Below are 72,089 nucleotides of genomic sequence, written 5' to 3'. Positions count from 1 at the left end.
ACTGCTTTCATTCACTCAACATTGTCTGTGATCAGCTACAGTGTTCATCTCTGCAACCTTTCATGCCATAATCTAAATATAACGCCATAGATCTAAATGTAATGCAACACTTTTCAAGATTAGTTAACCTTGAGAGCTGTAATAGTAAAAATGAGCTAAAAGAGAGAGTAATACTCTGTTTTTAAAATAGGCTATATAAAATAAAAAAATAGTTCCAGCAGATTTTGCTGTGGTACCGAAATTGGTACCGAGAACCGTACAATTTTCATGGTATTGGTACCGACTACTGGAATTTTGGTACTGTGACAACACTATGTAAAATAATAGCGTTTCCGTTTTATTTCAATTAGGATATTTTACTTTAATTCTACAGGGTTTTTTGGCTGTCATTCATTTGACCGTTTTACCATTTAACTGTTTTGTTACTGTTTAATTACTGATTATTTTTGTAATTTTACATTTGTTTGTAATTTAAGAAAACAGAAAAAATACTGTATAAAAAATACAGTAAATTTTCTGTAAATAATGTGAATTAATGTAATCTTTCATTAATGTCATAACACATAAAATAATAGCTGAGTTGTTAATTTACATACATTGTATTTTTACAGAGTTTTGAGTATAATTTAAAATAAAAGAAAATGACTGTAAAAAATCAGTTATTTTCCATAAAATTAAGATTTTTTTAGTGTAGGAGCCATACAATTTACTCATGACTTCATTAAAAAAATTGTTCTATTGCGCTTCTGATTTGGCAGTGAAATTGTGAAGATGTGAAGGATTCTATTGGTCCAGTTAGTATTTTCACCCCATAATGGCGGTCACACTACCGGAGCGCCATCTAGTGGTTGTTACCCAAAAAGTATCAAAGTGTCGCCTCTTGTGTTCTCTTTGCTTAGGCTACCTATTCTATTTCATGTAATGCGCGAATCGGTGGGCGGGGATAAACAGGCAGGGATGAAGTAGGCGTTGATCTTCTTCTGAAGAGGCGGTGCTTGCTGCCCTTTGACGTCATAGATCCCCACTTTGTAAATCCTGTCGTTTTCTGGGTCTGGTGTCAATTAAAGCTTTTATTGGACTAACAAGTTTTCAGCTCTAAAACTTACAGGATATTCTTAAAGTATAATGACAAGTGACATGTCAAAAGCTCAAGGAAAATTTGATTTCTCAGTTTATGATCCCTTTAAAATAACACTGAAGCAGATTTAAAGTTAATGGGATAATTAAGCAATTAATTAAGTGATGATTGAGCAATAATGATGCTGTTAACAAGCAGAATCACTGAAGAAAAGAGAAACACAAGAACTACAACTGACTTCAGCCACAGCCTTAGATGAAATCAACTGATCAAATCAGATCTGATCAAACAACTCCAGAAACAGCATTACCAGCTTCACATATTACTAACGAGACCGACTTTTTAGAGGTTTATTTGTTAAGAAAAGAAAAGAAAAGAAAAGAAAAAGAAAAAAGACACCACCATCATCGAGATCAGCGTTTGCTTAAGTTGGGCTCTTGACCCTTAACTTTCTAAGTTAGATTTTATTCTCTAACAATGCATGTTGTAAAGCAGAGGAATCAGTGCTTAACAGTGAGCACATATTAGCTGCTTTTATATGATGAAGTTATTGTGAGATTGCCTGGTTGCATCCAAAGCAACTTATCATATATTTTGTTATTTGTACATTTTGGTTTTGCATTACCAACTCTGTAACACTACAGCATAAGAAGAAAAAGTTAATGCAAACAGATATGAGTAAATTTAAAACCATGCAGTGCATAAAAAATTAACTACAGCATCACTTAGACACACACAGACATCAAGAATCAGCATATGAATCTCAACAATGGTGATAAAAAAACTGAACACTGCAATGCATGCTGGGTATTACCACAGGACAAAACTCCCATCATGCACTGCAGTGTGAATAATTATTGTCATCACTGTTGAGGATTTTATGCTATGTTTTCATGTATAAGCCTGAATGGTAATAGTTGTTCATTTTTAACACTGAAGCTTTATGGTGGCATTGGTACATTTTCTGTTGCAATTTTGTAATAACTGAATCTCAATCAAGGAACCAAAGAGAAAGATGCTAATTTGAAATGGCTTTCAAAAAACAAATTCAAGCTGATCTGCTGCTTTAGTCTTTTAACTCAGCAATACACAAGTGTTTGCTGTGAAACACATCAAACACAAATTAGTTTAAAAACATAAAATAGTTAAGAGCTCAACTGAAACAAACCCTGACCACCATGATGGTGGCATACTTTTTTGACCAATAAAACACCAACATTTAAACCTCTCGGTCCGTGTACGTTTTGATAGTTTGTTTTCCAATTTGAAATTAAATATGCAGAAACGAGAAAACGGTCGTTTACCGTTTTTTCGTTTGTTAAAAAAAAAACGGAAAACGAGATTTTGTCTCGATTTTCGTTTTTTCGGTTCACGGATAGAAAACGGAAACACGACTTCAAAACTCGTTTGCCACATGTGGGCGGTCATTACACGCCCCTTTCAATCCATTGGTCAATCAAATCTGAGCCAGTGACGTCATATTCAGTTCGTTCAACAAAATAACAGTCCTCTGGCGCTATATCAGTAGATGTCATAAATCGGCTTTCTTCTGTGCAACCTAACACGTATTTCACAGAAATATTTATTTCAGAAATGTTAATCAGCACACAGACTGTTTTAATGCTGTTTGTAGTTTAATATGCATGGTGAAACTGCGCTAGAGGAGCGGATGAAAAGCACAGATAAAAAAAAAAAACTACAGTTTTTATTTTATTCTATTTTGAATAAATAGAATAAATCACAATAAGTAGTGTAAGCAATTTTGAAAAACGAACAATAGCTCATCTCTCTTTATTTATTTCTTTTATATAGCAACATTGCCTGCTGAATAGGCTAATGCTAATAACACTTTGCTTAAAAGATTGAGGGAATATGTAAAGATCAAACATTAAAGATCAAAATTACAGCTATATAGCTATTTTAGTTATGACAAAAATAATATATAAATGTTAAGCCAAAACGAATTCATTTAAAGCTGAACTGAAACAGAAACCGGCATTATAACCTAGGCTAACTCTCTAATTTGACACAAATTCAAATGTTTCAATAGGCTATTCACGATTTGGAGGCTTAACTATATTTATTATTTAAACGCTTTTATTGTACACAGACTAGCCTACTTAAAATGAGCTGTATAACTTTTTATTTGGTTGAATGTAGGCCCTATGTTATTTTGCCAGTTAACAGGCTGTGATGTCAAGTTACTAAAACTGATGTTGTGCGCGTGAGGCGCCGACGCGTTCACTTGAATTTAAAATACTCAGACATTTATGGTCAAATATAGCCTATGTAACACCATTCGAATCTGTGAAGGGTTAAATAGGCCTATTATTTTTGTACACTCACAATAAAAACAAAACATTGCTCGTAAAATAAACAAAGACATTTTCTGCCGTCTCGGTTTCCTTTCTGTGAACTTCTCAAAAATGAACCGACACTCATATTGTCGCATTTTTTCCCCTTTCATTTTGGTAATGTTAATTATTTAAGTGAAATAAATTTCGCGCATAGACATAGGCTATTTATTCATATATATATATATATATAATTTAATCTTTTTTTCTCCAGAAACGCGGCAGGTGCGTGATGATGATGAACCCTCATGTTCTGTTGTTTATTCTGCTATTTGTTCATAGGCTAAAACTAAACCCCTGGGATTTTTTTTAATGATTCACAGACATTTATCAATTCTAATTTCGTTTAATTCTAATTTAATATAATCTTGTCGGTTAATGAAACGATGATCGCGTCAGTTGAATGTCAGAGGGACAAACAGAAATTATATTGACAAGGCAACAATTTTCGTTTAGTTTAAGTTTTTCAAAACATCCACAGAACTGCATTGCAGTAAAAATTCCCGCTGTTTAAGCCACGAACATTTACAAAGATAATAAAAGATAATGAAATAATTACAAAGATAATAAAAGTTTTATGTTTAATATACGAGAGTTTTTGTTTTGCTGTTGTCCACTGAAGCAATTGACGCAGAATCGCATCGAAATTGAAAGTAAAATGTTCAGGGCCATTTATAGCTAATTCATTCAAAAGCGAAGGAAAGACAAAGTGAGGATAGCAAGTAAACTGTGACATATAATAATGTTCACTGTGTTCATAAAAGTTATAGGGCTATGTTTAATTTAAGAGATAAAATACGCATGGCCATTTATAAGCTATAAACTAAAAAGCCCCCTGACGGTGATACCGTTATTAGGTGTTGTCACATGTCAAACAGGAATAAGAGTTTTATTAGCCTATATTTATTATATTTCATATTTGTCTTTTTGTCCATAGGCTACATATCGTGAAAACAAATGTAACACACACCACCACCACCACCATCAACAACAACAACTATTTTGTGTTAAGAAGCTGCTCTTAATTTTTTTTTATCGATGACTTCACAGCGCATTAGTATTGCTGTGCATGAATAACACTGAAAATATGAAAACAGCTACTGCGGGGCAAAGGATCGCCATCGCCTTTCGACGAAACCATAAACTGTAAAAAAGACGAAACCCAGCACGAAGGTTATCGTGGTCATGTGCGCCACCTAGTGGATAGCCTAATTTCTAATATGACTGCATAGTCTATATAGCCTACTGCAAGGAATGCGTCTGCTAAATGATTGAATTGAAATGTATAAAATGTAAACAAAACATTAAAAATAAATAAATAAATAAATAAATAAAATGAGTGCAGTAGCCACCGATCTATAATAGAGAATAGTCTATCATTATGTATAGCCTATTGATCGGCGGTAGTAGCCCAAAGGATGTCATGCGCTTAGTAACAGTAGAGGCATTTACATTTTACATTTTAAAAACACAATGACAGCTTAAAAAAAGACTGAATTAAATTTACTGTAGGTTTTTTAAAGTTTTTTTTATTTTTTTATCTGTGCATACATATTTCTGTGAGCGTTAGGTTGCACAGAAGAAAGCCGATTTATGACATCTACTGATATAGCGCCAGAGGACTGTTATTTTGCTGAACGAACTGAAGATGACGTCACTGGCTCAGATTTGATTGACCAATCGGCTGAAAGGGGCATGTAATGACCGCCCACATGTGGAAAACGAGTTTTGAAGTCGTGTTTCCGTTTTCTATCCGTGACGCGAAAAAACGAAAATCGAGTCAAAATCTCGTTTTTCCGTTTTTTTTTAACAAACGAAAAAACGGGAAACGACCGTTTTCTCGTTTCTGCCTATTTCATTTCAATTTGGAAAACAAACTATCAAAACGTACACGGACTCCTCTGTTAATTCTCAATAAGAAATTATTTTTGTGACAGTCTAGGTTAGTAATAAGTGAATCAGATCTTTTAATCAGATCTTGAGAGATTTAATGTCTTTTACCTTCAGTTAATTTCAATTAAATGGTTTTGACTGTTGTAGTTCTTGTGTTTCTCTTTTCTTCAGTGATTCTGCTTGTTAACAGGTGTTCATCATAAATGTTCAATCATCACTTGATTAATAGCTTAATTATTATTAACTTTGTACAAAATGTACTCTGAGCAGAGTTGATTTAACTCTGGGGAATTTACTGTGTAGATAACCCAGAACACCACAAAAACATCCTAACAACCACCTAAACCCCTCAAGAAACTACCCAGTACATAGTAGAATCCCACTGGAACAACCACCTAAAACACAATATAAACCCACTAAGACAACATATAGCATCACCCCAGAAAATATGATATGTAATCAATTTATCTCATATTTTGCGGTCAAAACTGACTGCATCCACACAAGTAGCGTGCATATGATAGATCTGTGTGACCAGAGAGAAGCTGAGGAAATATTTTTGTGCCCATCATCAGAAGGTGTGAAAGCAGAGGGGAAAATATAGAGGAAGTGAAAGAGGCACACTTTTTTCTTTAGTCAGCAGTCAGCGGTTTGTGGCACAGATCTGAGGCCAGCTGTTGATCATCAAGCGTGAGAATGAATGCAGTCTCTCATGTCCGTCATTTCCCACAATGCTGTTGTAATCTGGTGTAATTTAGCCCAGGAAAAAACTTAGCCCTAAAAACTACTCTCTCGACTTCACACATCGCCCCTAACCTGATTAATCCATAGATTAAGGCAGGCATACATTGTGCGATTTTCGTCCGATTTTAAGCCGAATTCTGACTCGTGCGACTCTTTTTTGAGTCGGGCCGATTTTCAGCTTTGTCGTGTGTTGTTTGTCGTGCAGTGATCGTGCAGTATATACGGGGAAACGAGTGGCGATAAACCTCTCCCGACTGGCAATCGCATGGTCGGATGACTTTCTGGCATGTCAGAAATTTGGTCGCCCCTCGTGAGGATATCGCACAGTTGAAGCAGAGCTACGAACCGACTTGCCTAAACTCTGTGTTTTCCCCTCACTGCGCCTGCGCGAAAAAAGAAATTAAACCAATCTTCAATGCAGCAAGAAAGAAAACGAAAACAGTTTTCACTCCCCGGCTCCTAATGCATCGTGTTTTCTTCTGGAGCATCAGTGAATGTTTGAACCTTTTCTAATAGTTGTGTTTGAGACCTTCAGTTGTCCTCAGTGTGAAAAGATGGATCTCAAAATCATACAGTCAATGCTGGAAATAGTTTAAATACACAAAAGATGCTGGAAAACTGAACAATTTTCAGGACCTGGAGGATTATCCAGGTAAGTTAACCACACACAGTATTAAGAAACAATGGTTCACAAACTTTTGAGCGGGGTCATGTTAATAAATTCAGCATTTTTTTTTTTTGGTCTTGCGGACCATACATTTTTTATGTAAAAATAAATACATTTTTAATGATTTTATAAAGTACATGTATAAGATAAACATTTACTGGACTGAAGCAATTAGGGTTTACTTGATTATTCATGCATCATTTTTTAATGTAAAATAAATAAATAAATAAAAATTAGACAGAAAAGATAGACCCACCGGAAAGTCATACACTGCATACTACTACTACAGTCTATTGAATGCTTACTAGTGACAAAATAAGTGAATAAATAACATTACCTGTTAATAATTACATTAAAAGTTGCAAGAACAAAAAAAAACTGCACTGTAGTTTCGGAATGAATGTTAAAACGGCTATTCACAACAAACCCAATCGGTACATCATCTCACATGCAACATGCGTCTCGGTCAGTCCGGGATGTGCGTCCCGTCTGAAACCAAACACAACCGTGAACTGCTCGTGTTTTCCCCTCACTGCGCCTGCGCGAAAAAAGAAATTAAACCAATCTTCAATGCAGCAAGAAAGAAAACGAAAAGAGGGAGATCTTTAAGTTCTGTAGCAATCAAACTAGCTGCAATTTAGCAAACTGTTGCTTACCTCCAGTTCGTGTTGCATGATGGATAAACCCACGTCTTTCAAGCCACCTGGGTGTACATAACCGGTGCCTCTTGTATTAATTTACTTGATCATTAATTTTTCACCAGCCTTTAAAAAAAAAAAAAAAAAAGTAAAACCGACGAGCTTTCGGTGCATATTCTCTCAGAGACAACGAGAGATAAATCCTACTTCAACCTGATAACGGTAGGCTATATATCTTAATTTATTTTCTTAATATTTCTCTTGTGGCCCATAAACTGTATGTAGTGGGTGAAAAAATGAGAAGTATTTCGTATTAAACAGGTTGTTTTTGAAGTGAAGTTGCTTTTCATTGACTGATTATTGCAGTCTTCGAACACACTGTTAATAATTTTAATTATATGCCTTTAATTCATTGTATAAATGTCTTTAAATATTTTTCAGTGAGGAGTAGGCCTAATTATAAGCTAATCAAATCTTTTATTATCCTCGCAGTGCGTCAGTTAGCCTATGCGGTGATGCGCTATAAAATATTGCGGGCCAAATGAATTGTAATATCAATTTAATATTAAATAGGCCTACCCTATACTACTACTACTACTAATAATAATAATAATAATAATAATAATAATAGGCTAATTATTATTATTTAATATATGAATTGGAAATGCTAAATCCTCTTGATATCCATAGCTGATGCTTTTGATATCTCTGGAAACATATTGTCAATCGGCGCATCCCAGTACGTGGGTTTATCGTGCATATTTCAAACGCATAGTGTGAGCAGTCGAGTCACGCCTCGACCATCGGACCGCATAGTGTGAGCACATAAATCGTGCGTTTTGGTTTTCCATCGCACGCGATCTACTCTTACAGTGTGAGTTGGTAACCTTGCTCAGATATGCACAGATATTGCAGTGTATGCTCGCCTTTAGACCTTATAGGACTGACACACATGCCTAAAGACAATGAGCCAATCAGAGTGAGACAAAATGAAAAATTAATTGTACAATTATGTCTGATAGCGATAATTAAATAACTATTTTCATGTTATAAATCTATTCTACTATTCAAAAAAAAAAAAAAAAAAGAAGAAGAAGAACACAAATACTTGTTTTATGCATAAATATTCAGAATGAAATTTGCTTTAGAAATAATGGCTGATGCCAATCAATAAATAAAAAAAAAAAAATGTTGAAAAACTTTTGAACAGGATAAAGATGTCTAAATGTTTCTTATTTTATTTAAATATCTTTTCATTTAGTACTGACCTTCAGAAGCAACAGCATGCACTTAAATGTTTGCCAGAAGACAAATACAAGTACAATATTCCTTGATTTTCAAATTCAAATAGTTTTCACTCCCCGGCTCCTAATGCATCGTGTTTTCTTCTGGAGCATCAGTGAATGTTTGAACCTTTTCTAATAGTTGTGTTTGAGACCTTCAGTTGTCCTCAGTGTGAAAAGATGGATCTCAAAATCATACAGTCAATGCTGAAAATAGTTTAAATACACAAAAGATGCTGGAAAACTGAACAATTTTCAGGACCTGGAGGATTATCCAGGTAAGTTAACCACACACAGTATTAAGAAACAATGGTTCACAAACTTTTGAGCGGGGTCATGTTAATAAATTCAGCATTTTCTTTTTTTTTTTTGGTCTTGTGGACCATACATTTTTTATGTAAAAATAAATACATTTTTAATGATTTTATAAAGTATATGTATAAGATAAACATTTACTGGACTGAAGCAATTAGGGTTTACTTGATTATTCATGCATCATTTTTTAATGTAAAATAAATAAATAAATAAAAAATAGACAGAAAAGATAGACCCACCGGAAAGTCATACACTGCATACTACTACTACAGTCTATTGAATGCTTACTAGTGACAAAATAAGTGAATAAATAACATTACCTGTTAATAATTACATTAAAAGTTGCAAGAACAAAAAAAAACTGCACTGTAGTTTCGGAATGAATGTTAAAACGGCTATTCACAACAAACCCAATCGGTACATCATCTCACATGCAACATGCGTCTCGGTCAGTCCGGGATGTGCGTCCCGTCTGAAACCAAACACAACCGTGAACTGCTGTATACGGTCCTTAGGAATGTGAAAAGCAAAATATTCTGCGTCAAAACACACAAATACAGACTTACTTACCTCGGCAGTACAATTTGAGAGGAATAGATTCCCGGTCCACGGAAAGTTCACACGTCACTCACGGATGGAGAGACTGTTGTGCCGAAATTCGACTGCTTGCCAGAATTGACCTTCCTCCGCGTGCACGCGCATGACGTCATCCGTTAACATCGGTGCAGCAGAATTTATGTGTTGCATTTTAATTTTAATTTAATTTTATTTATTATTTGGCTGTAAATAACAGGATCCATTTGTAGGCCTATGTATGCAGTTTTCATAAAATCCAATGGCTCAGTGAGGTTTCAATTGACAGCAAGATAATTATCACTTTCAATGCCCAGACTAAAGACACTGCCCTACTAAAGACATATTTCAAACAGTCCATGTGACTACAGTGGTTCAACCATAATGTTATGAAGCAACGAGAAAACTTTTTGTGTGCCAAAAAAAAATACAATAAAATAACTACAATATAGGGATGGGCGATTTCAAAACACTGCTTCATGAAGCTTTGAAGCTTTACGAATTTTTGTTTCGAATCAGTGGTTCAGAGCGTTTATCAAACTGCCAAAGTCACGACCCCCAGTGGTGAACCATTGAAATTTCGAAATATGACGTAACAAAGCCTCGTTTCCTGAAATCACGTGACTTTGGCGATTGGATAATTGATCCGAACCCCTGATTCGGGGATGACTTTCGGAGGATTCGGAAAGCTTCGAAGCTTCATCAAAGTCCCTTTAAGACAAGTCATTTCACTCGGCGGCCATCTTTGAAACGCCTCTCGGGCATCCAAGTGCAGCTCCTATCTCTTTGAATAGGGAAACATCAAATTCTCTGAAGCTGTTTACCAAGCTTTCGATTAAATTTCATATTTGAAATCACCAATGAAATCTGACAACATCTGTCTCATAAATTTTGTTTCTAAATGTGCGTCTCTTGTGCTTCATTTCGGAGGCGTCCGTCTGACTGTTTCTATAGACCTTATTTACCAGAGAAACAAGCGCGCCGCCATCTTTATAAAATTGTCTTTGAACTTCCGTTTTGCGGTAGCTCTGTACATTTCTATGGCATCGCTGTCAAAGAATAATTAGTTGGTTAAGTGGATTTATTTGTTGTAGAGTTAATGAAAGTTATCATGAGCATTGTTATGTTTAAAGCAGATGTCTTATCAAATGTCAGTAGATCGGGAAGATTTTAAAACGAGCAGTTCATTCATAAATGTAATATCGCTGTGGAAATACAAACCGGAAGTCAAAAGACAACGAGCGCAACGCTGAAAAGGGGCGGGGCTACATAAGGTCTATGTGACCTGACCAATCTGTATTCCTAGCTTAACATGTCACTATTTTGGTAGGATGCCAGAATCATGAAAAACATGAACTTAGAACATGGAAACGTTGCACTGTATGTTCAACATAAACAGAGTAGGAGAATGACAAGGGAGAGAAGAAATTGTTAAATAAAGTCATTATTTTTGTTTTGTTTTTACATTCAAAAAGTATTCGCGTCGCTTCGTAAAATTAAGGTTGAACCACTGTAGTCACATGGACTATTTAACGACGGTTTTACTACTTCTCTGGGCCTTGAAAGTGGTAATTAAATTGCTGTCTATTGTATGGATGAGTCAGAGAGCTCTCGGATTTTATCAAAAATATCATAATTTGAGTTCTGAAGATGAACGAAGGTCTTAAAGGTGTGGAACGACATGAGGGTGAGTAAATAATGACAGAATTTTCATTTTTGGGTGAACTAACCCTTTAATGCATGGTGAGGAGGAGAGTTTGTGTGGTCAAATCTAATGATTACAGCTGGGGAATTGCAAAAATTAGTTGAATCTTGTGGTCAGAATTCCCCCCAAAAATGATCAAACAGGACCTACATCACCTCAAGTTGTTTAGGAGGGTTTCAAGAAAAATCCTCCCCGCTCATCCAAAAACAAACTCCAGCATATTCAGTCGTCAGACACTACTGGAACTCAAAATCAACACAAAAATGTGTCACTGAGCACAAAGTGAAGCTTCTGCCACGGCCATCCCAGTCCCCTGACCTGAACGCTATAGAAAACGAGTGGAGTGAACTGAAGACGAGAAGCACCAACATGGATCTGGGAATCTGAAGGATCTGGAGAGATTCTGTATGAATCATTTCTGATCTTTTGTTAGGTGTTCTCCAAACTCATCAGGCATTATAGAAGATAATTGGGTGCCTATAATGTGTCCAATGTGAACTGGGAAAAAAAACATTTATTTCATAATGAGATTTCCCCCACTTTCAATTGTACTTCAATGAAAGGTTGGAATTTTGTGATTTTTTTTTAATAAAAGGTCAAAAGGATAAACAATGCAGATTTATTTTCACAGCTGCCTTTGCTCATATTTACCAAGGGTGTCAATATAGTGGAGACGATTACAGTATGTACAGTATATTCACAAAGGGATATTTGTGTAAAATTTCTTGTCAATCTCTCTTTGAATGGCCTACATGTGAGTCATTTTCTTTGTACATATTCAAACATATTAATATTTTTGACAGTAATGGAAGAAGGTGCTGACAGGAAATGTATTAAGAACAATAACGCTTGTAACCTACACCCTACAGTGACACACCTTCAGAATTCAACAAAGAACTGTGTACACTAGCACTACTGTAGAGGTCTATGCTTAGTGATTGTGTATTTCAGGGGTCTTCAACTAAAATTGCTTGAGGTCCAGTAAATGAACTCTCCTCACCAGCCGAGGTCCGGACAATTATGTACTGTACGTAAAAACAAAAATTGACGGCTTTCGCCAGACTGAAGAAATTAATGTAAATATTTGTTTTTATTGAACAAAATATGTTATCATGTATATTGAATAATCCTTCATAAATCGATCTCATTTTAATGCTGTTCTGTTACTGTATGTCCTTTCAGTTGCTTTGGTACAAAATATCTAAATTTATCCAGTAACAATGTCTGACAAAAATATGAAGGGAACAGTGCAAAATGCATCTCTAAATCTGCACAACATGCATTCATTTCAACATTAACAACTTAAAAGGAAAACCTAAGTCTCTTTTCTTCTAAACTGAGATTAACAATCACAATCAATTAACACAAACCTCTCTGGTTCAGTTAAATCAGATCTCATATCATATTTTATCTTCATTCTCATGTCTGTACTTTGTTGAACACTCAGCATCAAGTTGTGACTGCACATCCTGTGCTAACATTTCAGCTCTTCTTGTGGCTGTTGCAACAGAAAGGGGGGTTTGTTTAATTTTCTCTCTCAGTCCATGTCTTTCTTTTCCATCAAAATGTTTCACATGCAGCATCATGCACTCCTTTACTATTTCCCCATCTGTAAAGGGCTTGTTATGCTTTCCTAAAATCTACTGTAGCCTATTTTCAATGAACACTCATATGCTCGTTGTTGGGCGGTGAGTGAGTGAGAGAGGACCCGTGTGGATCGCTCATACTGGGATTTTAGTTCATTTATTTTTCGCACCCTTACCTCGGACTGCTGAGGGTAGGTTTCTTCAAAGTGTCTGTTTAGTTTCGTAATGGCGTTTAATGTTCCCACTTTTGACAACCGCCACAGACACCGAGCAAATGAGGCACACAGGCGTCGTACATTTCGATGAAGGAAGAATAAATGCATATTTTTTCACCCATTCATCTCGAAAAACTTGTTTTTCAGTCATCGAAAGTTGTATCGGTGTGCGCCGCTGTTAGTGACTGTTCGCGCCGGCGCCGCACACCGATACAACTTTCGATGACTTAGGTAAAGTTGGTTTTATATTCGCACATTCGGACTTCTGATAAATTCAGACTTTCCCATAAATGTGCAATAAATTAATGTTTGCGAATTTTAAGCAGCGACATGATATTGACAACCAACGATTGTCAACTTACAACATTTTTCACAGTCAATCAAAATAGGCAAGTATTGTTTTAATGGCATATTTACTTGTGAATGTCCACTGAATGTCCAATGTAGTGTGACCCAAATAACGCTACTGAGCTGACCTTTATGTGCCTGTGATTTTATAATAACGTTAAATAGTGTTTGCCATTTATTTATTTAATTGTGTCAAAAGGCTTTGCGGTCCGGATGGACGCATCTCGTGGTCCGGATTCGGACCGGGGTCCGCCAGTTGGCGACCCCTGTATGTCAAGAATCTCTAAAAACCATAACCACTTGTTCTGCCATAAGTCTTTCGAAATGAAGCAAGTGAGAACAAACTGGATGGCAAACCAGTAGATGACAGCAAATCACTGTTATTTGCCATTTTGATTTTTTTCTTGCCCTCTTGTTGTGTATTTTACAGGTACAATTCCAAAACTGCAGGCAGCTTGTGGTTTGGGCAGCATTTTTCTGCACATTTTTTAGACAAAGTAGAAACACATCTGTCAGGTTAATAATAGCTACAGTATTTGTGGCTTTCCAGTGAAGGGAAGGGTGTAAAATCATTCTCACGAAATTCTGATCAAAAAGGGTGAGTCTGTGGCAATGGCATTTTCTCTAACAGTTTGACATTAATGTTAAGCAGCCATTAATCAAACAAGAAAAAAACACAAGTACAGGATCATAGTTAACAGTTAATTTTCTTGGTCCACGACCACCAGCTCTTCCAGGAGCGATTCATGTGTTCCACCACTGATGCATGGAAGCTGTGGTACTACATTTCTTTCCTAACAGTCTTGCATTACTGTTAAACAGCCATAAATCAAACAAGTAAACAACAAAAATACTGGAACACAGCAGAGTCTGTGAAAGTGGTTTTTGGCTCATTATTTTAATTCCACCACTCCCAGCTCTTCCCGTAGCGTGCCTCAGGTGTTCCGTCGTTGCTGCATCAATGTCTGAGTCTGTAGCATTTGGGCTCTGCCTCTTCGCAGCATCTGAGGGAAGAGGAAATGGTTATAGAAAAAAAAATCAAAGGCAAAGTTTGAGGTAAATGACATGCAATTATTTTGAAAATATCTTTATGGTCCTAAATTTAAAATACAGTGGAACAAGATTTTGTGTCCATTTCATGAATGAAGGATTAGAAAAAGGTTTTCAACATGTATTACATGTTATTTTACTGTATGATAATCTTATGTCAAAATTAAATGTGTTTTAGACCAAGGAGGCTAAAGGCTGCAACCCTTAGCATCAGTCACTAGAGCATCTCTTGAGATCAGGGGAGTGAGGTTTAGACTCACCCTCCTAAACCTAACTCTCATCTAGGTCATGTCACCAATGTAGCACATCAAATTCGCACCTGCCCTATCCAATGGGAGTTGGACACTCTAACAAGGAGGCTAACCCCTAGCGTCAGTCGCTAGAACATCTCTTGAGATCAGGGGAGTGAAGTTTACACGCACGGCTCTTACTTGCCTACGTCTGTTACACTACTAATAGTGTACTTGATTGTATTTGTCAGTGTTCGTGGGTTCATTGGTTCACTCTGTCTCTCTGTGAGTGTGTGTTGCTGCTGATGAGCTGATCAGTGTCAGCTGGGGCTCAGCCAGTCCATTAGATGGCAATAGGCTTGTTTGAGATGCGTCTAGCCTCGCCTGAAGTTCAGCCGAGAGTAGTGCAGGCAAGACGAACAGTTCTCTGTTCTCGTAGTGGATCAGAACCTACGAGATCAAAGGCGGATATCGCGGGATTCACACTCGTGTTGCTGATAAACTGGATGTAATTTAAGTTCTGTTGCTTTTATATGTTGCTTTTATGTGACAGTACTATTTAAAGACCCCATTAACATGCAGTTAAGTGCATCATATAAAGGGAATATTAACATAGTTACAATACATATGAAATGAACTATTTAATATATAAAAATATGTGGGCATTACATTATAAATACATTTTGAATATATTTATCATATATTATTCTTATATTTTAAATAATTCATAAGTGTATTTTCTATGATGAGTATATTTAAAAGTGTATGAAAGACGGGTTCAAGTGGTAACTAAATACATTTTTTTATACAGGGATAGTATGTTAAATGCACATTTTAGTTTGTATTCAGATGAGTACACTTAGATGTTCTTAAGATTATCTTAAGAAGTACCAAAGAAGAATGTTTAGTATGTTAAGTACAAAATAAGTGCACAGAAATAGAGCACTTTAAGTACACTATGGGAGTGTACTAAGTATACTGAAATTAAGTGTATTTAGTGTACTTTTATTCACCTGGGATTGTCAACAGTGTGAAGCACAGCTCACACAGAAGTCACTTTCAATCAGCTTTCTGTTAAAAACTGTGTGGATTCCTATTGAAATGTCTGGAATTTAACAACAGTAAATGTGACTGCACCTTAACTCTGTAATAAGGAAAGATGTTAAATCAAGACTTGTTTAGAGAGAATTCTTGACAGCCATTTTTGAGCACTGTTGAATCATAGCACACATTTAAAGCTGCAGTGCTAATGAGTATTACCTGCACACAGGGCCGTCACTAGTGAGGTGAATGGTGGTGACAAATATAGGGGCCCCCACTGCCCAGGGGCCCCACTAAATCCAGTAGTTATGCTATATATTCTCCTACTCTTATGAATCATTATAGTATATACATTTGTTGGAAAAAATCTGGGTACCAATAACATGATGAGAAGGACAGGGAAGCCAGGAAAACTGGCTTGATGGGATGTCCTGCCCTGATCTACTTTCATGAGAATAAGACACCGAGCCACCACCCATGCCCTGCTGCCAGTACTTCTGTTTCATTATATAGGAGAAAAAAATGGGTATGTCACAAGGATTATGTGAATACAACTTATTGCTCATGATTATTAGCTTTATTTAATAAAATAGGAGCACATTATCTTCATTAAAAATTAAGACAATGAGAAATTATGTGGTTTTATTTTATATTTCACTGCATTCTTTTCTATTTCTGAATATTTATCTCAACTTTTAGACATCTGACTAGAAAGACATTTTATAGGCATTCGGCTACGGTCAGTGTCACTACTGGTAGCATGAGGCGATAACTGGACCCTACAGAGGTTGCACAGGCAGTCCCACTCCTCCAGGATGGCACATCAATGCGTGCCATTGCCAGAAGGTTTGCTGTGTCTCTCAGCAGTCTCAAGAGCATGGAGGAGATTCCAGGAGACAGGCAATTACTCTAGGAGAGCTGGACAGGGCCGTAGAAGGTCCTTAACCCATCAGCAGGACCGGTATCTGCTTCTTTGTGCAAGGAGGAACAGGTTGAGCACTGCCAGAGCCCTACAAAATGACTTTCAGCAGGCCAATGGTGTGAATGTCTCTGACCAAATAATCAGAAGCAGACTTCATGAGGGTGGCCTGAGGGCCCAACGTCCTCTAGTGGGCCCTGTGCTCACTGCCCACTGCCCCGCACCGTGGAGCTCGAATGGCATTTGCCATTGAACACCAGAATTGGCAGGTCTGCTACTGGCGCCCTGTGCTTTTTAGATGAGAGCTGGTTCACCCTGAGCACATGTGACAGACGTGAAAGGGTCTGGAGAAGCTGTGGAGAACGTTATGCTGCCTGTAACATCATTCAGCATGACCGGTTTGGTGGTGGGTCAGCGATGGTCTGGGGAGGCATATCCATGGAGGGACGCACAGACCTCTACAGGCTAGACAATGGCACCCTGACTCCCAATAGGTATCGGGCAATGTTCCCTCTAAGCTGCGCGCGTGCGCGGCCGCGCAGAAGAAATTATTGCCGCGCAGAGAACAGACATGAAAATGATTGTAGTAGTTTAAATGAGAAATAATTGCAGTGCTCTGGACAACCGCTATAGAGTTATTGTCGCTATAGAGTTGGAACCGGTGAATGCGGTTTACAGGTTTCATAGAAAGAGAACGATTGAGCGCGTGCGCTGGCTGGCCCTGAGCCAAATCAGTCGCGGTAAGAATACTGTAATGTTTGCGGACTAAATACATCAATACGAGAGGCAACGCTAAATGAAAAGAAATGTGAAATAAAATGTCATGTTTTAATGAAAAGTGGTGGAAATAACGGATGATGGGCACAGAATGCTAACAAAACTCTGAGACATTTACAGTCACACACCCAACACAGGTGTAGCTTGCAAACTCAAAATACATCAGTGATATACCTCAGTTTAAATAGATTATTGTATGTGGTGGTGGTGGTGTGGGTTTCAGGGATGTTTAGATAACTATAAACGAGTTAACGTTCACTTTTCTTAAAAATATTCAGCTATCAGTTTAAATGCTTCAGTTTGTTTTCACTATATAATATATGAAAACAAATGGAAGCATTTAAACTGATATAATACTGTATATCAGTTTAAATACTTAAATATTATATTATATTTTATTATATTATAATGTAAGCCTAATAAAAAATTTATCTCACAAGGGGATTGTTTAGGGCTCCTTGTCATGAAAAATCTTAACCCCCTGGTATATAAAATCTGGGAAATTCATAAGCAATAAACATGTAATTTTGATGGTTTAACACTGTCTGTTGCTAATAATTGACTGTACAAAAACACATTATGGTTGTCCCAAACCATCATTGTAACTGCTCATATTATATTATTATAAAGGATTGAACTGTCCTGCAGGAGGACAGAAATTATTTTTTAATAGAATTTCTTGGTAAAGACTGGTACAGTTAATACAGCAATGTGAAAAAATCTCAAGTAACCTAAAATGTGCTTAATTTAGTGACTGAACTGCTTGTTTTCAAACATATTATTTAATAAATCACTAAGTTACATCGAGGGTCAAATAAAATAGAAACGGCACATTAAAGTTAAATGTTACAGTTGCATGATAAAACCATTGTTTTGTGTGTGTGTTTACGTTCATTGTACAGGTCTGATATAAAGTATGTTTTTGCTCAGGTGGCCAAAATGTGCGCTCAACAGAGAAAAGTTTTGCTCAGCGAGAAAAAAAATTAGAGGGAACATTGGTATCGGGATGAAATCCTTGGACCCATTGTCAGACCCTACACTGGTGCAGTGGGTCCTGGGTTCCTCCTGATGCACGACAATGTGTGGTCTCATGTGGCAAGGGTATGCAAGGCGGTGGGCTGGAGTGTTTTGCCGGGGGAACAGACGAACTCACTGTTGTCCGCCTGGATTGTGGGGACGGAAGAGTCACTGCCGTTGGTATGAAGCCGAAGCCTGCTGCTGTCCGCCATGATGGGGAGGATCAGGGAATGGGGGACCCGGTGCACGAAGCCCGAGGAGCACCGTGGGGTGTCCAGCGCCACCACCAGGCATTGCGGAGGAGTTCACCCAGCTGGTGGAGGACTCCGATTTTTTTCCCTGGTGTTTGTGGCAGTTGTTCTTAAGGGGCTGCCACTTTATTTTCATTTTGCTGTTTAGCTTTTCAAAAGTCATGGTGTACACTACAGTCTCCAGGCTCACGGCATCCCAGACTTCAATATTTTAATGATTCATAAATGCTGAGAAACTGACCATCTTGAGATTTCGGTATGGCAGCACACTGTGAGTGTTTATAAACACCATTTGTTGTTGGCTTTTGTCATCTGATAGATCTTTTAGACCTGGAAACAGTGACGTTATAGGGATGTGAATTGCTATTGAAATGACTGGAATTCAACAACAGTAAATGTAACTGCACCTTAACTCTGTAATAAAGAAAAGGTGTTATCCACTTATCAAGTCATGACGTAAGGACAACTGTTTACAGATCCAAGCCTCTACTTGTTTAGTGAGAATACTCGACAGCTGTTTTTGAGCACTGTTGAATCATAGCACACATTTAAAGTTGCAGTGCTAATGAGCATTACCTGCACGCAGGGCCGTCGCCAGTGAGGTAAAAGGTGGTGACAAATATAGGTGCCCCCACTGCCCAGGGGCCCCACTAAATCCAATAGTATGCCTGAGAATCTTGCGGAACAAAAAAGTTATTGTTTTTAATATTTATAAGCAATATCACATGAGCAAAATTGCTGTTTTGAACCCAATGCAGAATCTGGGTGAAGAAATCTTTTGCCCACATTTCCTAGATAATAAATCATTCTGGACCCCTCACATCCAGGCTACTTTTCTGTTGCCATCTGGTTGGTGGTACAGATCACTGAGCATCAGAACAGCCAGGCACAATAAAAGTTTCCTTCCTCAGAGTCAGATCATCTACCTCATGAACATTTAAATGCCCCACTAGGCAATAAACATGTGCAATACACAACACTATACTCATTTCTTATTCACTTTTGGACGTATATAACAAGTTTTATTTATATAGCGCCTTTCCAAGGCTCAAGGACGCTTTACAATGTAGATACAATAAAGAAAACATAGCTCCAGTAGAGTAGACAATAAACAAGATGTGATATATAAGAACAAAGATAATACAAAGTATTATCTTCAATACACTTAGTTTGATTGCATTACTTATAAATTATAAGTAGATTATACTAATTTATGGACATAATTTGAATGTGTGAATAAATTTAAGTTAAATGGACTCAGATTATAAAGTTTATCTCCTGACTACACCCCACACTGGTTTGGTGCTGCGGATTCAGCAACGCCATTTTATCATGGTTGAAAGTGTGTACTTCCTGCAGAGGAGAATATGGTGAGTAAAATAGGTTAACGACCACATTTTATTTTGACACGGATTGAAAGATCAAAGTTAATTAACAATTTAAATACAAAAACGGATGGATATACTCCTGTTTTATATAAGTTCAAAGCCCTCTTTAACGGCAGACTATCTTGTTTTGTGTTGCAGGTCCGAAAGAGATGCTTTGGAAGCGTAAGTACTGCCCTCATAACTGTGAAAAAGAGAACAGCTATTTTAAAGGTCCCGTTCTTCGTGATCCCATGTTTCAAACTTTAGTTAGTGTGTAATGTTGGTGTTAGAGTATAAATAAAATCTGTAAAATTTTAAAGCTCAAAGTTCAATGCCAAGCGAGATATTTTATTTAACAGAAGTCGCCTACATCGAACGGCCAGTTTGGACTACATCCCTCTACTTCCTTCTTTAATGACGTCACTAAAACAGTTTTTTGACTAACCTCCGCCCACAGGAATACACAAGAGTTGCGTTTGTAGAGTGTGTTTGTTGCCACGAAACGCTGTTATTTTCATCCCGCAGTCCAATCACCGGGTCTGATTCCGGCTCAAATTGATAGGGTAAAATTAAAGACATGTTTACAATAACACTGAGCGCGTGCATCTCCACGTTATGGTAAGAGGTGTGACCTTTCCGGGCAAGGAGCGCTAAGCTGCTGTCGAATCACAACACAGGAACCGCTGGCACAATCAGAACTCGTTACGTATTTCCAGAGGTGGAAAGTCCAGGGGTCAGAAAGTAAAAGTCCTGCCATATATTTTTTTCCACCCACTGAAGCGGTGTTAAAGTTAATGAGATAAATAAGTGATTAATTGAGTGATGATTGACCATTATTGAAGACACCTGATGATAACAAGCAGAATCACCAAAGGAGAAAATCACATTTTTTAAGATACCATCACAGAGGTCATGGTTTGCTTTAGTTGGGCTCTTGACCCTTGACTTTTTAATATTAGAATTTGTTTGGGTTGTTGTAACTGAGTTATAACAGCCAGACAAGCAAAGAGAAAAGATGGTCAGGTAATGTTGGTTGTGTTTTCACATAATCATTATTTGATCTGAACTCAGCCCAATCTTTGAGTTAGATTTACATTATTGATTACAGCAGCATTGTGATTAAACAGAAGATCAGCTTTATCGATAAAATATGAAGGATTTCTTAAAAGTTGTTCTGATCAAAAAAAAAAAAAAATCCTTTCATTTAGGCACACACAGACATCAAGAATCAGCCTGTGAATCTCAACGACGGTGACAAGCAACATATTCTGATAAACAGATCAACTCTGAACATTAGAAAAGAAGCTACTAAAAAGTCCCATAAAAACAGCACAAAACAAAATAGTGAGAATAAAGAAAATTACTAAAACAATTAAGCTCATAATTTATTCATGCAGCAATGCATGATGGGAGGCATGGATGCATTTTGATTGGTAGCACCCAGAATGCACTGCAACATGCCTAATTATTCTCACCACTGTTGAGATTCACAGGCTGATTCTTGATATGCGTGTCTAAATGTGAGCCTATTTTTCTAAGAACTTTTGATGAAACCTTTGAACTATTGTGGAAAAAAAAAAAAAAAAAAAACTGGATCTTGTGCTGTAGAGTCACAGTGCTGCTGTAATCAATAATGTAAATCTAACTCAGAGATTGGGCTCTAAATGAGCTCAGTGATTCAGATCAAATAATGATTATGTGAAACATAACCAACACCACCTGATCATGTTTTAACTTTGCTTGTCTGGTTGGTTTTAATGCAGTTAAAACTGCCCAAGTAAAATCTAATATTAAAAAGTGAAGGGTCAAGAGCCCAACTAAAGCAAACCATGACCTCTGTGATGGTGTCTTAAAAATTGTGATTTTCTCCTTTGGTGATTCTGCTTGTTATCATCAGGTGTCTTCAATAATGCTTAATCATCACTCAATTAATCACTTAATTATCTCATTAACTTTAACACTGCTTCAGTGAGTGGGAAAAAAAATATGGCAGGACTTTTACTTTCTGAGCCCTGGACTTTCCACCTCTGCGTATTTCTGAAGGAGGGACTTCATAGAACAAGGAAGTCATCAGCCCGTTTTTATGACAGTGGAAACAGCGGTATACAGATAAGTAAATGATGTGAAAAATACTGTGTTTTTTTTACACGCGAAACATGAACACATGTTATATTGCACACTATAAACACAATCAAAGCTTCAAAAAAACCACGAAAAATGGGACCTTTAACATTATAGGCTCAAACAAGAGAAGTTATACAAGAACAGAACAATTTCCTTGTTTTCATCTGGAATGTTTGTACATTTTTTAAATCACTTAAAGCTCAATATGTACTCTTATCCCGCCTTATCAGCAGTGTCACGAGGTGTTTTTTGACACCTGTTCTGAGTTTGATTACTTTATTCACCTGCATACTGCACAATTACGTGTAAACCATAATGTCAGATACCATTATAAAGATTATAATGTTTGCTCTTCACAGAAAAGGTGTCAATGCCAGATGGTACTTCACAGGCCAGCTCTTTCTACGGTAAACCAGGTGCGCACAGGTACATTCACACCATGTCGTAATTACCACGATTATGAGATTCCAACTTGTGAAGAGCATTCACGTTCTTGTAGAACTCGTAATTACAACTGGGAATTTTCTCCAACTTGTACCACATGACCACTGCACCACCTGACTACTGCGGATTCAATTAGCCATTGATAGTGTTACCATAAAAATGCATAATTCCCAGTCCACAGTCCAAAGAACATCACATGTTGTCATCTCGATCATCATATCTGTCTTTGTCAATCTTTTTCTTTCTCTGTTAGGATGCAGCTGAAAAGGACTCATACAGACAAACTCTAGACTACCCTAACTGTATGAATCTGTATATTTTATTCAGCAGGTAATGGTTAACCTGGGAAAAGGTGAGCTGGAACCCAAAATTCTGCAAATATTGTGAACTAAACAAACCATATAGTTTTGATGCAGTTTGTTGTGATTCTGCGATAGACTGTAAATGTGCTTAACAAAAAGCTAATTTGTTAAAACTAGTTTTTTATCTTTAATGAGGAAAATATTTTCAGGACCTGAAAAAATTCATGTTTCATGTCAAATTTTGGAATTGAATTGAAATAAAACAAAATTGTATTAATTGTTTTGTATCGGCCCTCTTGGCCACTTGGCAACATTATAAGAAAACATGGAATTCGTTTCCATTGCTATGCTGATGATACTCTGTTATATTTCATTACAACCAGATGTAATCTCTAAATTAAGAGTGTGTTAAAGGGATAGTTCACCCAAAAATGAAAATTCTGTCATCATTTTCTCACCCCCAAGTTGTTCCAAACCTGTATAAATTTCTTTGTTCTGCTCAGTATAAAGGAAGATACTTTGATGAAAGTTTGTAACCAGGCTGCTTTGGGGCAACATTGACTTCCATAGTAGGGAAAAAATACTATGGCAGTCAATGGTACCTCAAAACTGTTCAGTTTCTCACATTCTTCAAAATATCTTCATTTTTGCTCAACAGAACAAATAAATTAATACAGGTTTGGAACAACCTGAGGGGGAGTAAATGATGACAGAATTTTCATTTTTGGGTGAACTATCCCTTTAAAGAAGTAAAACATTGGATGTCCAGTAATTTTCTTCTATTAAATTCAGATAAGACTGAAGTATTACTTATTGGACCAAAAACCTGTACACAGAATCTCTCAGACTGCAATCTGCATTTAGAAGGAAGCACTGTTACTCCATCCTAGACAGTTGAAGGATTAGTTCACTTCCAAAAACATTTTTCCTGATAATTTACTCACCCCCATGTCATCCAAGATGTTCATGTCTTTCTTTCTTCAGTCGAAAAGAAATCAAGGTTTTTGATGAAAACATTCCAGAATTATTCTCCTTATAGTGGACTTCAATGGGCACCAAACGGTTGAGGGTCAAAATTACAGTTTCAGTGCAGCTTCAAAGGGCTTTAAACGATACCAGACGAGGAATAAGGGTCTTATCTAGTGAAACCATCGCTCATTTTCGAAAAAAAAAAAATGCAAATGTATATGCTTTATATAAACAAATGATCGCTTACACTGTATGTCCTACGCCTTCCCTATTCTACTTACGGAACGAACGCAGCGCCAGTTCTGTTTTTTTCCGATCATCTTAATACCATGTGTAAACAGGTCCTTGGAGACAAATCTGGACAGCAGACAGGCCAATCAAGCACATCTACTGTAAAGTGTCTACAAAACCACTCCGATGTAGTACGTGCAGAATGAGGCCTGGCATTGTCTTGCTTCCCAGGAAAGATGGCATCTGGATGGCATATGGCATATACGCCTCCATGTCAATGGTACTTTCACACTAATGCATGTTTCACACCCATGCTGTTTGCATTGCATGCAGCCATATACATGACAGATGTTTGCTTTTGCACCTGTCGCTGATGAAAGTCTAGTTGGTCCCTTTCGTCTTTGGGACTGAGAACTCAATGTCCATTTTTTTCCAGAAACATGCTGAAACATGGACTCATCTGCATACTTTTCCACTGTATTTTGGATCATCTGAGATGAGCTCGGGCCCAGAGAACTCGACACCATCTCTGTATAGAATCGATAGCTTTCTCTTTGTGTAACAGAGATTCGAGTTGCATTTCTTGATGCAGCGGTAGACTGTTGTAACGTCTGGACCAATCAGCCACACAATTATTCATTGTATTTAATGAATTACCCATAAACTCACTCTCACTATCAAAGTTCTCTGAACTCATCCCCCTAAAACTGTAACCAGCATCCCAATGTTGCTAGCACACAGGCCAACCTAGGTGTCCTGTTACAGTTATATGGTACTTTTATGATCCAGAAGAATTCTGGAGAGACTAGTGACTCATTCTTCCTGAGAAGGACAAATAAACTCTCTTAATCCTATGTATTCTCTATATAACCACTTGGGAAATGTATAAACATGTATCCAATTTTCCCATCTCATGACTTTCCTTTTATAGGCTTTATTCTATGTATTAATTCTCTCTTTTGAACTATTTTGGTATTAATGTTCCATAGTTGCAAATGTATAGTTAACTGAGATCACATTGGCAGCATGTTTGGTATCTACGGACTCCAACTTTAATTTCCTTAATTTCCGGTTTGCTCAAGGCTGTTGATCTGCTGAAATGTCCAACAATGCTGTAACCTCTTGCTTCCTGTACTCTGCTTTAGCTCTTCTCTCTCTCTCTCTCTCTCTCTCTCTCTCTCTCTCTCTTGGTAAACTGTATGCATGTATGTGTGTGAATGTTAGAGTAGTTTAAGTGTTTAGTCTAGTTAATAAAGTCTTGTTCATGTCACACGTAAGGTTGTCCGTGTTTTGCGCTCATATACGGGAGTCCCTATTCATGTCGGTCCTGACTACAGGCTTTTAGAAGAATAAGATTGTTATTTCCCATAACCTGGAAATGAACATTTCTTAGAATTAATAAACAATTAACCCTGTGTGTTCATTGAACAACAGGTTAATTGATTGTAATATTAATTTTATTACATTAAGTTAATTTTATTAACTGATTAAAATATTAATAATTAATTATAACTAGTTATGATTAATTATTCATATTTATTTTGAGCTAATTTGCTACACTGTGTTAAGTAACAACGGTTTTACAAAGTACTCCCGAGTCCATGTGGCTGTTTTTAACACAGCAGCATGATTGCTTCTCATGCAGTGCCATCTGAGGGCTTGAAGTTTCCTGACTTGCCATACACAGACTGAGATTTCTCTTCTCAATTTTTAAAAGTGTTTTGCAGTCATCAAAATCAAAATTTGTTTATTTATATTTACAAAATACAATTAATTTGGCCAAAACATTTATTTATTAATTTTTGCTTTGTCAGTTAAAGGATTAGTTCACTTTGAAATGAAAATGACCACAAGCTTTACTCACCCTCAAGCCATCCTAGATATATATGACTTTCTTCTTTCTGATGAACGAAATCAGAGAAATATTAATAAATATCCTCAGTGAACAGGATCAATGAGTATGAGCTAAAGAAATATGAAATTTTAAGTAAGATATCTAGCGTCAGTTACACTTTTTCCGTAAGTTGAATAGGGAAGGGGTAGGACGTAGCATAAGCTTTGTGAACTGCGAGAGTTTTACACTACAATATTTCTCAGATTATGTTCATCAGAAAGAAGAAAGTCATATATATCTAGGATGGCTTGAGGGTGAGTAAAGCTTGTGGTCATTTTCATTTCAAAGTGAACTAATCCTTTAAGGAATGTGTCAAGAGAACTAACGAATCACAGTTTCTTGATTTTATTGATCAAACAGAATAGGTGTGATGTGGGCAGAACCTTTAGTATTAGTATTCTTGCAGCAGAAGCTTGTCACCAAGACAAATCCAGTGTATGTGTAAGCATACTTGGCAATACAGCTTATTGAAAGGCTAATAGATTCCTATTACCTCTATTACTATTATTCTCCGAACAATTGTAACGTCATGTGACCGCACCCTCTAACCATCGCAAAGGTTCGCAACTCGAGCGCTCGGATTGGAACAGTATAGCCTACTAAAGTCTGTCATTATCACATGAAGTTCGGTCAAATATTTGTCACTTCATTACAAATTGACACATATAGCTAAATGTATCACAAACACTTTTAGGGGTTGTTTAAAATGTCTTTAACATATGCTATGTGTGTTATAAAGACTCGCGAAAGCCGACGCCTCAAAATGACAGATATGTCTTTAAAAATGATCGGTGAACATTCGAAACAACACGCAAGCTGCAATCTCTCCAAACATCCCTACCTCTAGACCCCGCTAGAAATTCTACGTTCCCAGAACATTCTCAGAACCTCCCCACTGGTGTTATTATGAGAACAAATTCGTAATTTAACGTCTTTTTTCTCATAATTTAATGAGTTTATTCTCAACATTTTGTCTCGACTTTTTTCTCGAAATTTAAAGACATTTTTCTCATAATTTAACAAATTTGTTCTCGTAATTTAACAACTTTCTCGTAATTTAACGAGTTTATTCTCAACATTTTATCTCGACTTTTTTCTCGAAATTTAAAGACATTTTTCTCATAATTTAACAAATTTGTTCTCGTAATTTAACAACTTTCTCGTAATTTAACGAGTTTATTCTCAACATTTTATCTCGACTTTTTTCTTGAAATTTAACGACTTTTTTTCTCGTAATTTAACGAGTTTATTCTCAACATTTTATCTCGACCTTTTTCTCGAAATGTAACAACTTTTTTCTCGTAATTTAACGAGTTTATTCTCAACATTTTATCTCGACCTTTTTCTCGAAATGTAATGATTTTTTTCTCGTAATTTAATGAGTTTATTCTCAACATTTTATCTCGACTTTTTTCTTGAAATGTAACGATTTTATTCTCGTAATTTAATGAGTTCATTCTCAACATTTTATCTCGACTTTTTTCTTGAAATGTAACGATTTTATTCTCGTAATTTAATGAGTTTATTCTCAACATTTTCTCTCGACCTTTTTCTCGAAATTTAACGATCTTTTTTCTCGTAATTTAACGAGTTTATTCTCAACATTTTCTCTCGAACTTTTTCTCGAAATTTAACAACTTTTTTCTCGTAATTTAACGAGTTTATTCTCAACATTTTATCTCGACCTTTTTCTCGAAATTTAACAACTTTTTTCTCGTAATTTAATGAGTTTATTCTCAACATTTTATCTCGACCTTTTTCTCGAAATTTAATGATTTTTTTCTCGTAATTTAATGAGTTTATTCTCAACATTTTATTTCGACTTTTTTCTTGAAATGTAATGATTTTATTCTCGTAATTTAATGAGTTTATTCTCAACATTTTCTCTCGACCTTTTTCTCGAAATTTAACGATCTTTTTTCTCGTAATTTAACAAGTTTATTCTCAACATTTTATCTCGACCTTTTTCTCGAAATTTAACAACTTTTTTCTCGTAATTTAATGAGTTTATTCTCAACATTTTATCTCGACCTTTTTCTCGAAATTTAATGATTTTTTTTCTCGTAATTTAATGAGTTTATTCTCAACATTTTCTCTTGACCTTTTTCTCGAAATTTAACGATCTTTTTTCTCGTAATTTAACGAGTTTATTCTCAACATTTTATCTCGACTTTTTTCTCGAAATTTAATGATTTTTTTCTCGTAATTTAATGAGTTTATTCTCAACATTTTATCTCGACCTTTTTCTCGAAATTTAATGATTTTTTTCTCGTAATTTATCAAGTTTATTCTCAACATTTTATCTCGACCTTTTTCTCGAAATTTAACAACTTTTTTCTCGTAATTTAATGAGTTTATTCTCAACATTTTATCTCGACTTTTTTCTTGAAATGTAACGATTTTATTCTCGTAATTTAATGAGTTTATTCTCAACATTTTCTCTTGACCTTTTTCTCGAAATTTAACAATCTTTTTTCTCGTAATTTAACGAGTTTATTCTCAACATTTTATCTCGACCTTTTTCTCGAAATTTAATGATTTTTTTCTCGTAATTTAATGAGTTTATTCTCAACATTTTATCTCAACCTTTTTCTCGAAATTTTATGATTTTTTTCTCGTAATTTAATGAGTTTATTCTCAACATTTTATCTCGACTTTTTTCTTGAAATGTAACGATTTTATTCTCGTAATTTAATGAGTTTATTCTCAACATTTTCTCTTGACCTTTTTCTCGAAATTTAACGATCTTTTTTCTCGTAATTTAACGAGTTTATTCTCAACATTTTATCTCGACCTTTTTCTCGAAATTTAATGATTTTTTTTCTCGTAATTTAATGAGTTTATTCTCAACATTTTATCTCAACCTTTTTCTCAAAATTTAACGACTTTTTTCTCGTAATTTAACAAGTTTATTCTCAACATTTTATCTCGACTTTTTTCTTGAAATGTAACGATTTTATTCTCGTAATTTAATGAGTTTATTCTCAACATTTTATCTCGACCTTTTTCTCGAAATTTAATGATTTTTTTCTCGTAATTTAATGAGTTTATTCTCAACATTTTATCTCGACCTTTTTCTCGAAATTTAATGATTTTTTTCTCGTAATTTAATGAGTTTATTCTCAACATTTTATCTCGACTTTTTTCTTGAAATGTAACGATTTTATTCTCGTAATTTAATGAGTTTATTCTCAACATTTTCTCTTGACCTTTTTCTCGAAATTTAACGATCTTTTTTCTCGTAATTTAACGAGTTTATTCTCAACATTTTATCTCGACCTTTTTCTCGAAATTTAATGATTTTTTTCTCGTAATTTAATGAGTTTATTCTCAACATTTTATCTCAACCTTTTTCTCAAAATTTAATGACTTTTTTCTCGTAATTTAACAAGTTTATTCTCAACATTTTATCTCGACTTTTTTCTCGAAATTTAATGATTTTTTTCTCGTAATTTAACGAGTTTATTCTCAACATTTTATTTCGACTTTTTTCTCGAAATTTAACAACTTTAATCTCGAGATGATTTTATTTTTTTATTATTGCTTGGCCCTAATCCTCTTCCATACTTCCTGAGCCTTGAGATGAGCCTGAGCCTTTATTTTTTTCTCCAATTGTTGTAACTGTGTTTTTCTAAAGTATTTGTTACAATAAAAAATTGTGAGAAAATAAAAATCTGATCAAATGATGATTTAATCATCATACAGTGGTCTTATTCCCTGATCTTTAAATATTGTCTTTTTTTTTCATGTAATCATATGATATGCATAAGATCCTATTCTTCTTTGATATTTTGAAAGATTTTATCCTTGTACAGAAATTAGTCAATTATGTAGATTCACACAGACATCAAGATTCTGCGTATGATCCTTAACAATGGTGACAAAATTTTCAGATAAACAGATCAACTCTGAACATCACAAAACAACTCCACATCGTGACAGTCTCTGAACGTTCTGGGAATGTTACAAAGTTCTTAATACCAGTGGACGTTCTGAGAATGTTCTGGGAATGTAAAAATTTTAGCGGGACAGCCTGTCACCTAGTAACGTTCCCAGAACGTTCAGAGACGGTCACGACGTGGAGTTCTTTTAAAGGTCCCATTTTTCGTGGTTATTTTGAAGCTTTGTTTGTGTTTCTAGTGTGCAATATAACATGTGTTCATGTTTCGCGTGTAAAAAAACACAGTATTTTTCACATAATTTACTTATCTGTATACCGCTGTTTCCACTGTCATAAAAACAGGCTGATGACTTCCTTGTTCTATGAAGTCCCTCCTTCAGAAATATGTAATGAGTTCTGATTGTGCCAGCGGTTCCTGTGTTGTGATTCGACAGCAGCTTAGCGCTCCTTGCCCGGAAAGGTCACGCCTCTTACCATAACGTGGAGATGCATGCGCTCAGTGTTATTGTAAACATGTCTTTAATTTTACCCTATCAATTTGAGCCGGAATCAGACCCGGTGATTGGACTGCGGGATGAAAATAACAGCGTTTCAACGACATGGCGACAAACACACTCTACAAATGCAACTCTTGTGTATTCCTGTGGGCGGAGGTTAGTCAAAAAACTGTTTTAGTGACGTCATTAAAGAAGGAAGTAGAGGGATGTAGTCCAAACTGGCCGTTCGATGTAGGCGACTTCTGTTAAATAAAATATCTCGCTTGGCATTGAACTTTGAGCTTTAAAATTTTACAGATTTTATTTATACTCTAACAACAACATTACACACTAACTAAAGTTTGAAACATGGGATCACGAAGAACGGGACCTTTAAGGTTTGGGGAACGTTATTTGGTGGACCTTCAGGGAACATTCAGGACGTTCTGGGAATGTTTAGGGGACTATTACTACAGGACGTTCTGATAACTTCCCAAATGTCCTCTTTGTAACGTTCTTGCATGACCATAAAATAACCAAAATGGAACGTTCCCCTAAACTCATATCGGGAACGTTATTAAATGACCAACAGAGGACAGTGTGGGAACGTTCTGTTAATGTCCTAAATGTCATCATTGTAACGTTCTTATGTGACCATAAAATAACCAAAATGGAACGTCCCCCTAACCTCCTGAGACCCGAGAGTTTGCCTGGTGTGCATTTTATAATTGTTCTTGCTATTTGGGACATGTAGGACCTAATAAGTATAATACCTAAAATTTGTTTTTGTACAGGAAGTCGTTTTTGCAGAAAAAGATGTCCTCATGTGAGGACAGTGGGTCTGTCATAACTTTTTGAAATATTATTTGCTGTTGGGGCCAGAGGGTCCTAATTATTCAAAATTCAAAATTTCAGCTTAATACAATAAGTAGTTCTCTCAAAAATGAATGTCCTCATATGAGTACAGTGGGTCTATCTTACTGTATGACACACATAGACTCCATTGGTACAAAAAGTTAATTTGACACATTTTCACAGTTTATTTTAAAATGTAAACATCAGAGTGTAAAGCCTACATAAAATGTAAACAGCCTGAAACATGGCTAAAATGTAAACAACCTGAAACATGGCTAAAATGTAAACAGCCTGAATCATGGCTAAAATGTAAACAGCCTGAATCATGGCTAAAATGTAAACAGCCTGAAACATGGCTAAAATGTAAACAGCCTGAATCATGGCTAAAATGTAAACAGCCTGAATCATGGCTAAAATGTAAACAGCCTGAAACATGGCTAAAATGTAAACAGCCTGAATCATGGCTAAAATGTAAACAGCCTGAAACATGGCTAAAATGTAAACAGCCTGAAACATGGCTAATAAAACAGCTAAAGTGCAAACTGTAACAGTACCAAACAGTTGAATTCAGTCTTTGAACTGTGGCTTTTTTTCTAACTAGCTGCCTCTATCTTTCCAGCCTGTCTGGAATAGCCCCTATTGGCCGGTGTGAAATGCTGCAAAGCAGTTTCGTTCACTTTGCAAGCACAGATGCACATTGCATGTCATGCATCGCACACGGGATTTCCCAGTGCAGCCTTGTGCTCTGCAACGCATGGGGTTTTTCAAGGCCACCATCTCCGGGAGATGAGCAGCACTGGAACGGACTGAGATATGGGGGATTGGAGCGACCCGAGATTTTTTGCCTGGTGGTGGAAGGTGTCCGTTCTCATTCTCTTCTTCTCTGACATGAGCACCTTCATGAAGAACATCACACTTGCTGAGGAATACCTGAGCCACTACCATGCGAAACTCAAGAAACTTCATGATAGATTTCCTTGGGGTGCCATTTTCCTGGTTATCTCTGCGATACAGCAGCCAGCTGTTGGCAAGGGCAAGATCCATGAAATGCATCAGCATGCGAATTGTCCACTTCTTCGTCCGCACAGACATTCGGTAGTAGCTCATCATTCTATCTGACATGTCTACACCTCCCATCTTTGAGTTGTACTCGCGCACGATGCTTGGTCTTGTCACGGTCACATACTTTTTTCCCTTCTTGGACCACCGCTGGCAAGTATCTTCTGGCTGCTCTGAGTGAACAGTGGAGAGCATCACAACTGGCTTGTTGTCGTACCACTTGACCACGCATAGTTTCCCATCTGCCCTGGTTACTGTGGCGACGGCACCTCTCCCTTGGTGTTTCAGGGTTTTGTCATCGGGTAACTTGTTCATTGCTTGTTTGACTCGGCCCTTCATCACTGTACCAGTAAGATAAATATCATCCTTCAGCATGTGGTCAACTGCTTGTATGGTGGTAAAGAAGCGATCACAATACACTTGTGTGCCAGCAGTGAGGGTTTCGGAAAGACGTTTGATGACTAGTGTTCCTAGACCCAATCCATCTGAGTCCTGAACCTTCGAAGCCAGGGTTTTTGAACCTTGATAGACTTCAAAGTCTAGCACGAGTCCATCCACAGATGCCAGCACAAAGTTCTTCATTCCCACTGGATTTGGCTTTAGTGGCACGTATTGTCGGAATGGACAGGCCCCTGTAAACGGGATCATCTGCTCGTCTATTGAGACGCATTCTGGACGAACCTGAAGGCGGCAGCCGGTAAGTATACGGTCCATAAAAGGCCTCACCTTCCAGAATTTGTCGGTTTCCCTCTTATCTTCTGATACATCATAGTCAATAACTACTTTCAGATGGCTCCTAAGTTTGAAGAAGCGATCACGTGACATTGTGTTACTAATGGCGGGGATTTGTAGGGCATTGGACCAAAACATCCTTATCTGTGGATAAGGCACGCAAGACATCAAGATTGCTGCTCTACCGAAGTTGAGAGAGATCTCCCAGTGTTACCCAGTGACATGGCATTTGTGCAGTCAGCAATGAGTTTCATCAGGTCTGAGTCAATGTACTGCTCCACATAATCCAGTGGCTGCCATCCTGTTCGCTCATCTTTCAGTCCATCATCTCCATCCTGAAACTGGACCAAATTTGGTCTAAATGGAGCAGACCTCCAGCGTTCTCCACGTCCAGCATTCCTTGGTTCTGGTCTGAGCTCTCCATGTCTCTGATCTTCCTCATCCAGCTCATCATTCTCAATATGCTGTTGTTTACGTCCACGTCTGTGCACTTGTGGATGATTTGGCTGACTTTCATTCTCAGAGTCAGTATCTTCAGCTGCATCAGGTGGTGTGTACTCTTCACCGGAATCATCTCCTGATGAATCAGGTGGCGAAAAATCAGGATGCTCATCCATGAGGTCAACATCTTGTAAAATGACTTCGTCCACAGCAGGATCATTATCTTCCCCATCTGAGAGGTCCTCCACCTCAGAGTTGTTTGCAATTGCCATGAGCAATTGTTCTGCTCTTGACAATGAAAGTTTAGCTGTAATAACGTAAAAAAAATTAGAGATCCAGCTGGGGTTTGAGTAGGCCTATCTGCCGATATCTGATATTTACTAGAATGATTTGCCAGGATTCTAGCATGATTCACCTTGATAAACCATATTGTAGTATTATTTATGATTTACCATGATTTACTCTGGTCACACACACACACACACACACACACACACACACAGACAAATGTTGTTGTTTTTTCAATGCTAATGCGTCTAAATCCATCTAAATATTCCCATGTTTAGCTAACCACATGGTAGAAAAAATAACGTTATATAGTCCCAATGTCCTCAAACGAGTGCTTCACATTTACTGATGTCCTAGAGTGCTACTATTACTAAAATATGTCAAATTTTAATCCCCATATGATGATAGAGACAGTATTGTACATAAATACATTTGTTTCATTCATATAATTTGAATAGATTTTTTACCTGGGTCATTTTTCTTTCGGGAACTGGAGTAGAAGTTTTTTGCTGATATTCCAGCCATTGTGTTCTCACTGACAGTGGTGTAATGTTGTGATATCACCACAAGGTGGTGTGGGCAGTGTCCCTAAATGTGGCCAACAGGTCTAAGATTTACAAAATTGACTATCATTGTGTCAAGAGGCAAAAATGTAATGTCCTCATATGAGGTCGCAGGGTCTCAGTAGGCTAAAGTCATATAAGGAACCTTAAACTGCAGCACTTTCAGACGTTTTAGGAACCTCCCGAATGTTCTGTAAAGGTTTAGAATTTTTTTAATCTCCTTTTGAGAACTTTTAGGGAACGTTGCGCAAGGTCCTGAGAACGTTCCCACACAGCAAGGGACTCCTAGGCGCATCCGCATTCAAGTCGCCAAACACACGTGACTGTCACATCCGTTTTGGCGCAGCCCAGAGGATCAGGTCCGCATCCGGACGACGCCATAAATTCTATTGTCAATCAGCGGATCCTGAGCGGACCCATGTCGGATCCGCGGACGCGCACGCGCCTTTACTGTAACGGTTGTATCAATTTGCGGGTCCCAAACGGACCCGCCGCGGAGGTAAGGTTTTAATCGCGGATGCAGCGCGGAGCCAAGGCGGGGTCCGCGATCCGCCTTCGTTACAGATCCGTCACTGCGCGCAAGTGGACTCCGATACGGGTCCGTTCGCAGCAGAGGTGGAAAGTCCAGGGGTCAGAAAGTGAAAGTCCAGGGGTCAGAAAGTAAAAGTCCTGCCATATTTTTTTTTCCACCCACTGAAGCGGTGTTAAAGTTAATGAGATAAATAAGTGATTAATTGAGTGATGATTGACCATTATTGAAGACACCTGATGATAACAAGCAGAATCACCAAAGGAGAAAATCACATTTTTTTAAGATACCATCACAGAGGTCATGGTTTGCTTTAGTTGGGCTCTTGACCCTTGACTTTTTAATATTAGAATTTGTTTGGGTTGTTGTAACTGAGTTATAGCAGCCAGACAAGCAAAGAGGAAAGATGGTCAGGTAATGTTGGTTATGTTTTCACATAATCATTATTTGATCTGAACTCATTTAGAGCCCAATCTTTGAGTTAGATTCACATTATTGATTACAGCAGCACTGTGATTAAACAGAAGATCAGCTTTATCGATAAAATATGAAGGATTTCTTAAAAGTTGTTCTGATCAAAAAAATAAAATAAAAAATCCTGTCTGTTAGGCACACACAGACATCAAGAATCAGCCTGTGAATCTCAACGACGGTGACAAGCAACATATTCTGATCAACAGATCAACTCTGAACATTAGAAAACAAGCTACTAAAAAGTCCCATAAAAACAGCAAAAAACAAAATAGTGAGAATAAAGAAAATTACTAAAACAATTCAGCTCATAATTTATTCATGCAGCAATGCATGATGGGAGCCGTGGATGAATTTTGATTGGTAGCACCCAGAATGCACTGCAACATGCCTAATTATTCTCACCATTGTTGAGATTCACAGACTGATTCTTGATATGCGTGTCTAAATGTAAGCCTTTTTTTTTCTAAGAACTTTTGATGAAACCTTTGAATTATTTTGAAAAAAAAAAAAAAAAAAAAAACTGGATCTTGTGCTGTAGAGTCACAGTGCTGCTGTAATCAATAATGTACATCTAACTCAGAGATTAGGCTCTAAACGAGTTCAGTGATTCAGATCAAATAATTATATAAAAACATAACCAACACCACCTGATCATGTTTTAACTTTGCTTGTCTGGTTGGTTTTAATGCAGTTAAAACTGCTCAGGTAAAATCTAATGTTAAAAAGTCAAGGGTCAAGAGCCCAACTAAAGCAAACCATGACCTCTGTGATGGTGTCTTAAAAATTGTGATTTTCTCCTTTGGTGATTCTGCTTGTTATCATCAGGTGTCTTCAATAATGCTTAATCATCACTCAATTAATCACTTAATTATCTCATTAACTTTAACACTGCTTCAGTGGGTGGAAAAAAAATATGGCAGGACTTTTACTTTCTGAGCCCTGGACTTTCCACCTCTGCGCGATACCTCCGCGGTGGATCCGCCACGGAGTCCTTTTGCTGTGTGGGTTGCCTTCTACTTGAGAGAGTCCTGCCCCTCCCTTATTCACCTGCTGCTCTACACCAGGTAACAAACACCTCTGCTAGTATCTTTAAACATTGCTTTATTTTGACTCTTATTAGCGCAGTTTGATGTTTCAACGATTCATTCCTTTAAGTATAAATATATGCATATATAACATTATTTTAACCATGATTGAATCATAACAGATTTAATCATGCACGGAATCCGCAAAACCTTATTCATCCTCATTCTTTTAATGGGTTTGCTCATGTTCTTTTATACTGACCGGGAGTTTTGGAGTAAAACTTCAGCACAGATATTAAGGTAGGTCTATGTTTCGTTTTACCTACATCACTCTGTACCTGAAATTACCATTAAAATGATTTTTGCTGTTGTAACCTAATGTGTTCCTTTTGATTGGGTCAAATTAAATCTTTTTGTTTTTACTTGGATGAATAACAGTCGATTATGACGTTATGGTTTTAAATAGGGGATTTTAAAACGTTTTGATGTCTGATGTGATAATGCTCTTAAATTGGGCTACTGAAATGTAAGGCAGAAATATTTTCACGTCGATCTGGCAAAAAATCTAATTTCACACTAATTTCAAAAACAATTAGACACTGATAAAACATTCACTGTGATGTAATATTAGAAATTGAAAAAAATCGCAACAACATTGCAACAAATTAAATGCATTTCTCAATTTTTGAGTCTTTTACGCAGCTAATTTTAGGCTACAAAGAGATCATATGTCAAGAAAACACTATAAATGCGCTACAAAGACTGCACTATATTTGCCTTTACGAACGACAAAGGGAAATAGAAAAATGCCCCAGATAACGCGCCAATAAATAGCCTACTTTATAGACCTTACAGTTTCACTCAGTTTGAACTTTGTTTTCCTGTTTGCACCATGTTGGATTTGGATTTACCAGTGCAAGTTATATCAAACTCTGTTTTGAACTTTAATCTTCTTCGAGCGCTTTCTACCACACAACCGTGACAGAAGACCTGACCTATTTAGTGTTTCTCGTGTTTCACAGGGAAGTTGTTTGGAAATTATTAACAAATGCCCCGCTAAATGCCACAATTGCAAGAACTATGATGGCAAATACAAATAAAGGGCTTTTTTGAATTATGTGTTCTGTTTTAATGATTGTTATTATGAAAACCCTGGATTATTGATATCCAAAAAGATAAATCATAAAGAGCCATGATGTAATGGAAGCAATATCTGTTAAGAGCAGAAAATAGGAGTTTTTAATAGAAGAAGTGAAGTTAGCTGAAGGTAAACTACTACCAATGCACTTGAAGTAATTCCGGGAAGGCTCCAGATATTTAAATAATATATAACTTCATATCTGTGTACCATTGCAAACAAGGAATTATGTTAATTATTAATTATTTGCAGCGATCAACTTTTCATATGTGGTTTATAAGAACACACACACACATTTTGCAAAAAAAATAAAAAATATATAAAATAAATCTCACAAGGTAGATGCCCCATGGACTCCCCCAATGTTTAAAACAAATCTATGCCTTTAAGCAGTCAACAGATGGTAAAATGAATAAAACAAAAAAATAGCTGCATATTTGATCTTTAATTTTTAAATACATTGTGATTTTTTTCTCTCTAATTCCAAATCTCGCCTGACAAATCACACGAATGAACCCTACAGGAACCATATTACAAACAAAAATGTTATGAGTTATTTCTTATAGGTAACACTTAATGTCTTAAAAGTATATTTAATGCTGGTGAGGGAAGAAATTGGAGATGATTCACTCCTGCTTTGGTTTTATTTGGTTACAAGTCTATGTAAATTGTACTCAAATATGTTTTTTGTTTTTTTTCCACTCATACAAGTTTCTCAAATTTGCAAGTTCTCAAAGATCCAGAGATTACAGACTTCCCCAAAACAAAGTGAGTAGATTTAATTTCACTTTGATATGCAACCTAGAACCTGTAACTTATTTGTTTTTTTAAATGTATTTTCATGGTTTTTTTTTTTTTTTTATGTCTCAGTATAGGGCCTTTTCATAATGAAAATCCAACACCCTGTACCTGCCAAAAGACTGCGTCTGCAAACCAATTTGTGCCAGAAGATGAGCTGGATGACTTGCAGAAACGCCGGGCAGAGGAGTTCAGACAACACCAGATCAGGTTCCTCTCAATTCATCTGATCTCTTCAGTGTGGCGCAAAATCAGCCACACCCTATCAGGGCCGGGTCTAGGGGAGGCAATGCCCGCCCCCAGATTCCTCTTGTGCCCCTCTAACATCCCCACAATACTCGTTTTTTTGTGATAGCACGCAAAACGTAAAAAATATATTAACACTAAATAAGTTACACACGTAAATTACTAGAAACATTGTGCGGTTGTATTTTTCTGGCACGCATCCCTTCACAGTTCTCCCTCACAGACACGCTCAGCACTTCAGGTGCTCACACCATTGCCGTAATTATAAAATTTCAACTTGTAAAAAGCATTCATGTCCTTATCCAAATCCTTTTTGTAAGCAGTTTTCCAAGGTATTTACATACCTTATCTGATCACTTCTCAAAACAGCCATTGACGATCACATGAGGTGACATGTGGCTCCTTCATAAATGCGCTCTAGTTTCTATTTAAACGCATGCACACCACTGATACATGGCTACACCATTATGGAACACTTGGAAATTTAACTTGGAATTTTAAAATTGTGATTTCCAAGCCATGAAAAATCTCAAAAATAAACTGTTACAAATGGTGAAAACATTTACCGATACCCCAGAAGGAAACGATGCATTAAAATTCAGGGGGTGTAAACATTTGCACAGGATGGTTGGGGGGGAAATTGTTTTTATTTTCTCTTCTGGAAAGTATTTTATATGTAGCTTTTGTAGGGCAGTACTAATGTGTTGTGTTACCTTTAGTGAATGTCTGCAGCTTTTGATCATCCAGGTAACAACACACACTATTAAGAATCAAGTATGTAACTTTTGAACTGGATCTTTTGTGTAAATTCAGTTATTAATATGTCTTGTGGTCTTTATTTTTATATAGCCAATACAAAAATCACATAAAATCACTAAATAACTGAGCACAACTCTATAGAAATGAACTAAAAATAGGGGGGAAAAAACAAGAAAAGGAAAAAATTATGCAACCAGGTCTTCTAATGGTTTACATTTCTTCAATGACCCAAGTGGTCTTTTTCCACTTTTAAATTTGAACATTCTTAAAGATTTAGAGTAAATTCAAAATTCTTTCTGAAAAACAGAAAACAATGGCTTTGTTTTAAGGCACTTACAGTTATGAATTCAGTTTATGATTTTCCCAAAATGAAAATATTGTTCAGTAGAAATTGAATGTGCACATCTTCCATTATTATACCAAAAGTTGTCATTTTTAGAAAATGAAGAAATCAAATTAATTGTAATTTTAAGCCATTCGTATATGTTAGACCAAAAATCTCTAAACAGTCAAAAAACAAATGTACTGTTGTTTCAATGTCAGAATCACAGAAAGTACAACTTTTGTGATCAATATTAAATCTGTATCTAAGAAGTTCTAAGGATGGGTAAATATCCTTAAAATTTTTAAAATGTACTTCCTTAGCTTTGGGAGTATTGGAAAGGAAAGATACAAAGTTCTTAATTTATTAATCTCTTGTGGTCTGTATGTAAACAAACAATGTGACTTGAACTGTGCATATATTTAAAGTTCCTCTCAAATTACTTTTGGTGCAAGAAAACAATCCTAATTAGCTATAGTAGTTAAAAATAGTAGTTAGTTTGTGTCTATAAAACAAACTATCTATGGGATTATCCACTTCCTTGTTGCCAAAAATGTCAAGCACATGGCAAAAAGATTTTAATTTTATTCATATGAAAGTACTAAAATGTAATTTTTTTTCTTTGAAAATGATTAGGCCTATTGTATTTTAAACGTGTCATTTATAAATGAGTGTCCCATAGTGGGTTAACTAAAATAGTCGCATATGTTTCCCAGGACAGGGAAAGAAAACGATGTTCTTATTCTCGCCCCTGCCAACACCCCACTCCAGTATCCAATCAGAGGATTCAGAGTGACTCCCATGAACAAAACACTCATTCCTGGTGAGTCTGATTTCTGCTGATCTTTTATTTGATTTCTGCTGATCTAGGCTTTCTCAAACAGGTCAGGTTACAGAGAGACATAATGAAGATCTTTTGATGTGTTTGAAAGAAGTCTCTTCTGCTTACCAAGGCTGCATTTATTTGATCAAAAACACAGTAAAAACAGTAATATTGTGAAATATTATTACAATTTAAAAGGGACATAATGCCCCTTTTACAAGATGTAATATAAGTCTCTGGTGTCTTCAGAATGTGTCTGTGAAGCTTCAGCTCAAAATACCCCACATATCAGCTTGTCAAATTTGCCCCTATTTGGGTGTGAGCAAAAACACGCCACTTTCCAGAAGAGGGCGGAGCTTTAACAGCTCAGGCTTCAGTTGCTCAACAACAACAAAACTGGAGAATCTCACACAGCCAAAATGAGGATTGTCAGTAACGGTGTTCAGCCTTACATTGTTCAAACCGGAGTCGACACTGATGGAGAGACTCAGGAAGAAGTTACAACTTTTAGGACGTTTCTGAATGGTTAGTGGATAAATTTATGTAGTTGCTGTGAAGTTGATTTAGCATGTGTCGTCATGTTAATCTTTTGTGCAAATCCAGTGTTGAATTGATTCTCATTTGTGAAGCAGTCCGGCATAAAATGACGGCATGATAACAACACTCTACTACAACAACTCTTCCTCTTCTCTAAAGCAGCCCAACATGACCTCGCGCCCTTTGATGGGTGTTCTCGGGGGTGGGGTTTATGTAAATGTTGGGGTTTGTGATGTCACACAGTCCTTTAGAAAGCAATTTCTGTAAAAGAAAATATCTCCCTTTGCATTGAACTTTGAGCGTCGTAACTTTGCAGATGTTGTTTATGATCAAACAGCAACATTACACACTAACTAAAGTTTCTGCGCAATAAAGAGTCCTGAAAAAAGTATGGTTTGGCAAAAAAAAATATTAAGCAGCAACTGTTTTCAACATTGATAATAAGAAGAACCATTATTAATAACTGAGAACTAATAACAATTAATTATAATTAAGTATCAAATCAGCATGATTTCTGAAGGATCATGTGACGCTGAAGACTGGAGTAGTGATGCTGAAAATTCAGCTTTGATCACAGGAATAAATTACATTTTACAGAAATTGTATTTTGTAATTGTAATAATATTTATCAATATTTTTTGTTTTACTGTAATTTGATCAAATAAATGCAGCCTTGGTGAGCAGATAAGACTTTAAAAAAAAAAACATTTTAATGCAAACTTTTAACCAGTAGTGTGCAGTATATAAATAAAAATAGTTGCTTTTATTGTTAAGTATACAAATTCAATATGACATACTATTAATGCATCTATATTAATTGAAGCAATGTATCATTAAAGGTCTAGCGCTGCAAACACAAAACAGAGCAGTTTACAAGGTTTGTTCTGCTGAATATGGTTTTCTTGTTAAAGGTGGCAGGGTTTTTTATCTCAATCATTAGTTTGTTTCAGGCGGTCTCTGTATGGGGGTCTACTGTGTTTTTCCTTCTTTTATTTGATATTGTTAATGTGGGTGATTTTTTTTTTTCTTAAAGGAGTCATGATGTTAAAGTGAATAAAATGAGCTCATAGGATCTGAAACCTCTCCAGGTGTCTCTAAGGGTGCAGAAAGGGCTGCTCTCAGTGCTGGATGTTCAGGAGGGTGAGCAGGTGGACGGCCAAAATGAGGAGCATCTCAGCATCTCATCCAGCAGCCTCCAACAGCTCAATAAGCTGCTGAGCAGAGTGACCTACACCAGCACCGTCTACCACATCAAGACCCAAGACCTCGGTACGCAACCTGTGACTTAAAGGGATAGTTTTTCTAAATTTAGTCATTATTTACTCTCATGTCATTCTAAACCTGCATGCTCCACTCGTCACCATAATGGGAAACCCCCCAAAAACCCACATAACAGAAACTCTTCTAAAATGGGATAGCAAAGCATTAAACATTACTAAATCCCTCACTTAACACTAATCTTGCTCCAAAACATTATATAACACTTAATTTTAGCATTCATTCTCCCTTTCGAGTGTCATGGCAAAGCATGCTGGGAAAGTTCCAGCCCAGTTTCAGGTAAATTTAAGTTTGTCTAAATGAAAACAAACAAGTTGATAAAACTCAAAACTATGAAACAATTCAGATTGCTTAAAACGTGTAAGTTCCGTGAACTCAAAAGGAAAAGAATGTTGAGTGAACTAACCTGAGTTCAAACACTCAAACCAATTCATTATTTTGAGCGTTTGGGTTTATAGTGGAATCATTTTACATATGTTTTCATGTCTTTAGCGTACTTCTCTTTTGAGAACCATGAAGTCATATTCCCGATAGAGATCAGACGTTTGTCAGTTCCTGTTCTGTTTGACCCGGGCAAAGGTGAGCTCAAGTGTTAACATATTATCTAATATAATTAGTTTCTGAACAGTTTTATTTTTTTATTTTAGTTAGTTTTAATTTTATTTGAAGTTTTAGGAATTTTTGTCTGCTTTGGTCATTTTTTTTTTTTTTTAAAGATTTCTATTTAGCTTTAGTTCATTTTTAAGTAAGTTTTAGTAAACTTTATTTCTGTTAGTTTCCAAACAACTTTTTTTTTGTTCAAGTTTGTTTTTCATTTAATATTTATGTTTTATTTCAGCTTTATTTCAATCAATGAAAATGATTTTTAACATATTTAGTTTTAGTTAACTACGGAAGAGGATTAGGGCCAAGCAATAATAAAAAAATAAAACCATCTCGAGATGAAAGTTGTTAAATTTCGAGAAAAAAGTCGTTACATTTCGAGAAAAAAGTCTAGATAAAATGTTGAGAATAAAGTCATTAAATTACGAGAAAAACGTTGTTAAATTATGAGAACAAATTCGTTAAATTATTTTTCTCATAATTTAATGACTTTATTCTCAACATTTTATCTCGACTTTTTTCTCGAATTTTAACGACTTTTTTCTCATAATTTAACGTTTTTTCTCAACATTTTATCTCGAATTTTTTTCTCGAAATTTAACGACATTTTTCTCATAATTTAACGAATTTTTTCTCGTAATTTGACGACTTTTTTCTCGTAATTTAATGACTTTATTCTCAACATTTTATCTTGACTTTTATCTCGAAATTTAACGACTTTTTTCTCGGAATTTAACGAGTTTATTCTCAACATTTTATCTCGACTTTTTTTTCTCTAAATTTAACAACTTTAATCTCGAGATGGTTTTATTTTTTTATTATTGCTTGGCCCTAATCCTCTTCCGTAATTAACAGTGGTTATGATTCCATCCTATAAAAGCTTTTTTCTGTCACAAAATAAAAAAGATAATTGCGACTTTTTAGTTCATAAATTTATAAAGCAATTGTGAGAAAAAAAGTCTGAAATGTAAGATATAAACTTGCAATTGTGAGACATAAGTCAGTCTTTTTTTTTGTCCCTCAGAACTGGACTTTATAACTTGTAATTGCGAGTTTATATCTCACAATTCTGAGAAAATAAGTCAGAATTGCGAGATAAAAAGTCGAAGACGTGCATAAACTACAATGGAAACGTATTTACCGTATAAATCTTGCATGACTTTGTGTCAAAACAGGATGTGATTGGATAACGGGACTAACCAGTGGACCAATCGAAATGCCTGTCATCAGAATGATTTGGTTTAATTCCCTCCCAGAAGCCTCTCAAACGATTGCGTTTCCAAACACCAGGCATCTGAATGCAAGACACATTAACATGGGAGCGTTTATTGCTTTTCATCTGCTTGCTTTGAGGTGCAATTCATTTATGATGTACGAAAAAAAAGAGATAAGCAGCTTCCCTGATTGCAACACCTTCCATTTCAGATATATTGTGCCTATTTCTCAGACAGTGATAATTTTGTTCTCTTAAAGGCATGGGATGGAAACTGTGCTTTATCGCAAATGCTTTATGCAATATTCCAATTTTGCGCAGCTAAATTTGCACCTTTGGATGGAAACATAGCTAGTAACAACACTGAATCTGAACAAATAGAATCATAGATTCTGTATCATGTGAACACAATCACCACACTGACCTGTTTGGGCACATAATTCTCTCTCTCTCTCTCTCTCTCTCTCTCTCTCTCTCTCTCTGCAGATGTAAACTCCCAGGTCACTGTACTAATTAAAGCATTTCTGAGATATAAAGAACTAAAAGTCCTCATCGATAGTATTCGTCGCCTCTACCCCAAAATAAAGATCATTGTTGCTGATGACAGTCTGAATCCAGAGAAGGTGGTCGGTGACAATGTAGAACAGTACATAATGCCCCCGGCACAGGTACAAACGTCAAGTATGTGTTTTAAAATGGAATGTTGCTGTAATTTGCTTGAAATATAAAAGTTATATCGTTTGGCCTTTCAGGGCTGGTTTGCCGGCAGAAATCTGGCATTGTCGCAGGTCACCACTAAGTACTTCCTGTGGGTGGATGATGACTTTGTTTTCCTGAATGAGACGCGTATTGAGAGCTTTGTGAATATTATGGAAGCCGTTCCTGAGCTAGATGTGGTAATTATGTCAATATATCATCTTGATGACCTCATATAAATATAAAGTTTGGACTCTGTAAAAGTTTATTGTTTTTGAAAGAAGTCTCTTCTGCTCACCAAACAGTGTAGTAAAACAGTAATGTTATGGAATGATTTAGCAATTTGAATAACTGTTGTTATTTCAATATAATTTACAATGTAATTTATTCCTGTGATCAAAGCTGAATCTTCAGTGTCACATGATCCTTCCAGTGCTATCTCACGACCAATTCGTACAACCTCACTTGTACGAATTCATACAATTTGTCCTCAGTGACGGGTAGGTTTAGGGGCGGGGTTAGTGGGTTGGTCATTTGTGCGAATTCATACAAAATTGGCAATGCAAGACCCGCCCAATCGGCCCTACGGCAGTTTCCCACAGGACGGGGAAGGTTTCTTGCACGTTCGGTCTTTTTAGTGTGGCAAAGTAGTTTAATTCCAATTAAACTATTATCTGACTCCATTTTGTTAAAATGTCAATTCATTATTGATCATTTATATCATAATTTAGACATCTGATTATTCTATTTTACTCTTTACTTTTATTGTTCTCGTCAGGGTCGCACAAGGTCCTCGCAACAGCCATTCATTTATTATGCGGGCCCACGATCACAAATTCACCAGTCTTGGTCATAGACAGAGGTAACTGACTATCCTATTTAGAGGGTTGCTCCCATGCTCACTCACTCTAGAGAATTTATTTAGTCCCCATAGATCTGTGTAAACTTGAATTAAAGCAACATTATCTCTAGTCGGAGGTCATAACCACTACTCCAGATTTAAGCTGACTAATACTTTCTCCAATAGTAGTTTTGGCATGGTCATGCCATGGTTTCCCATGTACACTTAATTAGAGTAACACATTAAACAGAGGTAAGGCTCACCCTATTTAGGTTGGTCAGTCAACATTCTGTTGCCCTAAATGGAAATTCCCTTCATTATCCTTCACAGTCTAATTACACTTGAACTACTGCCAAGCGTTAGTCAGAGCTGTAAATCTCAGTTGGCACGCCCCAATGCTCCACTCAAAACTGGACTTTAGTTCGTTAATAACCTGATGCAGATTTGCGGTAACAATGGATACATCGTAATCTACTGAAGTCAATCATTTCAGAGTAAGTCAGAATAAAATCAAATGTAACTTATTAGTCAGGTAATTACATAATCAATTCAAATATGATAAATAAAAAGCATCAAATGCTCAGAAATAGAATAAAAGATGCATACCTGACATTAGAAAAATGCACATTGCTGAGTGTCCTGGACACTATGTACATGTACGAATTGCCGTGAGATTGGGTTGGATCCTTCAGAAATCATTCTAATGTGCTGATTTGACATTTCTTATTATTATCAATGTTGAAATCAGCTGTGCTGCTTAATATTTTTGTGGAAACCATGATACATTTTTCTTCAGGATTTTTTAATGAATAGAATGTTAATTAGAACAGCATTTATTTAAAGTAAAAATCTGTCAACTCTTTATCAATTTCATGCGGAATAAATGTATTAAAGGTGCCCTTGATTCAAAAATTGAATTTACCTTGGCATAGTTAAATAACAAGAGTTCAGTACATGGAAAAGACATACAGTGAGTCTCAAACCCCATTGTTTCTTCCTTCTTATATAAATCTCATTTGTTTAAACGACCTCCGAAGAACAGGCGAATCTCAACATAACACCGACTGTTACGTAACAGTCGGGGTGTACGCCCCAATATTTGCATAATGCAAGCCCATGATGTTTCCAACATTATAAAAGGCATTAGACAAGGGCAGCCAGTTAACGTCTGGAGCTGCACACAGCCGAATCATCAGACTAGGTAAGCAAGAACAACAGCGAAAAAATGGCAGATGGAGCAATAATAACTGACATAATCCATGATAGCATGATATTTTTACTGATATTTGTAAATTGTCTTTCTAAAAGTTTCGTTAGCATGTTGCTAATGTACTGTTAAATGAGGTTAAAGTTACCATCGTTTTTCTGTATTCACGGAGACAAGAGCCTGCTATTTTATTTTTTAAACACTTGCAGTCTATATAATTCATAAACACAACTTCATTCTTTATAAATCTCTCCAATAGTGACAAGCCGTTAGCCACGGAGGACGCCTCAAATTCACTCGAATAAAACTTTAACATCCAAATAAATATTTTCATTCGAAGCATTACAGCATTAAACACTTGCATTTGAGGGTTATATTAGCTGTGTCTATGCGCTGTATAATCGATTTGGCAGGGACACTAAGGGGGCGGCGCCGAGTGTAAATCAGTGCATTGTTAATGATGCCCCAAAATAGGCAGTTAAAAAAATTAATTTAAAAAAATCTATGGGGTATTTTGAGCTGAAACTTCACAGACACATTCAGGAGACACCTTAGACTTATATTACATCTTGTGAAAGAACGTTCTTGGGCACCTTTAAAGGGGACCTATTATGCAAAATTCACTTTTATAAGGTGTTTGAACACATATGTGTGTCCACAGTGAAACAACCAGGTTATGATAAAATCCACCTGCTCCTTTTTTTTTTATAATCCCCATAAATCATAAACAGTCTCTCCAAATGAGCGGTTCCAGATTTTCCTTATGTAAGAGTAAGGGGAAGCCCCACCCATGACTGGCGACAGTATCTGCCCTATTAACTTAGCTCAGATGTACACAGTCTGCCTTGTTTATCTTCTCGACAGAGCATTCAACAGCAGCATTCAAGTAAAAATGTATTCTTATTAAAGCTAATAAAGTTATTCAGTCAAGAGCAGTGAGATTTTTCTGTTTTTCTTTTGTTGTTTGGTTCACATTAACAGCATATACAGCAGTAGGTCCTGTAAATTATGCTGCTTTCACTTTAATACACAGATCTAATATACACATGATTTCTTTTCCTCCCGTTTACATTCACAGACATATCCGACTGTGTTTGAGAACTTTGTGTTTTTGACACAACCTTGTGTGTATCTGACAGTTTTAGTGCAATAAGATGTGAAAGAGAAATAAGATTAATACTCAAAGGATGCGCCGTCTGACAGGCAGCTTTCTGTGCGCGTACTTCGGATGTGTGCACTCAGAAAACCATATATCAGGAGTTTAAACTGTTATGGCTATAAAACATATAAAAGTGGGGCATAATAGGTCCCCTTTAAATTCTTAAGCCTGAGACACTAAGTCGACGATCGGCTGTCGGGCAATGTTGGACCGTTTTTTAAGTGTTGGCTGACTAAGTTTTCCCGCGGTGTTGTGCAACGTTGGCTCTAGTTGGATGTTTTTTTTTTGGGCCGATTCAGCATCGAGAATGGGACATTCTAAAACGCTTAACGTGAAAAACGCTTAATGTGTCTTAATGTACTAAGACAGTGATTTTTAGATGAGCTCATCTGATTTTTTGCACATAGTATACTTTATTAGTATGAATATTTAGTAAGTTTGGTCTGTTAAAATCACTGTCTTAGTACATTAAGCCACGTTAAGCATTTTCTTATAACGGTTTTCTATGGGAGGAAATGTGTTATTAAACGTGTTAAGATCATATTTTGGGCTCATATGATTTTTTGCACAGTATACTTTATTAGTATATTTAGTGAGTTTGGTCTGTTAAAATCACTGTCTTAGCACATTAAGCGTTTTTCACATTAAAGGTCCCGTTTTTCGTGGTTTTTTGAAGCTTTGATTGTGTTTATAGTGTGCAATATAACATTGTGTTCATGTTTCGCGTGTAAAAAAACACAGTATTTTTCACATAATTTACTTATCTGTATACCGCTGTTTCCACTGTCATAAAAACGGGCTGATGACTTCCTTGTTCTATGAAGTCCCTCCTTCAGAAATACGTAACGAGTTCTGATTGTGCCAGCGGTTCCTGTGTTGTGATTCGACAGCAGCTTATCGAACCTTGCCCGGAAAGGTCACGCCTCTTACCATAACGTGGAGATGCACGCGCTCAGTGTTATTGTAAACATGTCTTTAATTTTACCCTATCAATTTGAGCCGGAATCAGACCCGATGATTGGACTGCGGGATGAAAATAACAGCGTTTCGACGACATGGCGACAAACACACTCTACAAACGCAACTCTTGTGTATTCCTGTGGGCGAAGGTTAGTCAAAAAACTGTTTTAGTGACGTCATTAAAGAAGGAAGTAGAGGGATGTAGTCCAAACTGGCCGTTCGATGTAGGCGACTTCTGTTAAATAAAATATCTCGCTTGGCATTGAACTTTGAGCTTTAAAATTTTACAGATTTTATTTATACTCTAACAACAACATTACACACTAACTAAAGTTTGAAACATGGGATCACGAAGAACGGAACCTTTAAGCGTTTTAGAATGTCCCTGGAGAAATGACCCTTCACTGAGAGTTTGATTGACAGGCTATCTAACCAATCATAATGCTGAATCCGCCATTTTGTCCGACAAAGCAGTCAGGGCAGTTAGTAGTTTAACGTTGGTGAACTTGAAAAAGTATGAGTAGGCTACTGCCTTCTTTCCGCGGTTGAAATGTGGTTCGTGTTTATTTGATGCTATAAATTAACACTACAGCGATCTGCCACGACACATTAAAGTGGTGTGAGAGCGGCAAGTCAGACATAGCAACAGAAACTAAAGGAAGCGGGTCTTTGCGAACGGTCAATTGGCGTTGGGCAGTCAGGTAAGAGAGAGAACTCTGATTGGCTGTTCAGTTTAGTGAACGAGTTGAAGAAGCACGAGATAATAGCAAAACAGTGAGCAAACAAGTCAAGGCGGTACAGACAGAAGACTGTTTTAATTTTACGTCATGTACCCGAGTGTTCCTGGACGAATGTTAAATATTAAAATGAATCGAGTGGAATAGGCTATAGAAAGTGGTCTGCATGAATGATATTCACAATGGTACGCATGCTCTGCTTTGTTTATGGTTTGTGTAACTTATCTGCAGCCTGCAGTGCCGGTCTTCCTTTCTGAATTACGAATATAGACGAATATATGAAAAATAGACAGCGATCTCCTTACACGCAGGCTCAGAACGCGAGTGATGGCTGCTAGTTTTAATTATTGCTAGTTCTTTGGCATCGGTTTGGTGTGTACCTACCTTTTGAAAAAAAAAAAAATCTTACTGACTCCAAACGTTTGTATATATATATTTTACATCTAAATATATTTTATATTAATTTCAGTCTTATTTTTATGTTTGTGAAAGACCTTGTTTTTTTGACATTCTGTTTTGTAGCGATGATTCATTCATTCATTCTCTGTCTCTCCATCAGGTTGGTGGTCAGGTAGAAGGAAATCAGTTCTTCTTTAAGCTGCAATATGAGGAAGGGAGCAGTGAGGAAGGCGGCTGTATCACGCGTGTCACTCGTACTCACGCGCCTCTGCCAGGTTTTGACGGCTGCTTCTTTGCAGATGGAGTTGTCAATTACTTCATGGGCCGGACAGAGGCTGTGAGGAGGGTCGGTTTTGACCCGTTCCTCAAAAGAGTGGCTCACTCTGGTAGGTGGACTTCAAAGTGTTTATTGAAAACATCCAGATCAGATTAAGTCACCTGATTCATTTTGAATGAGGTCTTTTGTCTGCTTAAAGTGAAACAAGAGAAGAGATAAAAGAGATTTATGGTATCATGACTTAGGTCATCATAGCTCATTTAATACATGGACGTAGATGTAGTACAAACAAAGCAGGCAATCTGGATTTACAAACCAGTTTATGACAAATCTTACGTTAATGGTGCTCATTCATGATGAACAATCTATGGACATTTTTTTTTTTTCTTCACAGTTATGCCATAGAAGAACATTTTTGGTTCCCCAAAGAACCTTTCAGTGAACATTTCTTAAAAGAACCTTTTTTTTTCAATCTAAAGAAACTTCTGTGCAATGGAAAGGTTCCATGAATGTTGAAGGTTCTTTATGGAACCATCAATGCCAGTAAAGAATTTTTATTTTTAAGAAACAAGAATCTGTTGTAATTTTTTTCCTCAATTATATACAGAATTCTTCATTGACGGACTTGGAGATTTATTAGTTGTCACCTGCAAAGGTCTCAGAATTGGTCACCAAAAACGCAGTCACGACGACAAGTACAGTTCCTTCAGGAATCCTCCCAAAAGTGATTCAGAAGCAAAAATGACCCACCATTTTTTCAAGAACCATCTAAAATGCATCAAATACTAAGGAGCATCTGAGGTTAAATGTGCTGTTCCTCACACCTTAATAATTATTATTTGTTTTTGTTTTTTTATTTACTCTATCAATCAAAGGCTTGGACACATCTACTCATTCTTTATTATGACTGTTTTGGTAATACGTTACAATAAGGTTCCATTAGTTACACAGTAAAATCCCCAGAGTTAAATCAACTCTGCTCAGAGTACATATGGTCCCTCTCTAAATAGTGTTAAAATAACACTGAAGCAGAGTTAAAGTTAAAGAGATAATTAAGCAATTAATAAGGCTGTGACTGAAGTCAGTTGTAGTTCTTGTGTTTCTCTTTTCTTCAGTGATTCTGCTTGTTAACAGCAGGTGTTCATCACTAATTCAGTGTTATTTTAACACTATTTAAAGAGGGACCATATGTACTCTGAGCAGAGCTGATTTATCTCTGGAGATTTTGCTGTGTAAGGTTAGTTAATGCATTTACTAACACTGAGCATTGCAATACATTTGTTACAGTAAAAATACAACTGTTCATTGTTAGTTCGTGTCCATTAAATAATATTAACAAATACAGCTTCTAATAATGTATTAGTAAATGTTGAAATTAACATGATCTCAAAATAATAAATGCTTTATAAGTATTTTTCATTGTTAGTTCATATTCGTTCATGTTAACAAATGGAACCTTATTGTAAACTGTTACCACATTTTTTTTTTTTTTTTTACATTTTATAATAATAGCAAAATAATCAAAACTATAAAATAACACAAATGGAATAATGAGAATTATTTATAGAGATCAAAACATGTTAAATGAACTTGAATTTGAGCTTCTTCTTTGTATAGTTTCCAGCTCTGTTCACTCTAAACATCCACTTAACCAACTTCATGCATCCTGGGATGTTTTTAAACACTATTTAAGTTTACATGTATGTTGCACAATTGTTAGCTTGACTTTTCCTTCAATATCCACTCCATGTTTTGTTTTTACTTTAAGTAATATGCGTTGGATCTTGTAACCAAAGAGCATTTGAAATGTTTATGAGGTAGCAGGTAATGTACTCAGGATAATGAATGTGAAAATGATAGTGTTATTTTTATTGCTTTTCGTAGAATGTAATTCATAGGGTTTTTAATGAACTGCTTACAAACTTAATTAAGTGTGCATTGCCGAATGTTAAAGTTACACTAAATGAAGGTTGTTAAAAGTGTAGCCAAGTTAATCAGGGGCACCGTCATCGGTTTGTATAGTGGTCAGCTGATATTACCACGGGTAACTTTCAAAATGGGAGTCCACGCACTGTGTTGAGATATTTAGTCCGCGATGTAATGGAGCAATGGGTGCTTTTTAAACTGCCCTCAGCTACGCCACACCAACATGATTTGGGTAGAAGATTCCAGATCACCTGAGGGCTTCCTGCACAGCTATTCAATTTAATGAACATACTTAAGGCAGATTTACTATAAACAAAGCTTTACTTTTGTTTAATTCATGGATTTTGGTCTCATTTGATTTCCCTCAAAAGTAGTATAAATTACAATAAGCAAGGCTGTAAGTAATGGCTTAGCTAAACCAATCCAATATATATATATATATATATATATATATATATATATATATATGAGATGAGATGAGATGGTACATATATATATATAAATATATATATATACCGACCATTCAGCATCCAACTCAACATAACCAGCATGAAAGCATTTAAAGCACACATCTAAAATTAACAGAACTTGTTATTCCCTTCCAGCGACCAACAACCACAACATGACTTGGCTACACAAGTTTACAAAACTCAACATATTTACTGTATATAAAGCAGGTTATATTGCTGGGTCACTTTCATATGACATCCAGGCTCTCACTCTCTCTCTCTTTCTCTCTATTTATATATACAGACACAGTATATACAGTATGCTTACAAAATGTGTAAATTAATTCTATTAAACTGGTATGGCAGGTTAAACTGTTCACCTGCATATCACCTGCATTTCTCTACACAGTCAAACTGCATTTGCATCCTTTATGTAAAAAAGGCCCATATATAAGCAAGAGTTGGTTGTTAGTCTCCAGCAGCAGAGCAGCTCCAGACAAACAATGACATTCAAAACTATCCTGTTTCTATAGCTAACATTACAACAAGAGCATATCTTGGTTCTGTGAAAATTGCAAAACCGATGTTACTCACTGGAGCATATCCTCTGCATACGTTTTCAGGCCTTTCCGCAATTTCTCAGAAATTGGTTACTTCACCTTTAAAGGATTAGTTCACTCAAATAAAATTTTCCTGATAATTTACTCACCCCCATGTCATCCAAGATATTCATGTCTTACTTTCTTCAGTCGAAAAGAAATAAAGGTTTTTAAAGAAAACATTCCAGGATTATTCTCCTTATAGTGGACTTCAATGGGCACCAAATGGTTGAAGGTCAAAATTACAGTTTCAGTGCAGCTGCAAAGGGCTTTAAACGATACCAGATGAGGAATAAGAGTCTTATCTAGAGAAACGATCGGCCATTTTCGAAAAAAATACAACTGTATATGCTTTATAAACACAAATTATCGCCTTGCACTGTAATTTTGACCTTCAACCGTTTGGAGGCCAGTGAAGTCCACTATAAAGAGAATAATCCTGGAATGTTTTCATCAAAAACCTTAATTTCTTTTCGACTGAAGAAAGAAAGACATGAACATCTTGGATGACATGGGGGTGAGTAAATTATCAGGAAAATTTTATTTGAAAGTGGACTAATCCTTTAAGTGTCCGATTTGTATTTATTTTTTAAAATCTTTAGGACTGTAAAGTCACCGATGCCACCAAAGAGGGTCACCAGTCCTTCAAATGTGCCTTCTCTGTTTACTTGATTCTGTTGTCATTTTGATCAAATACATTGTTGTGCCAATAAAGAGTTAATTCTCTGTTGTCATTTTATTTTTTGAGAAAACAATATGTGTTAACTTTCTTCAACATTGTTTAATTCATTATTTTTACATTCCCGCGTTGTCCCATGCCGCATCCACACGACAGATGACTTGCACCCAGTTCGCGCTTAGCAGTGTTGCAAAATGTTAGGTTAACCTAAACCATTTGTGTTGAGACTACACAAATAATTTATGTTGCATTGATTGAAACTGGGCAGAGGATTTCTAGTTCCCAGCATGCTTTGCGTAGGGATAGATCGGGACAGTAAATGTTGAAATTAAGTGCTGTTTAATGTGTTTTTTAGGAAAGGGAAATCCCTTTTAAAGTTTGATGTTCAGTTATATTTGACATTTAAAAGAGTTTATGTTATGTCGATTTTTATGAGGTTACCATTATGCTGAAGTGTAGACCTTGCGGTTAGGCTCTGGGTGGCTACATGAAATAAATCTATGTTGTTCTCAACAAGCTTTAACTGTGCTAAAGCCAGTGATGAGAAGTTCTTTACCTGATCATTACTTGCATGCTACAAATGTTTCGCAGAAAACTTAAGTAACTCTGCACAAGGGTACCAGGATCAACAAGAGTGAATTATGTTCAGGAAACATTCACAGAATACGTCAAATGAAACTGGTGTGATCTCGTTCAGTTAGGATGAATTTTACTCATCAGCACAATTAACCTAGCTTAAGTTCAAATAAATCAGTTCAACTGTGTGGAAATAGGTGTCATAATTGAATTAAAGGTCCCGTTCTTCGTGTTTTTTTGAAGCTTTGATTGTGTTTATAGTGTGCAATATAACGTGTTCATGTTTCGCGTGTAAAAAAACACAGTATTTTTCACATAATTTACTTATCTGTATACCGCTGTTTCCACTGTCATAAAAACGGGCTGATGACTTCCTTGTTCTATGAAGTCCCTCCTTCAGAAATACGTAACGAGTTCTGATTGTGCCAGCGGTTCCTGTGTTGTGATTCGACAGCAGCTTAGCGCTCCTTGCCCGGAAAGGTCACGCCTCTTACCATAACGTGGAGATGCACGCGCTCAGTGTTATTGTAAACATGTCTTTAATTTTACCCTATCAATTTGAGCCGGAATCAGACCCGGAGAACATAGATGAAGAGGATCGAGTAGAACCTGTGTAAACACATCTTTTACAGGATGTGTCACAATGGTAAGCTGTTTATTTACAGTAGGTAACGTTACATAGGCCTAAACATAAAACAATGATTCGCGTGGCTGCAGCTAAACCAGCATGTGGTTAAACAGTAAACAACAGATATAATCAACAAATAATTTAAACTGATCATAACAAACACCAACAATCGATGGTGTCCGGTTGAATTACTACATTTTTTAAAAGTTTTGGTCGGATAAGTTTCAATTGCCATCTAGTTAAAGCTAAACAGCGTTGCCCTTTGTGTGATAAGTTACAGAAACCGATATAAAGTTGGTTTGACGTTGGATATTAGATATTCGATAGATATTCGGTCACGAAAATTTTCAATAGATTCTTTGTGAATAATTATAAATGTAAAAAAAGTGCCTTATTTGAAAGGTATTATAACATAGAACTAAGCACACATCGCAGTTTATGAGTTTTAATCCTCTTTAATGTGTAGCAACATATTTTATCTCTATCAGTGACGCGCTAGCGCTTAGGCCAGATAGGGACCGTCTACAAAGTACATGTGGAAGAAAAAACGATCTTATTTTTTTTTTCACTTAAAAGCAATTTAGTGAACACACACAACGCTCACTCACAGAATAAACAATTTCAAAGACCTTATGTAGCTCCGCCCCTTTTCAGCGCTGCGCTCGCTCGTTATATTAAATATTCTTGTAAAGTAAATATTCTTTGACAGTGATGCCATTGAAATGTAGATCTACCGCAAAATGTAATTTCAAAGACAATTTTATAAAGATGGCGGTGCGCTTGTATACTGTACACAAAATATGTAATTGGTTATGTTATTAGTGCTACCAATACAATCTTTTCATAATTCCCACTAAGCAAAGTTATGTCCAGAAGACGTCTCTTCACAAAAGTCGTACATTGAAAAGATATCCACTGAGGAGCCAGAATAAAAGTTTTTATGACGTCTTCTGAACGTCCAATATAGACGTTCGTTGAAACTCTGTACAAGGTTAAAAAATGAGCATAGACAGTAAAACACATGTTCTCACCTTTAGACAACTTGGCATCTGTAATTCACACATCTTTGGATTATCAAGTCAAGTCACCTTTATTTATATATCCCTTTTTACAATGCAGATTGTGTCAAAGCAGCTTTACATTGATAACTGGTATATAATTTTGGCTATACAACAGCTCTTAAAGAATGGTGTCAAAGCAGGCAGATCAAAGCACTGTTGAATATCAAATGTCAAGTGTCCCCAACTAAGCAAGCCAAAGGCGACAGCGGCAAGGAACCCAAACTCCAACAGGTGACATCAGGTGTTAAAATGGAGAAAAAAAACCTTGGGAGAAACCAGGCTTAGTCGGGGGGCCAGTTCTCCTCTGGCGAACAGTCCTTTGTTACGACTCGGGTTGCTATCATAAGTCGGATAGGATCGCAACATTCAAAGTATTTATTTCAGTTCCATCCAGTTGAGGATCGTATTCATCATGCCGGTATGGACGGTTTGTTGAGGAACTGTGCTACTGGCTATCGTGTTGATGAGGCCTTCACAAGTGGATGATCTAGTTGACTCGATCTCTGCTGATACTTCAGGGCTGCGTTGTGGTCGTGTCAATGTGCAGGTCCTCAATCTCACCTGGATATGGCCCGGATCCGGCTGACTACGATAAGCCTCGGGATAAACAGAAAGACTAATATTAGCGTAGATGCCATTCTTCTTCTGATGTAACGAGTACATCTGGTGAAGTGTTCCCGGTTCGGGCTGACCTAATTTATGCAGCCTAATAATCCTTTAACGGATTTGAAAATATAAATTCGAGAGAAACCAGATCTGAACAAAGACTTTCTAGCTCAGCTGGGATTCGAACCAGGAACCTTCTTGTTGTGAGGAGACAGTGTTTTCCACTGAGCCGCTTGTGCTTCCCTTATGCATAGACATACATACAAACATACATATATCATACTATTTTTCATGTTTATATGTAAAATAAAATAAAATTAAAAACATTTACAGGAACAAAACTCTGTGTAGATATAAACACAGATCAGTGTTTACTGAGGATTTTACTGTGAATGTTGTACATTTCAGCATCTATCCAAACAATGTTAAAAGAAACACTGAGACAATGTTTTTGAAGCAGTTAATGAGATAATTAAAGGGATAGTTTACCCAAAAATGAAAATTCTATAATTTACTCACCCTCAAGTTGTTCAAAATCTGTATAATTTTCTTTGTTCTGCTGAACACAAAAGAAGATATTTTGAAGAATGTGTTAAACTGAACAGTTTTGGGGCACCATTGACTTCCATAGTAGTTTTTTTCCTACTATGGAAGTCAATGGTGCCCCAAAGTGGCCTGGTAACAAACTTTCTTCAAAATATCTTCCTTGGTGTTCAACAGAACAAAGAAAATTATACAGATTTTGAACAACTTGAGGGTGAGTAAATGATGATAGAATTTTCATTTTTGGGTGAACTATCCCTTTAAGTGATCAAATAATAGATGATTGAACATTTGCTAAAATCAAGCAGAGGAGGATTAAACAAACAGCATTACCATCTTTACTTATTACTAACCAGACTGACTTTATTTCTGTCACACATCTACAGAGGTTATTATTGAGAATTAACAGAAGTTTAGATGTTGATGTTTGTTTCATTTGAAGTCACCATCAAGGTGGAGAGTGTTGCTAGTTGGGATCTTGGTCCTCATTCTTCTTCTGTTAGCTTTTATTTGGCTGTTATAACTGTGTTTGTAAAACACATTTGTTGTGGCAAAAAAAAAAAAAGCCTAGATGAAGCAGGATAAGTTGTTATCAACTCCTTGTTATAGAAAAATGGTAAAATGAGCATCTAATGGTATGTTTTTAATTAAACTGATCTGAAGGTGGGTAAAAAGCATGCACAAGATTTGATTGAGTATATCATGAAGTCACACACATAGACATCATTATTTTGGATATGATTCACAATAATGGTGACAATCAAAACTAAAAAACTCATCCTTGTTTTGATTGTCACCATTGTTGTGAATCACATGCAAAATCTTGATGTCTGTGTGTGACGACATGATTACTCCCGCTCAAATGTCTTGTGCACATGGTTTTTATCTAGCTTCAGGATAACTGATAATTTAATGCTATTGGTGCAATAATGCAGTTTCACAAGGTTGGTGGACGTAAATGCCAAATATAAACAGAAAATTAAAAACCGAAAAGTAGATTTTTGCTCTGTGATGATTTTGTTATCAACAAGAAGTTGATTTGGCTTTATCTGGACTTTCTTCGCCAAAACAAATGTGTATTGTCACAACACATTGTGATAAATGTGTCCCACATCTACAGCAACCAATGAAAAGTTAACAGATACAAGGACCAAGAAGTACAAGGAAACAAACACCAAGTTAATTCTCAATAATCCGTGTGACAACTGGTTACTAATAAGTGAAGCTGGTAATGCTGTTTGTGGAGTTTAATCAGATTTTGAGAGGTTCAGCGTCTTTTACTTGCAGTTGATTTTATCAAATGCTGAATCATCAGTTAATTATCTCATAAACTTCAACATTGTTTCAGTGTTTCTTTTAACATTGTGTAGATTGGACTTATATAAACACAGATCAGTGTTCACTGAGGATTTTACTGTGTATGTTGTACATTTGAGCATCTATCCAAACAGAGTTTTGTACCTGTAAATGTTTTTTATTTTATTTTATATACAAACATGAAAAAAGTCTGAAATATATATAGTTTAAATATATATAGTATAATTTTTAAGTAATTATTCTATAAGTATGTGAATTTCATGAATGTGTCTAAGGGCAGAACAAGTGTCTCAGTGGAAAACACTGTCTCCTCACAACAAGAAGGTTCCTGCGGTTCGAGTCCCAACTGATCCAAAGATGTGTGAATTACAGATGCTAAGTTGTCTAAAGGTGTGAACATGTGTTTTACTGTCTATGGATGGATCCATGGCTCTTTTTTTTTAAAACCTTGTACAGAGATCCAACGAACGTCTATATTGGACATTCAGAAGATAAAAATTTTCATTCTGGCTCCTCAGTGGACATCTTTTCATTGTACAACTTTTGTGACAAAGACATTGAAAAGAAATCTTTTGGACATAACTTTGCTTAAGCTCAAGTTAATTCAGTTCAGTTCAATATCAAGATTGATGTAGCATGTAGTTTATCAATTATGAAAGAAAATTTGAAAAAGCTATTATGCAACTTTACTGATATCACTAAGCTAAATATAAGAATTTAGCTCCAGCCAAGCAAGCCCAATGTTACAGTGGCATTGAAAAATGTTTTTCTGATGGTTTTACTGTCAAAAGTGATGCTGAAGGCATGCTATTGAAACGCAGTAATTGTGAAAAATCTCGCAAAGCCTCCTAAAGACTGAGCGTTATTACTGCCCCTAGAGGAGCATGATGAAGTTGTTCTGACTGAGTTTGACATTCAAAATTTAAATAAATTAATGTAAATTCATACAGTGTTCAATCTCAACTTCACAGGGTGTGTCCTGTTACCTGGACCTAAAAGAACATTTCCATGCAGGTTTTTCTCTCATTTGTAAATCAGGGTAAATGCTATTGAATTAAATTCAAATCTTACAATAAATTCACTTAAAATACATACAGTTTTCTATTTCAATTTCAAATGTTGTGTGTTGTTGCTGGCTCCTAGAAGAACATTTTAAGGTTGGTTTCATTCATAGAACTGTAGCACAAGGCGAGCTATTGATATTCAAAGAAAGACATAAGCTCAACTCAACTCAACTTGTATTCTAACTCAACTTTAAATGCTGTGTGTCGTTATTGGTTCCTAGAAGAACATTTTAAGGTTGGTTTCATCCAGGAAACAATAGCATAACATGAGTTATTGAAAGCAACAATTGAGAAAAATCTCGCAAAGCCTCCTAAAGACTGAGCGTTATTACTGCCCCCTAGAGGAACATGAGGCAATTGTTCTAACTGAGTTTGATATTCAAACGTTTAATACATTTATTTCAAAATCATACAGTGTTCAATCTCTGCTTCACATGTTGTGTCTTGTTACTTGGACCTAAAATAACATTTTCATTCATATATTTATGTCATTTGTAATTCAGGATAAATGGTATTGAATTAAATTCAAGCCTGTTGAGAAATTAATTTAAAATACAGTTTTCCATCTAAATTCCAAAGGGTGTGTGTTGTTGCTGGCTCAAAAAAAAAAAAAAAAATTAGAAGAAAAAGAAAAGGTTTTAGTCACAGAATTATAGCAGAAAACTTTTTTGTTTATTTGTTTTTTAAAAAAACAATGTTATTATCCAATTAAATAATCGCATATTTCCCCACATGCAATGTTCACACACAAACACACATAACTCACACAGCAAAAAAATAATGTGTTTACATCTTATGTGGTTACATCTAAAATTAATTTATTGTACTGAAGTAAAAGTGTTATTTAACATTTAGAAAGCATTAAGTTACACGAACAAAATTAAACCTACGCTTGGGATGAGGTAAACAGCTCTTTCACCAGTTGCAGTATGGGTGACCACCTGGTTATTGCTCTGTCACAGGGCATAGATGTGAGTTGTAAGAGATATATTTTTACTACTGTTATACCATGTAAATATTGATTTAAATTATTTGTAAAGCATGTTTGCTTTGTTGGATTAAAACGTGTTTTAAATCGCTAATAAGCTTTGTTAATTTTAGTTAAAATGAATTAAACATGCTTGAATTTAATTCAATAGTATTTAACCTGAATTACAAATGACATAATTATATGAATAGAAATGTTGTTATGGGTCTAAGTAACAAGACACAACCTGTGAAGCAGAGATTGAACACTGTATGATCTTGAAATAAATTTATTAATCGTTTGAATATCAAACTCAGTCAGAGCAACTGCATCATGTTCCTCTAGGGGGCAGTAATAACGCTCAGTCTTTAGGAGGCTTTGTGAGATTTTTCGCAATTATTGTGTTTCAATAGCATGCCTTCAGCATCACTTTTGACAGTAAAACCAACATCAAATTATTCTTCTAGGAACCAGAGACTAGACACGCCCTTTGAAGTTGAAACAGAGCATTGTATTTATTTTTAATTCATTTATGTATTATCTTTATTTTCAATAACATGTTTTCTGCTGCAGTTCCGTGGATAAAACCAAAACCAAAATGTTCTTTTAGGTCCAGGTAACAGGACACACCCTGGGAAGCAGAGATTAAACACTGTATGAATTTAAATGAATTTATTTAAATTTTGAATATCAAACTCAGTTAGAACAACTGCCTCATGTTCCTCTAGGGGGCAGTAATAACGCTCAGTCTTTAGGAGGCTTTGCGAGATTTTTCTCAATTGTTGCTTTCAATAACACATGTTATGCTATTGTTTCCTGGATGAAACCAACCTTAAAATGTTCTTCTAGGAGCCAGCAACAACACACAACATTTGAAGTTGAGATAGAAAACTGTATGTATTTTAAGTGAATTTATTATCAGATTTGAATTTAATTCAATAGCATTTACCCTGATTTACAAATGAGATAAAAACCTGCATGGAAATGTTCTTTTAGGTCCAGGTAACAGGACACACCCTGTGAAGCAGAGATTGAACACTGTATGAATTTACATTAATTTATTTAAATTTTGAATATCAAACTCAGTTAGAACAACTTCATCATGTTCCTCTAGGGGGCAGTAATAACGCTCAGTCTTTAGGAGGCTTTGCGAGATTTTTCTCAATTGTTGCTTTCAATAACACATGTTATGCTATTGTTCCCTGGATGAAACCAACCTTAAAATGTTCTTCTAGAAACCAGTACAGACACACAGCATTTGAATGCGAGTTAGAACACTTTATTTATTTTCACTGAGCTTATGTCTTTCTTTGAATATCAATAGCTCGCCTTGTGCTACAGTTCTGTGACTAAAAGCAACATAAAAATGTTCTTCTAGGAGCCAGCAACAACACACAACATTTGAAGTTGACATAGAAAACTGTATGTATTTTAAATGAATTTATTATCAGATTTGAATTTAATTCAATAGCATTTACCCTGATTTACAAATGAGAGAAAACCCTGCATGGAAATGTTCTTTTAGGTCCAGGAAACAGGACACACCCTGTGAAGTTGAGATTGAACACTGTATGAATTTACATTAATTTATTTAAATTTTGAATGTCAAACTCAGTTAGAACAACTTCATCATGCTCCTCTAGGGGGCAGTAATAACGCTCAGTCTTTAGGAGGCTTTGTGAGATTTTTCGCAATTATTGTGTTTCAATAGCATGCCTTCAGCATCACTTTTGACAGTAAAACCAACATCAAATTATTCTTCTAGGAACCAGAGACTAGACACGCCCTTTGAAGTTGAAACAGAGCATTGTATTTATTTTTAATTCATTTATGTATTATCTTTATTTTCAATAACATGCTTTCTGCTGCAGTTCCGTGGATAAAACCAAAACCAAAATGTTCTTTTAGGTCCAGGTAACAGGACACACCCTGTGAAGTTGAGATTGAACACTGTATGAATTTAAATGAATTTATTTACATTTTGAATGTCAAATTAGAACAATTGCATCATGTTCCTCTAGGGGGCAGTAATAACGCTCAGTCTTTAGGAGGCTTTGCGGGATTTTTCTCAATTGTTGCTTTCAATAACACATGTTATGCTATTGTTTCCTGGATGAAACCAACCTTAAAATGTTCTTCTAGGATCCACCAACAACACACAACATCTATATTTGAAAAATTAGTCTATATGTATTTTATACAAATGTATTATCACATCTGAATCTCAATAGCATTGCTTTTGCATCACTTATGATAGTAAAACCAACTGAAAGCAGTTCTTTTAGGACATAGTAATAGATCACACTATTTGAATTTGGGATTGAATATTATGGTTTTTCCTCAAAATGTAAAACTTCTTTTTCTTAATAACATTGCTATTACCACTACTTTTATTCTTTCCAATATGTAACATTTACAGTCTTTTACCAGGTGAGACTGAGTGTGTGTATGTTTCAAAGTTTTGTGTACACAGTTTGATCGCCTTTTTCCCAAGAGTAAAGTATATGGATGGAAAAATTGAGCGTATTTCCTCTTCGTTTTGTACTTTGTAGACGGTCCCTATCTGCTATTTTACATTACAAAATGAATAGGTTTCTGATACAGCAATGCAGATTAAACACATAAACTACATTGTGTGTCCTCTTCTACTTTTTCAAACAATTCGAACACAACTTGTTTTTTGTTCTTATACTGAATCGTTATTGATCTATTGAAGTATTTTCGAAGCTGAATCTCTGACGAATGTCAAACGTCCAATGTCAAACCAACTTTATATCGGTGTTACAGAAACTGTTAAACGCACCAACGTAAATAATAAAATGCACTTACCGGTTGTGGTCCACAAACAACGCCTTCTCCAGACAAAGAGGGAACTGCTCCATCTTTCAAAAATAATCTTTTGCGAATCCGGCATTAAACTGACTGAGATTGAGGAAGCTGTCCTCAGCAAAATGTGCTGCACATATTTTAACATGTGGATTATAATTTTCGGGAACCGAGTTAAACATAAATTGTAACCACTGATTTCTAAGTACAGCGTCCCTGGGAAGGCCAAACAAAGGTGATTGGACTGCGGGATGAAAATAACAGCGTTTAGACGACATGGCGACAAACACACTCTACAAACGCAACTCTTGCTCTTCTCCGTGGGAGCGCAACAAGACCACGCCCCCTTTTTTGTGTATTCCTGTGGGCGGAGGTTAGTCAAAAAACAGTTTTAGTGACGTCATTAAAGAAGGAAGTAGAGGGATGTAGTCCAAACTGGCCGTTCGATGTAGGCGACTTCTGTTAAATAAAATATCTCGCTTGGCATTGAACTTTGAGCTTTAAAATTTTACAGATTTTATTTATACTCTAACAACAACATTACACACTAACTAAAGTTGGAAACATGGGATCACCTTTAAGTTAGACCAACAAGCTATTTTTTTGAGTGTAGGCATGTAATCAGCACGAGATCTTACATCTTCCCACCTCCAGTTCCTGCATCGATGCCCTTCGGCCTTGTCACCATCTGCAACGAAAGAGAGAAACAGCTTAGTAGGGAGACCCTGAAGAGACCAGCCCAGCCGAAACCGGACTAGCTACTTAAAGATATTAAGATATTTAAGATATTTTTCTTACAAAATGCATCGCTCTGCTTCAGAAGATGTTTATTAACCCCCTGGAGACATGGATTTTTTTTTTTTTATGGATGGATGTATTCTTTTTTATTATAAAAAAAATAACACAACCATTATAAACCTTGGAGGACTAAAGATATTTTTAAATATATCTCAGATTGTGTTCGTCTGAAAGAAGATAGTCATATACTAGGATGGCTTGAGAGTGAGTAAATCATGGGCTAATTTTCATTTTTGGGTGAACTATTTCTTTAACTGGAGGAAATCTAAGCCACAAGCCAGAGGGTAGAATCTCAAACTCAGAGTAAAGGGGATGGGCACTATCTGATATGGGTTTGGCTTTCCTACTACCTGTCTATTGTACAAGTCAGTAAATCTACATTGCTCAAAGCCTAAAATTTTACTACTGACCATTACTATTTTTAATCTAATATCATATCTAAATGTGCTAAATATGCTAAAATAAGGGGTAAATCCTGTGTGGATTATGGAATATAGTTATGTAGGCAACCCCAGTTGCTAACTTCTTTTCTGGTAGTATTTGCATAAAAGGTTTACATAAAGCAGTTCATTTGCATTTAGTGCCTTAAAGGGTTAGTTCACCCAAACATGAAAATTCATTCATCAAGTCATTTATTACTCGCCCTCATGTCGTTCCACACCCATAAGACCTTTATTTATCTTCAGAACACAATTTAAGATATTTTATATCTTGCTATCAGCCTTCCGTATTCAATTTATGAAAAAAAAAAAAAAAAAAAAAACGGAACTGGAATTGTGTCAGTTAAGCTTTTTCTGTAAGTTGAATAGAGAAGGTGAAGGACGTAGCATAAGCTTTTTGAACTGCGAGAGTTTTACACTTTCTTCGTATGTTGAATATGGACGGCGGTCTGGCAGAAGCTGGATATTTTACTTCATAACTTGTTAAATATAGATTTTTTTATTTTACACAAATGCATCGCTTCGCTTCAGAAGCCTTTATTAAAAGATTAGTCCACTTTCAAATAAAATGTTCCTGCTAATTTACTCACCCCCATGTCATCCAAGATGTTCATGTCTTTCTTTCGTCAGTCGAAAAGAAATGAAGGTTTTTGATGAAAACATTCCAGGATTATTCTCCTTATAATGGACTTCAATGGCCTCCAAACGGCTGAAGGTCAAAATAACAGTTTCAGTGCAGCTTCAAAGGGCTTTAAACGATACCAGACAAGGAATAAGAGTCTTATCTAGAGAAACCATCACTCATTTTCTAAAAAAAAATACATCTGTATATGCTTTATAAACACAAATTATCGCCTTGAACATACTTCCGCTTTCCGCATTCTTCAAAACGCTTACACTGTATGTCCTGTGGCTTCCCTATTGAACTTACGGAACGAACGCGCCACCAGTTTCGCTTTTTTCCGTAAGTAGAATAGGGAAGGCGTAGGACATACAGCGTAAGTTTTTTGAAGAATGCGTAAAGCGGAAGCACATGCAAGGCGATCATTTGTTTATAAAAAGCATATACGTTTAAATTTTTTTAGAAAATGACTGATCGTTTCGCTAGATAAGACCCTTATTCCTCGTCTGGTATCGTTTAAAGCCCTTTGAAGCTGCACTGAAACTGTAATTTTGACCTTCAACCGTTTGGTGCCCATTGAAGTCCACTATATGGAGAATAATCCTGGAATGTTTTCATCAAAAACCTTAATTTCTTTTCGACTGAAGAAAGAAGGACATGAACATCTTGGATGACATGGGGGTGAGTAAATTATCAGGAAATTTTATTTGAAAGTGAACTAATCCTTTAACCCCCCGGAGCCGTGTGGAGTATGTTTATGATGGATGGATGTGGATGGAGACACTTTCTTCAGCTCATACTCATTGATCCTGTTCACTGCCATTATAAAGCTTGGATGCGTCAGGATATTTATTAATATAACTCTGATTGTGTTCATCAGAAAGAAGAAAGTCATATACACCTGGGATGGCTTGAGTGTGAGTAAAGCTTGGGCTAATTTTCATTTGAAAGTGAACTAATCCTTTAAGTTGAGGAAAAAGAGCATTGTTTAAATATCTGTGACATACAGTACTGCTTATATTATTTCTGAATCTGGGCTGGTGTGGCTACAGTGAATTTTTGTCCCATTCCGCCCCTGCACAGATCTCATGCAAATAACCATGATATCAGACTAACAGCCTTAAAATTAGGAAGAATGAAAAAGGGAAATGAATATATTTACAAAGAAAGAGGAAGATGGGAAAAACAACTAACTACATGCAAATGGAGTTCACTTAACAAAAAGCTACAGAGGCTATTTTATATGATTCTATATTGTTATTTTTTTCATTTTTTTTAATTTTTTTTAAATATATTTTAATCATTAAAAGCCATCTCTTTGTATATATTTTATTGTCATTGTTATTATTGGGGCTAGGGTTATTTTTCTATGTTGAAACTAGACAATTTTATATTTAGGAACAAAATCTTTGTAAGGCTGGTGTTTGGTTTGGGCTCTCTCTCTCTCCTCTTTTTTTTTTTTTTCTTCATATTTCATATTCACATTTTTTTCATATTTCATGTTTTCCATGTCATGTGTTTCCCATGTACCCCATGTGATCATGCCATATGATAATTGCTTTGTTGAACAAGTCTTTTGTTTCCTGTTGTGTCAAGTTCCCATTGTTTCATTGGGTTCAGTTGTTTCTCGTTTTCTCATTAGTGGTCAGTTATAGCCCTGTTTCCTGGTCTAGCTGTTTCCTGGTTATACTGTAACCTGCTGTTGTGATTTTATGTCCAGGCCATATCAAGTCAAGTTCATGTTAATGCTTATTCAAGTTATGCTTATTTTTTTTTTTTAGTTATTGTTTTGTTTTTGTACACTTTTGGAATAAATCGCGCTTGGGTTCAAAACTCTGACTTGAGTTGTTATGACTTAGTGATCAAACACAATGCCACCTCACCCATGCTAAATTTAGATCACTGCACTACATTATTTCTTTGTTTTTCTTTAGTGTATCAAAGTACATCTTATGGTCAGTCTGACAAGGTAATACATGAGGGTTTTTTAGCTGTGAATGTAAAACGTTGTTAAAAAATCATTAAAAGATTAGTTAATTTTGTTTTTCAGAAACACTGGGTTTCTAAACAAAGTACAATATCATACAGTTTAAAATTTAAAGCTTTGTCATGTCCATTTTAATGTCAATCTGAAATTAGAAATGGCAACAGAAAAATAAATGTTCATTATCTTTAGCATTAGATAAATCTACCAATGACTACATTTCATAATGTTGGTGTGGTTTTGTATCTGAATGGAAATCTTAGAGTTAGCCTATATAATGTTGAGTTAATCTGTTTCAATATAAACTCTCATCAAGTTGTTTTGCACTGGGATTTCTCCCCTTCTCTCCCAGGAAAAAGGGATCTGGGTGGAGGTTACACAATATTGCTAGTCAAGAGTCAAGAGGCATTTATTTATCATTTGCAATTATAGTTAATACGGGGGAAAAACTGTGCATTGAAATGCTTGTGACGAGGCTCAGACATACAGTGACAATAATAGGACCATACATAAACCATACATTAAAAAAAAAGAAAAAATAAGTGCAGCATGACCTGTTTTTTATATCAACAAAATCCTGTTTGCTAAAAATCCGGTTGCTTAATTAGCAGCAATTCAGCATATTAGAATGATTTTGGAAAGATCATGTGACACTGAAGACTGGAGTAATGATGCTGAAAGTTCAGCTTTGATCACAGGAATAAATTAGTCTACATTTCAAAATATATTCAATTAGAAGGCTTTTTTTAATTTGTAATATTATTTTGCAATGCTACTGTTTTTACTGTATTTTTGATTAAATAAATGCAAAACGTATTGTATATTGCCCTGACATGTAGACCGATATATCTGTTTTTTGTCTCTAGTCGTTCCACGGCTTTTCAATACGGCGTGGCGGTCATAACAAGTATAGCACGTACCAAACTGCGGCGTTCCGGTTTTACTTTGTTAAAAAAAAAAAAAAATAATAATAATAAAAAATACATTGTCGCATTGATTATTTCACTTATTTTAGTACCAACACACAGACACGATAAAAAATGAAATACAAATTCATAAATTAAATCTGTAATATAGGCAAAGTTTATTTGGCCTTCATATAAAAACTGTGGTATTGGGGGGGAAAACATTAAAGGGATAGTTCAGCCAAAAATAAAATTCTGTCATCTTTTACTCACCCTCAAGTTGTTCCAAACATGTATGAATTTCATTCTACTGCTGAACACAAAAGAAGATATTTTGAAGAATGTCGGTAGCCAATCAGCAGAGGTGGAAAGTCCAGGGGTCAGAAAGTAAAAGTCCTGCCATATTTTTATTCCACCCACTGAAGCATTAATGAGATAAATAAGTGTTTAATTGAGTGATGATTGACCATTATTGAACACCTGATGATAACAAGCAGAATCACCAAAGGAGAAAAATCACAAGTTTAAGTCACCATCATGGAGATCAGGGGTTGCTTTAGTTGAGCTCTTGACCTTTGATTTTTTAATAACGTATTATATTTGGCTGCTGAGTTATAACACCCAGACAAGTAGTGATGGCGAGATGAAGCATTGAAGCTTTTCAGCCAAGTGGTTCACAAAAGGGTTCATTTCTCGAGGCTTCATTTGCTCACAATACCACCTGGTGGTCAAAGAGTGAAAAACAAGCAGATACATTACAGATGACCTGATGCAATCTGATATACACTTTATTTTGCGCCAATTATGGCTTAGAAATAACGATGAATAAAAAAAATCAATTTCCACAAAGACTTATATATTTATTTGAATGTACTGTGTATTTTCTGGTTGTATATAATGATTGTACAACATATCTGTGTCATAAACGTATTGGCTTTTAAATGAATGGGGCTATTAAATGTGTGTAATAAATTCTTTGGTCATAACAGGAATTTCAGGAGGGGCGATATTATTATTCTGTAACCACCCATTGTGAGGGGATCCCATGGGTTTATATATCTGTCAAAATATCGCGCCAAGATTCGAACCGCATCCAGTCGAACCATTCGAACCAGTCAGGCAGAAGCGAGGCTTCGAACGTCATCAATGACATCATTGATCTAAAGCGATACACGCTTCACTGAAAGCTTCCGGGATTTCTCGACACAAGCTCCGAAGCCTCGGCACAGAACGTAACATCACTACAGACAAGCAAAGAGAAAAGATGATTAGTTGGTGTTGGTTATGTTTTCACATAATCATTATTTGATCTGAATCATTGAACTCATTTAGAGCTCAATCTCTGAGTTAGATTTCCGTTATTGATTACAGCAGCACTGTGATTCTACAGCAGAAGATTAGCTTTATCAATATAATTCAAAGGATTTATCAAAAGCTGTTCTGACAAAAAAAAAGTAAAAACCTTAGCATTAGGCACACACAGACATCAAGAATCAGCCTGTGAATCTCAACAACGGTGACAAGCAACATATTCTGATCAACAGATCAACTCTGAACATTAGAAAACAAGCTACTAAAAAGTCACAGAAAAATAGCAAAAATTAAAATAGTGAGAATAAAGGAAATTACTGAAACAATTAAGCTCATAATTCATTCATGCAGCAATGCATGATGGGAGCACCAAGATTGATTGGAGGCACCCAGAATGCACTGCAACATGCATTATTATTCTCACCACTGTTGAGATTCACAGACTGATTCTTGATGTCTGTCTCTAAATTAAAGACTTTTTTTTCCTTTACATCAGAACAACTTTTGAGAAGTCTTTTGGACTATATTGTGAAAGCTGATCTTCTGCTGTAATCAATAATGTTAATGTAACTCAGAGATTCAGATCAAATAATGATTAACAACACCACCTGATCATCTTTTCTCTTGGCTTGTCTGGTTGTCATAACTCAGTTACAGACAAACAACATATAGTATTAAAAAGTCAAGGGTCAAGAACTCAACTAAAGCAAACCCTGATCTCCATGATGGTGACTTAAAGGTGCTACAGAGGATGTTTTGTTTTATACATTTTTGCAATATTACTTGAAACTGTCGTTACCAACTGATAAAAGACTATTTATTAGATGCACTGAAAGGAATAATATTAATATACATCATCTGTGCACGAGGTAGGGCCTTAATCGTTTACACGATTGGCCCTCTGGCTAGTCAATCACTGGACGTGCGCACTCCAGTAACTTTCCACAGGTGCCGCATGCAATGTTTTTGTCAGGAGTAACAACTGCAGATTATGAGTTACCTGCGGTGAGTCCGACATAATGAATCCACTAACACGACACAGCGAATGCCGGTGGTAAACAAACACTCGTGTTCAATACTCCTGCAGGAGTTTTGGGAGGCGTTCCCTGCGAAATGAGCTGTGAAAGAGGGGGTTGTTCTTACGCATGTGCTCGTTTCAAAAACTCACTAACAGTCTTTGGTTTCTCAGTCGTCGAAAACATCCTCAGTAGCACCTTTAAACATTGTGATTTTCTCCTTTGGTGATTCTGCTTGTTATCATCAGGTGTCTTCAATAACAGTCAATCATCACTCAATTAATCACTTATTTATCTCATTAACTTTAACACCGCTTCAGCGGGTGGAATAAAAATATGGCAGGACTTTTACTTTCTTACACATAACCAACAGTTGATGGACCGCATTGACTTCCATAGTATTTTTTCTTCCATACTATGGAAATCAATGGGGCCCAACAACTGTTGGTTATATTCCATATTCTTCAAAATATCTTCTTTTGTGTTCAGCAGAAGAGAGAAATTCACACAGCTTTGCAACAACCTGAGGGTGAGTAAATGATGACAGAATTTTTATTTTTGGCCGAACTATCCCTTTAAGGAAAACCCACGCTGGGGTTCGCTCCTTTAGATACCGAACCAGTCACGTGGTTTCAGCGGAGCCTCACACGACATAAATCACGTGGTTTCGACAAAAGCGAATCAAGCTCCGATATAGAGCTTTAATTTGAATTTTAAGTGTCTTATCTCATTCTCAATAAGTTTATATGCTTCTGCATCATCAATCGCCAATTCGAATTAATATAAACACAACCTTTCTAATATCTGCTTTTCACCAGCTGATCAGTCTCCGTAAAGACCGTCAAAAATTGCCAGTGCCGACTATATTTCAAGTCGTCACGGCGGGGGTATACATGGGTTTCAAAGACGTCACTTCCGCTATGCCCGCCGCCATATTTGGGACCGGTCACAGCTGCGCGCCCTGTTTAAGTCTATGGTGACAGCAGCTACAACTACCAGAGGAAGGCCAACAAAACGCTCTCAGAAGGTTCACAACAAGTTTATAATAGATCTTGGATATGTGGTGCTGTTAGCCGTTTCAACAGTCGTCAGAACTTCAAATTTATTTGATTTATTTGAAATATTATGAATTCTAGTTGCTGTGTTTCGGCGTGTTACAGGATGAACAAATTCACGACACCAGCTGACTACATTACTTAGTTCAAGTACATGCGTGCATGATTTTGTGCAAATATAAGTTGTAATTTTATGTATAGCTTGTATAAATATATATGAATTACCATAGGATGTGTCCTGTTGAGTTAATTAACCTTCTAGCAAAGCGCTTCAGTTTACGGGTGTTCATTCAGCGCGCGCAGCTCAAATAATACTGTTATCAAAATGAATCTGTTATTGATGTTATTGTATACAAAAAAAAAATC

The 72,089-nt window shown here is 36.1% G+C and overlaps 2 protein-coding genes across 2 annotated transcripts; one reads left to right on the top strand and one right to left on the bottom strand.

The window, feature by feature from the left end:
* Nucleotides 1-31,883: 31,883 nt before the first annotated feature.
* LOC125247026 (piggyBac transposable element-derived protein 3-like) lies at nt 31,884-33,751 on the bottom strand. Its single transcript, XM_048158192.1, has 2 exons — nt 33,224-33,751; nt 31,884-33,182 (listed from the first exon to the last, which is right to left on the bottom strand). The coding sequence occupies exons 1-2, from the start codon at nt 33,749-33,751 to the stop codon at nt 31,884-31,886; spliced, it is 1,827 nt and encodes a 608-aa protein (XP_048014149.1).
* A 2,439-nt stretch (nt 33,752-36,190) lies between these two features.
* LOC125248035 (beta-1,4 N-acetylgalactosaminyltransferase 2) lies at nt 36,191-51,334 on the top strand. Its single transcript, XM_048159610.1, has 12 exons — nt 36,191-36,397; nt 36,541-36,658; nt 38,208-38,264; nt 38,367-38,504; nt 40,338-40,444; nt 41,821-41,858; nt 42,070-42,250; nt 42,752-42,838; nt 44,562-44,743; nt 44,828-44,971; nt 50,235-50,460; nt 50,959-51,334. The coding sequence occupies exons 2-12, from the start codon at nt 36,549-36,551 to the stop codon at nt 51,138-51,140; spliced, it is 1,452 nt and encodes a 483-aa protein (XP_048015567.1). The 5' UTR covers nt 36,191-36,397; nt 36,541-36,548; the 3' UTR covers nt 51,141-51,334.
* The last annotated feature ends 20,755 nt before the right edge of the window (nt 51,335-72,089 follow it).

The sequence above is a fragment of the Megalobrama amblycephala genome, linkage group LG15, assembly GCF_018812025.1.
Source record: "Megalobrama amblycephala isolate DHTTF-2021 linkage group LG15, ASM1881202v1, whole genome shotgun sequence".
Lineage (NCBI taxonomy): Eukaryota > Metazoa > Chordata > Actinopteri > Cypriniformes > Xenocyprididae > Megalobrama > Megalobrama amblycephala.
The sequence above is the reverse complement of the archived record's forward strand: the minus strand, read 5'-3'. Positions and strand labels throughout refer to the sequence as shown.

Excerpts from the sequence above, each read along its gene's own strand:
- LOC125247026 (XM_048158192.1), bottom strand. The coding sequence starts at position 33,751 with ATGGCAATTGCAAACAACTCTGAGGTGGAGGACCTCTCAGATGGGGAA. Across the intron at positions 33,183-33,223 it reads GGAGATCTCTCTCAACTTCG|ATAAGGATGTTTTGGTCCAA; the intron begins GTAGAGCAGCAA and ends CCTTATCCACAG.
- LOC125248035 (XM_048159610.1), top strand. The coding sequence starts at position 36,549 with ATGCACGGAATCCGCAAAACCTTATTCATCCTCATTCTTTTAATGGGT. Across the intron at positions 44,744-44,827 it reads ACATAATGCCCCCGGCACAG|GGCTGGTTTGCCGGCAGAAA; the intron begins GTACAAACGTCA and ends TTGGCCTTTCAG. Across the intron at positions 50,461-50,958 it reads CAAAAGAGTGGCTCACTCTG|AATTCTTCATTGACGGACTT; the intron begins GTAGGTGGACTT and ends AATTATATACAG.